Genomic DNA, 60,948 nt, shown 5'->3' with positions numbered 1-60,948 from the left:
CTCTCATGGTTCAATTCCCACCTATGAGTGAGAGCATGTGGTGTTTGGTTTTTTGTCCTTGCAATAGTTTGCTGAGAATGATGGTTTCCAGCTTCATCCATGTCCCTACAAAGGACATGAACTCATCATTTTTTATGGCTGCATAGTATTCCATGGTGTATATGTGCCACATTTTCTTAATCCAGTCTATCATTGTTGGACATTTGAGTTGGTTCCAAGTCTTTGCTATTGTGAATAGTGCCGCAATAAACATACGTGTGCATGTGTCTTTATAGCAACATGATTTATAATCCTTTGGGTATATACCCAGTAATGGGATGGCTGGGTCAAATGGTATTTCTAGTTCTAGATCCCTGAGGAGTTGCCACACTGACTTCCACAGTGGTTGAACTAGTTTACAGTCCCACCAACAGTGTAAAAGTGTTCCTATTTCTCCACATCCTCTCCAGCACCTGTTGTTTCCTGACTTTTTAATGATCGCCATTCTAACTGGTGTGAGATGGTATCTCATTGTGGTTTTGATTTGCATTTCTTTGATGGCCAGTGATGATGAGCATTTTTTCATGTGTCTTTTGGCTGCATAAATGTCTTCTTTTGAGAAGTGTCTGTTCATATCCTTCGCCGACTTTTTGATGGGGTTGTTTGTTTTTTTCTTGTAAATTTGTTTGAGTTCATTGTAGATTCTGGATATTAGCCTTTTGTCAGATGTGTAGGTTGCAAAATTTTTCTCCCATTCTGTAGGTTGCCTGTTCATTCTGATGGTGGTTTCTTTTGCTGTGCAGAAGCTCATTAGTTTAATTAGATCCCATTTGTCAATTTCGGCTTTTGTTGCCATTGCTTTTGGTGTTTTAGACATGAAGTCCTTGCCCATGCCTATGTACTGAATGGTATTGCCTAGGTTTTCTTCTAGGGTTTTTATGGTTTTAGGTCTAACATGTAAGTCTTTAATCCATCTTGAATTAATTTTTGTATAGGGTGTAAGGAATGGATCCAGTTTCAGCTTTCTACATATGGCTAGCCAGTTTTCCTAGCACCATTTATTAAATGGGGAATCCTTTCCCCATTGCTTGTTTTTGTCAGGTTTGTCAAAGATCAGATAGTTGTAGATATGCGGCATTATTTCTGAGGGCTCTGTTCTGTTCCATTGGTGTATATCTCTGTTTTGGTACCAGTACCATGCTGTTTTGGTTACTGTAGCCTTGTAGTATAGTTTGAAGTCAGGTAGCGTGATGCCTGCAGCTTTGTTCTTTTGGCTTAGGATTGACTTGGCAATGAGGGCTCTTTTTTGGTTCCATATGAACTTTAAAGTAGTTTTTCCCAATTCTGTGAAGAAAGGCATTGGTAGCTTGATGGGGATGGCATTGAATCTATAAATTATCTTGGGCAGTATGGCCATTTTCACGATATTGATTCTTCCTACCCATGAGCATGGAATGTTCTTCCATTTGTTTGTATCCTCTTTTATTTCGTTGAGCAGTGGTTTGTAGTTCTCCTTGAAGAGGTCCTTCACAACCCTTGTCAGTTGGATTCCTAAGTATTTTATTCTCTTTGAAGCAATTGTGAATGGGAGTTCACTCATGATTTGGCTCTCTGTTTGTCTGTTATTTGTGTATAAGAATGCTTGTGATTTTTGCACATTGATTTTGTATCTTGAGACTTTGCTGAAGCTGCTTATCAGCTTAAGGAGATTTTGGGCTGAGACAATGGGGTTTTCTAGATATACAATCATGTCATCTGCAATCAGGGACAATTTGACTTCCTCTTTTCCTAATTGAATACCCTTTATTTCCTTCTCCTGCCTGATTGCTCTGGCCAGTACTTCCAACACTATGTTGAATAGGAGTGGTGTGAGAGGGCATCCCTGTCTTTTGCCAGTTTTCAAAGGGAATGCTTCCAGTTTTTGCCCATTCAGTATGATATTGGCTATGGGTTTGTCATAGATAGCTCTTATTATTTTGAGATACGTCCCATCAATATCTAATTTATTGAGAGTTTTTAGCATGAAGTGTTGTTGAATTTTGTCAAGGCCTTTTCTGCATCTATTGAAATAATCATGTGGTTTTTGTCTTTGGTTCTGTTTATATGCTGGATTGCGTTTATTGATTTTCGCATGTTGAACCAGTCTTGCATCCCAGGGATGAAGCCCACTTGATCATGGTGGTTAAGTTTTTGATGTGTTGCTGGATTTGGTTTGCCAGTATTTTATTGACGATTTTTGCATCAATGTTCATCAAGGATATTGGTCTAAAATTCTCTTTTTTTGTTGTGTCTCTGCCAGGCTTTGGTATCAGGATGATGCTGGCCTCATAAAATGAGTTAGGGAGGATTCCCTCTTTTTCTATTGATTGGAATAGTTTCAGAAGGAATGGTACCAGCTCCTCCTTGTACCTCTGGTAGAATTTGACTGTGAATCCATCTGGTCCTGGACTTTTTTTGGTTGATAAGCTATTAATTATTGCCTCAATTTCAGAGCCTGTTATTGGTCTGTTCAGAGATTCAACTTCTTCCTGGTTTAGTCTTGGGAGAGTGTATGTATCGAGGAATTTATCCATTTCTTCTAGATTTTCTAGTTTATTTGCGTAAAGGTGTTTGTAGTATTCTCTGATGGTAGTTTGTATTTCTGTTGGATCGATGGTGATATCCCCTTTATCATTTTTTATTGCATCTATTTGATTCTTCTCTCTTTTCTTCTTTATTAGTCTTGCTAGTGGTCTATCAATTTTGTTGATCTTTTCAAAAAACCAGCTCCTGGATTCATTGATTTTTTGAAGGGTTTTTTGTGTCTCTATTTCCTTCAGTTCTGCTCTGATTTTAGTTATTTCTTGTCTTCTGCTAGCTTTTGAATGTGTTTGCTCTTGCTTCTCTAGCTCTTTTAATTGTGATGTTAGGGTGTCAATTTTAGATCTTTCCTGCTTTCTCTTGTGGGCATTTAGTGCCATAAATTTCCCTCTACACACTGCTTTGAATGTGTCCCAGAGATTCTGGTATGTTGTGTCTTTGTTCTCATTCGTTTCAAAGAACATCTTTATTTCTGCCTTCATTTTATTATGTACCCAGTAGTCATTCAGGAGCCGGTTGTTCAGTTTCCATGTAGTTGAGTGGTTTTGAGTGAGTTTCTTAATCCTGAGTTCTAGTTTGATTGCACTGTGGTCTGAGAGACAGTTTGTTATAATTTCTGTTCTTTTACATTTGCTGAGGAGTGCTTTACTTCCAACTATGTGGTCAATTTTGGAGTAGGTGTGGTGTGGTGCTGAAAAGAATGTATATTCTCTTGATTTGGGGTGGAGAGTTCTGTAGATGTCTATTAGGTCCATTTGGTGCAGAGCTGAGTCCAATTCCTGGATATCCTTGTTAACTTTCTGTCTCGCTGATCTGTCTAATGTTGACAGTGGCGTGTTAAAGTCTCCCATTATTATTGTGTGGGAGTCTAAATCTCTTTGTAGGTCACTAAGGACTTGCTTTATGAATCTGGGTGCTCCTGTATTGGGTGCATAAATATTTAGGATAGTTAGCTCTTCTTGTTGAATTGATCCCTTTACCATTATGTAATGGCCTTCTTTGTCTCTTTTGATCTTTATTGGTTTAAGGTCTGATTGCAACCCCTGCCTTTTTTTTGGTTTTCCATTTGCTTGGTAGATCTTCCTCCATCCCTTTATTTTGAGCCTATGTGTGTCTCTGCACGTGAGATGGGTTTCCTGAATACAGCACACTGATGGGACTTGACTCTTTATCCAATTTGCCAGTCTGTGCCTCTTAATTGGAGCATTTAGCCCATTTACATTTAAGGTTAATATTGTTATGTGTGAATTTGATCCTGTCATTATGATGGTAGCTGGTTATTTTGCTCAGTAGTTGATGCAGTTTCTTCCTAGCCTTGATGGTCTTTACAATTTGGCATGTTTTTGCAGTGGCTGGTACCAGTCGTTCCTTTCCATTTTTAGTGCTTCCTTCAGGAGCTCTTTTAGGGCAGGCCTGGTGGTGACAAAATCTCTCAGCATTTGCTTGTCTATAAAGTATTTTATTTCTCCTTCACTTACGAAGCTTAGTTTGGCTGGATATGAAATTCTGGGTTGAAAATTCTTTTCTTTAAGAATGTTGAATATTGGCCCCCACTCTCTTCTGGCTTGTAGAGTTTCTGCCGAGAAATCAGCTGTTAGTCTGATGGGCTTCTCTTTGTGGGTAACCCGACCTTTCTCTCTGGCTGCCCTTAACACATTTTCCTTCATTTCAACTTTGGTGAATCTGACAATTGTGTGTCTTGGAGTTGCTCTTCTCGAGGAGTATCTTTGTGGCATTCTCTGTATTTCCTGAATTTGACTGTTGGCCTGCCTTGCTAGATTGGGGAAGCTCTCCTGGATAATATCCTGCAGAGTGTTTTCCAACTTGGTTCCATTCTCCCCGTCACTTTCAGGTACAGCAATTAGATGTAGAGTTGGTCTTTTCACATAGTCCCATATTTCTTAGAGGCTTTGTTCGTTTCTTTTTATTCTTTTTTCTCTAAACTTCTCTTCATGCTTCATTTCATTCATTTCATCTTCCATTGCTTATACCCTTTCTTCCAGTTGATCACATTGGTTACTGAGGCTTGTGCATTCATCACGTAGTTCTCGTGCCTTGGTTTTCAGCTCCATCAGTTCCTTTAAGGACTTCTCTGCATTGATTATTCTAGTTATCCATTCGTCTAACTTTTTTTCAAAGTTTCTAACTTCTTTGCCATTGGTTAGAACTTCCTCCTTTAGCCTGGAGTAGTTTGATCTTCTGAAGCCTTCCTCTCTCAACTCGTCAAAGTCATTCTCCATCCAGCTTTGTTCCATTGCTGGTGAGGAGCTGCGTTCCTTTGGAGGAGGAGAGGTGCTCTGATTTTTAGAGTTTCCAGTTTTTCTGCTCTGTTTTTTCCCCATCTTTGTGGTTTTATCTACCTGTGGTCTTTGATGATGGCGACGTACAGATGGGTTTTTGGTGTGGATGTCCTTTCTGTTTTTTACTTTTCCTTCTAAAAGTCGGGACCCTCAGCTGCAGGTCTGTTGGAGTTTACTGGAGGTCCACTCCAGACCCTGTTTGCCTGGGTATCAGCAGCAGTGGCTGCAGAACAGCGGATATTGGTGAACTGCAAATGCTGCTGCCTGATCGTTCCTCTGGAAGTTTTGTCTCAGAGGAGTACCCAGCCCTGTGAGGTGTCAGTCCGCCCCTACTGGGGGATGCCTCCCAGTTAGGCTATTCGGGGGTCAGGGACCCACTTGAGGAGGCAGTCTGTCCGTTCTCAGATCTCAAGCTGTGTGCTGGGAGAACCACTACTTTCTCCAAAGCTGTCAGACAGGGACATTTAAGACTGCAGAGGTTATTGCTGTCTTTTGTTTGTCTGTGCCCTGCTCCCAGAGGTGGAGCCTACAGAGGCAGGCAGGCCTCCTTGAGCTGTGGTGGGCTCCACCCAGTTTGAGCTTCGGGGCCACTTTGTTTACCTACTCAAGCCTGAGCAATGGTGGGCGCCCCTCCCCTAGCCTCGCTGCTGCCTTGCAGTTTGAACTCAGACTGCTGTGCTAGCAATGAGCGAGGCTCCATGGCCTAGGACCCTCTGAGCCAGGTGCAGGATGTAATCTCCTGGTGTGCCGTTTGTTAAGCCCGTTGGAAGAGCGCAGTATTAGGGTGGGAGTGACCCGATTTTCCAGGTGCCGTCTGTCACCCCTTTCTTTGACTAGGAAAGGGAATTCCCTGACCCCTTGCACTTCCTGGGTGAGGCGATGCCTCGCCCTGCTTCGGCTCACGCATGGTTCACTGCATCCACTGTACTGCACCCACTGTCCTGCACTCCCCCTTGAGATGTACCCAGTACCTCAGTTGGAAATGCAGAAATCACCTGTCTTCTGCATTGCTTATGCTGGGAGCTGTCAGGAAACTATTTTTAAAGAAGTAAAGGAAGGTATGGTAATGTTTATAAAATAAATAATGTCAATAAACAGGTAGAATTTTTTTAAAGAATTAACTTGAAATTCTAGAGTTGAAAAGTAAAATAATTGAAATGAAAAATTCAACAATATATTGAACTGTCAGAAGAGAGAATCAGCAAATTAGATCAATAGCAATTAAGCAATTTAAATAACACTGAGAAAAAAGTAATGAAGAAAAGTAGGCAGAACCTCAGAAAATTTTGGGATATATGCACACCAACATATGTGTAATAGGAGTACAAGAAGGAGTGGATAGAGAAAAGGAACAGAAAACAGAAAAAAATTCAAAAATAATGATGTAAAATTTACTAAATTTGATGAAAAACAATCTATTCATTTAACAAGATCAACAAACTCCAAGTATGAGATACACAAAAAGACTCACATCTAGAGACATCACTGTAAAAGTATTGGGGAAAAAAGGTGAAGAGTGACTCCTGAAAACAGTGAAAGAAAAATGACTCATCACTTACAAGGAAACCCCAATAATATTTATAGCTTATTTTTAATCAATGAAAGCCAGAGGCATTGGAATGGCATTTTCAAAATGCTGAGAAGAAAAACAAAAAACAAGAATCAAAACAAAACTGTCAACTAAAGCTACACACAAAGAACAGTGGAAGAGAATTGAGTGTCAAAAATAAACCATAAATTGATGGTTAACGATTTTTTGACAAGGGTGCCAAAAATTTGACTGTTTCACTGAGGAAACAATAGTCTTTCAACAAATAATGCTATGGCTACTGGAAAACCACAAGCAAAATAATAAAATTGACCCTTATCTTATAACATTAAAAACATTTAACTCAAAATGGATCAAAAACCGAACTGAGGGCCTAAAACAATAAAAGTTGTAGAAGAAAATATACAAGAAAATCTTTATGACCTTATGGGAAAACACAGTCTTGGCTTTCATGGAACTCTGGTCTGAGATGGCTATATAGCAGCTGCCCTTAGGGAGCACGCAGTCCAAGTTGGGGAGAGAGAAACCTGGACCTTAGCGTGTGTCTGATCCCAGCTGGAACATTATTTCCTTTCTGGGGAATGGTATCATCTGTCACTTTGGCCACCAGTCAGCTCCATACTTATTAATATGCTAGTTGAATTATTTGGAGGGGTCACCCAATATGTGCAGTGCTTGAGCTCCTTCTTGTTACTGAAGCCAAAAGGAATATATCCCTCATCTAGTCTCCTGGAATAGTCAAGAAGCAGGTATATGGCTGAGAATCAGTGTACTGGATGTCCCTTGGGTGACTGACCAAAGACACAGGGACATCTAGAGGTTGTATTAATCAGAGCATTTGTGAGGTGGACATCACATTATTCCTACATGTTCTTGCTGTCTGATCTGCCAGACACCAGGGGGTTTTCATGGATTAAAAAATAAGTGCAGGGTATTGCCCACTTATCCAGTTCATAGTAAAATTATTGAGGCATAATACACACAACATTAAATTAACAATTATTCAATCTCATGTAAAATTTGTAATTGAAAAAATATTGATGAAAAATCAGGACTTCTTCACAAAATATAGAGACGAAATATTTGACTGGAAAGATTGGACTTGGGACTCTGGGAGAGAAAAGAAAGACATTGATTTTTAACATACTGATTCCTTTTCTACGGATTTTTAAGTTTTTTCAGATCATATTTACCACATGTTCTATGCATACTTGTAGTTAGAATAGTCTAAGATTCATGGTCTGTTTGCAGGAAGTTTACATATAATTTTCTAATATTTTTTACTGAAAGAGAATGAAATTTGGGAGTGAGTGGGCAGTATTGTAAAGGGGAGGAGGGGTAGATGGATGAAAGGATGGGGTGCATATCTGTCTCCCTGCCACACCCTGGAGACCAAGTAGGACCCTGAAGAAGTCCAAAGCACAAGGCTCTGTGTTCCTGAAACACCAGGAAGATGGGCACAGGCAGAGCCACGTAGTGATTCCTCTGACATAAGGTGTCAAAGTAGGAGCCATAGAAGTTTTTCTCTCCCCTCCTCCATATCTTTAGCCATGCGACTAGCACATCTTGATTTCCAAAGCTTCCAGGCAGCAGGAAAGTAGAGAGCAGTGAAAAAAATATTGGAGACACAAACAGGCAAGGAACAGTCCACAATAAGTGGCAAGAAGATCTTTTGCTTTATTGTTTCACTTGAGGCTGCAGGAAATGAGCTGGAGAGTGAGTTTGTGGCTTGGGATCCCAGAGTAGACAACACAGTTGGTGTCAGGGGCAGCAGATAGGTTTGTGGGAGAAGAATCAAGTTTCTGGATCCCAGGGCAGAGGGATCCTCTAGGCCAGAGCTCAGAGCCTTCACGCGGGCATCTCAGCCACTCTTGCAGGCCCAGGAGGAGACAGGTGAGGAGGAAATGTTTGATCACTCATTTCACCCGAGTCTGCTCTTCTAGGTGCAGAGTCCGCTTCAGCAGCAGCCTCCAGAGTGCTGGCCGCTGTCCCCTCCACAGCAGCTGGAGCCTCCCGAGGGCTGGCTGCAGCAGCCAGAGCTCTGGAGTCTGTGACGGTGGGACCTGTGGCGCCTGTGGTGGCTCAGGCAGCAGCCACCTCCCCCAGAGCTGCAGCCGCCCCCAGAGCTGGAGCCACAGCAGCCTCCGGAGCTGACACTGCAGCAGGAAGAGACTGGAGGGCACTTAGGGGGACACTTTGGGGGGCACTTAGGAGTGGGGCACTTGGGAGGGCACTTGGGGGTGCACTTGGGAGGGGGCTGGCACTGCTGCTGGCTCTGCTGGCAGGACATCTCGGCGGTGGGTGTTCAGGAGCTGAAGGAGAGTCAAACAGCAAGTTACAGCCAGGCACAGAGGCCACCCTTATTGCCTTTTTACCATCATTTATTTTTGCTACATTTTTAAAACCTGTTCAAATAAGTCAGAGAGAAATTATCTCTAAAATTGTTTGTCAGATGCTTTCACAATGTGTTATAGGATCATCAGGATGTTTTTATAAAATAGAAATAGACTATCTTATTTTAACCCAGCAATATAATGAGGACATCTGTATTAACAAACTTGCCCAAAATTAATGTCCTTTAAGTGGAAAAGGCAATCTGACATTCACAGAATCTGACTGAAGTCTACCCTTCTGCACCACTTAGAATTCTGAAAATGTCCAATCTAGGAGCCAGTTTAAACCTGCAGTTCTGCTTTTTAAAAAATAAGCAAGAAGACCCTATCTCTAAAAAAAAATTAGCTGGGTATGGTGGCACGCACCTGTAGTCCCAACTACTTAGGAGGCTGAGGCTGGAGGATCGTTTGAGCCCAGGAGGCCAATGCTGCAGGGAGCCAAGGTCATGCCACTGCACTGCAGTCTGGGCAATAGAATGACACTTTGTCTCAAAAATAAATGAAATAAAATAATAAAATAAAAATAAAGATTCCCTTTTGTAGGAGCTTCCCAGATGGCTGTATTTGGTTGACACAAACACACAATATATTATAGTCAGAATTGCAAAGGGTCATCATATGAGCTGGCTATCCCAAATCATATTATAAATGGAGAAATGAGGTCTAAAGCTAATTGTAGCAAGCTGACACGTGACCCTAGATTTCCCGGTCTGGTGAATCCATGCCTAGTGAAGCTCCCTCTTAGAACCCACAGACTCCTCTATCTGCCACCCTGGCAACCATAAATTTCAACTTGTTACTTGCTGTTCAACACTGGAGCTTCTGATATACAGATGCCCAGGCACCACTCATGACTAACTCACTCCTGATGAAGGTGTAAGGGCCATGTATCTCTGTGTTTATCAAGCTCCAAATATGCTTCCTCTGGTCTCCGGTCTCCATTATTTAAGAACCACTATAATCCCAGTACAGGCTTCGGGGAAGAGACACAGTTGAGTTGCTAAGATCTACTCTCTGAAAGGAAAGTTTGTTTTAACTTATCTGGAATGGGAGACACTAAAAAAAATACAGAACTAATTTGGATTAGAGCATGAAGCATAGACATACAAATCATCCAGGTGCTTCCCATCTCTCCTGCCCCACAGCTTGAACTCCATCAGAATTTCTAGACATTCTCCACCTCTTCTAATCCAGCTACCCCTCCCCAACAAAGCCCTGCCCAGCCTTCCCTCCTGCCCTGGTCTGGGCATCCCTCTGTGGAACCCCTGCTCCTTTTCCCAGTGGACGCTTACCGAGGTCACAGGCAGCACAGGGTCCTTCAGCACCTCAGGAGGTGAATGGATGGGGTGCTCTGGCCACGAGCCCTTTTATCCTGGCCTGGGCTCTGCCTCCAGCTGTGAGACAGGGCCTGGGAATGAAAGGATCTGTCTCCTGACACCCACATGGGTCCTGTGACAAGGAGTGACTGGCAGCTCCACATCTGCCTTTCTCCACGGGGCTCAGGGGAGCTGTTCCTAGTGTGGAATATGACTTAGAAATGGGGTGGGAGTGAATTCCTACCACCACCTGGTACCTTATTCTCTTAGAGGTGCCTACCTCTCAGTTCTCGCTCTTGAAATGTGGTCCCCCAAATGTTCTCCTTCTTCCTCTAGCAATGTGAATTTATGAGCTCCAGGCATCCAGGTTTGAACAAAGAAACACAGAAGCCTCTTAGCTTTTTCACATGTGTCCCACCACTTAGCCACTGGGAGTTGTTTACGTGTGTGGGTGCCTGTGTGTGTGTGCCTGTGTGCATGTTTCTTTTTTTTTTTCTTTCTTTTTTTTTTTTTTTGAGACAGAGTCTCGCTCTGTTGCCCTGGCTGGAGTGCAGTGGCATGATCTCGGCTCACTGCGAGCTCTGCCTCCCAGGTCCACGCCATTCTTCTGCCTCAGCCTCCCAAGTAGCTGGGACATACACATATATGTATGTACATATATATGTATATACACATATATGTATGTACATATATATGTATATACACACACATTTATTTTTTGGTCAGGCATGAAGCCAGCATTTGCATAGCACTATAGAGTTTATGAATAGTTATTCCACATGACTTAGGCTATCAGCATAAGAACCTGGAGCATGCAGACATACATGCTGAGGATATGTCATCCTGCAGAGATCTGTACCTATGTTGCCTGAGTGTGACTCTTCTTTTCCTGCTCAGGTTGTTACAAAAGGCTTTGTTATAAGGGAGTGGTCAGGATATCAATACCTTGGCTCATAGGTAAGTCTTACTCAGAAGCAGACTCACTGATTCTTAGGATACTTGGCCTGAGGGATCACATGATCCATGCCTCTAGTGATGTGGTACTCAATATGTCAATCAGTCTGATTTAGATCTGGATGGTAAGTTGGCAGCAGGTTTGAAACCTCATAAAGGTTGGTCTGCTTGCCTTAATTGTATGATGTCAGTGACTTAAATTTCATAAAATTTTTATTAAGCAAGTGACTGGCTTTTTAGATCTTCTGTTATCAAGGCTTGGAAGCTGACATGGCTGAGATCTAGAATGCAGCTATGAGGCAAATCAAAAGTAAAGCATTATGTCCCACATTGTAAATTTATAGGAATGACTGCAATACTTTTTTTCTAATTGTTTCTATGTCCATCTGTAAACTGGTTATTAATTAACACATTTTTGGAAATGTTCAATTTTTAAAGAATCACTCGAACTTCATACTGAGTGGTATCGTACTTTATGCTTTGGAATCAGCACCTAGTATGTTAATGGGTTATTTTTTTCACCCATTAGATCCTTTTTTATAACATACATTATTAAATAACACTCTTAAAGTAGAAAAGGATAGTTCATTATTTCTTATGCCTGGTGGCTCCCAAAACCATGTTACAAAAGGAAAACGTGATGTTTATTTATTTCTGAATAAAAACTTCATGTGGAAAAGAGCAACATGTAAACACTCCTGAAAGAGAAGTGACCAATTGAGAGGAAATTACATCACATATCTCAGGAATAAGATTAACACTGTTGACATGCAAATATACTTTACAAAGTAATAAGAAAAAAATTCCATGAAAATAATGGACAAAAGAGATAAGCAGGCAACGCAAAATGTTAGATTTATAGTGAAAAATACATGTATAAAAATAATTGTCTTTTATTTTTCTCTATGGAATTTATGCATTCATATTAAATAGGCAAAGATTTAAAAATTTTACAAACGAAGGGTGGATATGGGAGGGAAAAGTTACTGTGGATGGAATACCTTTCTGAAAGGCAAACTGGTTATTGATTCATTCAGATATTATTTACTGGTGAGTTCAAATAATTAAAAATGTAGAATGTACATATATTTTGACCTAGAGATTCCAATTTTCAGGCTTTCGTTTTATGGAGATTGTTATAAAAATGTGAAAATCTAAATACTCAAAAGTGTTAACTATGGTATTGTAATAAGGTAAATTGGAAACGCTTACTACTAAGTACTTATTTTAATACTTAGGGTATTAAATTGTGAAAGAGGCATATAAAGGCACATGTGACAATAATTAAAATTATTTTGTGGTTCTACATTTAGGCATAAAAAGCTATTTCTTGACTGAAGCTGTTATGTTATAGAACACATATACACCAATAATCAGAAATTGTTATTTAAAAATAAAACCATAGATATCAGTAACAAAAATATGAGACATCTAAGAATAAATATCTCTAAAAGACGAATAAATGGAAAAATTACAACATTTTATTGAAACGCATTAAAGTAGACCATAATAGAAAGAAACATTGTCTTAAAAACGTCAATTTTCTGCAAGTCAACCTGTGGATTCCATGTAATTCTAATGAAAACCACAAGAGAGAGTTCAACAGAACTTAATGAGCTGATTCTACGACTCAAATCAAACAGCAAGAGGCCCAGAATAGACAGGATAACCATGAAGAAGAATACATGGGAACTTATCTCACAAAACACCAAGAATAATTATAAAGCAATTGTCGTTCAGACTGTGATTTATTGATTAAGGAACAATGTGACAGGTTATAAGAACTAAAAGTCATTCATTCATGTATGAACCCCTGAAATGTGTCAGAGGCAGGATTACAGAAAAGTGGGTTAGGAGTAATCAGTTCAGTAAATGATACCATACCAACTGTTTATTCATTTGGGCAATAAATAAATGCCTCTACTTCACACCATATAATTAAAATAAATTCCATAAATCAAAGATCTAATGTAGTAAACAAAACTTTAGAAATATATTTAAAATTTTCAAAAATGATTTAATAGAATAACCTTATGGACTTTTGATGGAAAAGATTTCCTAAATAATATACATGTGTTCACATCAGAGACAAACACATTACAAACAAACAAAAACCCTTGAGTTTGGTTATATTAAATTTTCTTTAACCAGAAAACATCACAAAAGATGAAAATACAGATTATGAAAAGATATTTGCAACACATATAATTGACAACAAATTAGTATCTAAATAAATAACCCTACAAATCAGTGAGAAGAAAGCAATGACCCAAAGGAAAAATGAGAAAAACACATGAAAATTGATTTCCAGAAGTGAAAACCTGAATAACCAATAACCAATATGTTTTTGAAAAAGCTTTTCAACCTTGCTAGGAATCAGAGAAAAGCAAGAAAAAACCATGATGGTATATAATTTCACATCTATCACCTTGGTAAGAGTGAAAAATTCTCACTATTTATTCTTCTCATTGATGTTGAATAACAGAAATTTTCATGTACTCTGATGGGAATGTACATTAGTACAACTTTTGAAGAGTAATTTGGCAATATTTAGTCAGGATGAAGGCAGATATACTGAATAACATGCTGATTCTTCTCATAAGTGTATGCCTTGGATGCAAAGGTTCCAAAGTATGTGTAAGAATGTTAAAAAGTAGCACTTTTTATAAAGTACAAAGTGAAAACAAGGTAAGTACCCAATTTCAGATGAATGCATAAGTAAAGTATGAATATTCTTACACTGGAATGCTATACAATAGTGAGAATAAATGAAAATGAAATTGAGTCATCTGTATCAACATAGATAAATGTCTCAAAGTCATGGAGTAGATCACTTTTAGAAAATTAAAAATACAAATTATAACTAATATAGAAATAAGTTATAAATAAAATATAGCTAAGTACAAATAAAGTATAGTTAAGTACAGAGGAATTGTTACATTTTTAACTTATAAATAAATTATAAGTTAAGGATAGATAAGCACAGGAAAGTATATGCATTGCACAGGAAGGAAAAACACAAAATACAGAATAATGAATATCTCTAGGTAGAAGGGATATATAAGGGGATGGTTTCAATCATATTTATGATTATTTATTTCTCAATATGAGTGGAAAATACATGCATGCAGTGTTTACCAGGAAATCCTTTTAAGTTTGTATCTGTGTAAAATATTTTATTTAAGAAATTTATACATATGTAAAATTTAACACATACTTATATAGTAAGGTATTACTCTATTATATTTCATATATATTAAAATATTTCAAAAAATTATTTTACTTAATTTTGTTTTCCTCTTCTCTAGCAAAATATTTAATTTAATATGCATGTATTTGTGCTTATTTTTCTTTATAATTTCTTTAATTGTTTTTATATTGAGAATGTTTTTCTCAATCCTGGGAGAAGATAAACATTTAGCTACAAGTACTTCTTTCTTTATAATTCGATTTCCTCAAAATATTTAATCCCATGGATTTTGTCTTGGCATCTAATACTAAATGAGGGTTTACGTTTTTTTTTCAGTTATCAAAATTCCCTAACTCCAGGTATTGAATAGCCATCTTTTCCCCATTGATAACCATCACCTGCATCATCATATTTTAATTCTTTGTGTATATATACATATATATAGAGAGAGATTTAATAGTATATATATGTATACATACATATGTGTATACATAGATACGTATATGTGTATATATACATACATATATGTGTGTGTGTATATATGTGTATATATATATATATATATATATACTATTACATTCTTTTTTTTTTTTTTAAATTTGCACCAGTCTCAAGGTTTGGGGTTTAATTATGTGAAAGTTACAGATAAGTATTTTATCAGAATGGGACTTGTGGTGGATAAGAAAAATCCTCTAGATTTCCGGCAAACAAAAGGAAGAAAGAGAATTTCCTAGGACTAGAAGCTTAGGATCCTGCCCTCTTTGTCCTTTCCCTGGGAGGAGCCTGCAGGTGAGTCCCTGATATGGGGGATATACAGAATGAGGACCCGACTCTTCCCTCAGGAAACATGGAGGAAATGAAACCAGTTTTGTCATCTAAGCAAAGATGAGTTTCTAGTTCCTCTGCAAGCATGGGTCAAATGATGCATGAGTGCTTTCTATGACCAGATGTTGATCACATTGTCAAGACCAACTGTTCTTAGCCATTTATCCACTGTCTAAGAGAAGATTCTGGAACCAAGGCTGAACTTCAAGAAATTCACCCTGGAGAGGCATCACTCACATCACAGATAGAGGGGAGACACTAAAATGCCCAAGAGTGGAGGAGTCAGAAATTGGATTCTGCTTCCTGGTTGCTCCAGTATCAGAAGGATATTGCGCCTACATGTCAGACTGAGCCTTTTCTTTGTTCTCCATTCAGAAAATACATTTAGAAAGCTGGAGAAGGACAGACATTAGGTGGGGAATGAGTAGAAGGACCAGGCTCCCTTTCTCTGGTATGGTGGGCCAGCCCACTGGAGCAGGGATATGGGCAAATATGCCATTCAGTCAAATTTGGGGCCGGGGAGAGTGGCTTGTGCCTGTAATCCCAGCACTTTGGCAGACCGAGGCAGGCAGACCTCTTGAGGCCAGGAGTTCGAGACCACCCTGGACAACAGGCAAAATCCTGTCTCTAAAAAAAAAAAAAAAATACAAAAATCAGCCTGGCATGGTGGTGTGCATCTGTAGTCCCAGTTACTCAGTAGGCTGAGGTGAGAGGATCACTTGAGCCTAGGAGGTTGAGGCTGCAGCGAGCCATGATTGCACCACTGCACTCCAGCCTGCACAACAAAGTGAGACTCTGTCTCAAAAAAAAAAAAAAAAAATCAATCAACCAACCAGTCAAATTTGGCGTTGATATTGTTTTTCTGACTGGATATTTCATTACTGAACTGAAACCAAGTTTGTAATTTTTTTGTTTTAGAAATGGGGTCTTGCTTTGTTGCCGCACCTGGTCTCAAACTCCTAGGTTCAAGTGATCCTCTCTCTCGGGCCTCCCGAAGTGCTGAGATTATAGGCAGGAGCCACTGCACTGGGCCCACGTTTGTGATTTCAAGTAACAAATCATTTTGCATTACTTTGAAAGAGCTGTAAAGTCAGTTGGCCTTTCAACTTGTCATTTAGGAAGGAAAACCATCCCACTGAGTAAAATTTTAAGGACAATTTTACTTTTAAAATTTTTAAATTTTTAAAAAGCTATAATTTTATTACATCCTCCAAGCTAAGCTTGCTCAATGTGAGGGTTGTAGACAGATTTTTTAACATCCACCAGCTTAAGAAAACACACAATCGGATAAGATTTCATAGAAGGATGACATTTGAGGTGAACCTTAAAAGAGGGACAGAATTACACAATGTCCAGATGGTGGGGAGAGATTTGGAGGAACTTCAGATAGAGGAAATAGCAAGTAATGCTGCTAATAGTAATAGTAAGTAATGATTACAGTAGTTAGTAGTGATACTAAGGGTAGCAGTAGTAGTAGTGGCAACACTTATAAAATATCAAGAGAAGCTACTCTTTATTGAAGACTTATAGTATTCTAGATACAGAGCTATGAATAGTAAATTCTACTTACAGCTTCTCAGAAAAAAAAGGATGAATATATACAAGTGTAAGTTATGAGTTGCTCAGTGCGGCAAGAACATGGGGTGTCATGGGAAGTATGAATGGTAAACCTTAGAAAAGAAGTTGGAAACAATTCCTGCTGAGTCTCAAATGTAATACTTAAGAAGCACATGCATTTTTCTATAGAAAGCCTCTGTTTTGAGGAAGTAGAGTGACAATTTCAGACATGTGGTATAGGGAATGTGTTCTGGAAAAAAGTGCAGAGAATTTAATGGAGATGGAAGAGGAAGAAAGAGACATTTAATGGAAGGTTAATACAAGTGCAATTTTTACACAAAGATATGCCTCGAACTAAACTGATTTCAGAAGTAGTTAGTGGGAAAACTGTATTTTCAAAATATATTTCTGTTTTTTGCTTTCTATTTTATTAATCTATTTTTCTTTTCTTTTTTCTTCCATATGCATGCATCCATGTGTGCATGCGTGCGTGTGCACCTGTACTTGTGTGGAAGTGTGTGTATTTGCATGTGATGTGTGTGTATGTGCATACATGTGTGAGGGAGGAAGGATGTTGGGTGGAGCTAGGTGAGGAGGAGAAGGTGGCGCTCACAGAGGGAGAGGAGCATGGAGAGACCAGTCAGGGCCTTGAAGGGGACCAGAGGCAAAGAAGCTGTGTTTACAAAAGACATTTCAGACTTGGTCACAAGCAATGCTGCTTCAGGCCAATTGACATAGGACAAACAGCGTTGGAAGTCCCTTCCCACTCCTGCCCTCATTGACCCCAATTCAAGCCAGTGTGTCCCACTGGCCCCTGAAGTTCCAAGGCCACCACCTGCAGAGGACAGGGTGAGGAGAACAATAGCTACTCAAGGAGAATAGGGGAAGGGGTATGTGCAGAGAGCTCTTTAAATGAGCAAAAAATGTAAGATATTTGTGTTCCATATGAATGTTTACTAAACAATAACCTTAGCAGAGACTTTAATAAATAAGTGGATAGGATAACCTATTCTGTGGATACCAGTCAGACTCTTTGCCCAGCCTCTCCTGTCATTTCCCAATGAGCTCATGAACAAAGTGGCCATGGTGGCAGGTAAGACAGTGAAGTTGTATTGCTGCCCTTGCCAGCTGAAAACAACCTGATTCTGGTAGTCATTACTAATAGGTAAGAAGAAAAAAAATCCAGATCAATAGCTGCATAATAGGGGATATGCTAATTTGCTCAAGGAAATACCACATCTAGTACATCTGTAAATGGAGTCACCCCCTGGCTAGGCTTGTAATAATTCAGTGTATTAGTCTGCTCGAGCTGTCATAACAAAATACTATAAATTAGGTGGCTTAAATAATAGAAATTTATTTCTAGTAGTTCTGGAGGTTGGGAAGCCACCAAGGTCAAGGTGCCAGTCGATTTGTTTTCTGATGAGAGCTCCTTTTCTGGCTTACAGATGGCTACCTTCTCATATCTACAACTATCTGATCTTTGACAATCCTGACAAAATAAGAAATGGGGAAAGGATTCCCTATTTAATAAATGGTGCTGGGAAAACTGGCTAGCCATATGCGGAAAGCTGAAACTGGATCCCTTGCTTACACCTTATACAAAAATTAATTCAAGGTGGATTAAAGACTTAAATGTTAGAGATTTTTTTTTTTTTTTTTTTTTTTGACAGAGTCTCTCTCTGTCACCCAGGCTGGAGTGCAGTGTCGCAATCTCGGCTCACTACAACCTCTGCCTTCCGGGTTCAAGCAATTCTCCTGCCTCAGCCTCCTGAGTAACTGGGATTACAGGTGTGTGCCACCATGCCTGGCTAAGTTTTTGCATTTTTAGTAGAGACGGGGTTTCATTGTGTTAGCCAGGATGGTCTTGATCTCCTGACATTGTGATCTGCCCACCTCGGCCTCCCAAAGTGCTAGGCTTACAGGCATGAGCCACCACGCCCGGCCAATCTAAGCTTTTTAGAGCTCTTCAAGGATGCTGAGCCTCGCCTCACAAACATATGTTTCACAATTGTGATGAAAGGTGAATCATTTGGACCTTCCACGGTGGGTGATTTGTCATTTCATGACAAATTCATTCTAATATTCCAATCTCCCTAATGCTCTGAATCTCTTCCTCTGCAGCAAAGCAAGGCAGGCCTGTCATTTCTAGGTCACACACACTAGGCCACCTTTCAGTCCATGTTTTGACCAGCCAACCAAACAAACTCTTAGGGCCTTTTCTTACTCCCCGAACTGTAACATTGCCTAGAATCTCTGCAATCAGTTCAGCCTCATCCAATCTTTTATTCTTTCCACAATTGTTCCACACTCTTAATATCCATTCCCACATGTATTCCCTAAATGTCTGTCTGTAAACACTGTAGTTCTTTTGGAGTGTAGTGCTCCCTTGTCATGGGTCACATGTTGTACCTCACCATTGGGGACCTGCTGGGACTTCACTCTAGAAGCAAAATGAGGTGATAGGGAGGGGTCCTGAGAAGAATCATCATTGTCTTTCAAGGCAACTGCCTCACAGGAGCCCATTACAGTTTTCTTAGGAAAATCAGGGTCAGCCTCCTCAAGTGGGTGTAGAAAGGCTGCTTCTACTGGCAAAGAAGACTCAACCAAACCAAACTCAGAGGTATAGTGTTTCCATGGTCATCAGGATTTTCTCATTGGTCCTCATTCCAATTTTCAGGGTCCCATTTCTTCTTCTTCTTCTTTTTTTTTTTTTTTTTTTGAGACAGAGTCTCACTCTGTCACCCAGGCTGGAGTGCAGTGGTGAGATCTTGGCTCACGGCAACCTCTGCCTCCTGGGTTCAAGTGTTTCTCCAGCCTCCGCCTCTAGAGTAGCTGGGATTACAGGCGTGTGCCACAATGCCAGGCTAATTTTCGTATTTTTTTTTTTTAGTAGAGACAGGGTCTCACTATGTTGTCCAGGCTGGTCTCGAACTCCTGACCTCAAGTGATCCACCGACCTCCGCCTCCCAAAGTGCTGGGATTACAGGCATGAGCTACTGTGCCAGGCCCCCATTTCTTCTTAATCAGTGGCCTCACTTTAACTGTAGACATGCTGAGAATTTGGAAATTTAATTGGCATTGTAATTCAGTCATTCACTGAAAAGATTTTGGGTTTAGTTTTTAGCAGTCTCAGCTCTGAGACTACAGAAGATAAGGGTTTCTTTCAGAATAGACATAGAAACTTTCAGGTTATTTATGTGCTGCATGGTTATTTATGTGGTGCACAAACTGAGGATTCAAATCCTGGACCTCATCATTTTCTTCTCCCATCTCACTTAACACAATGAGGAGAAACCAGCCAATCTCTTTATATTCATTAGTTTGACAAAAGTATTCACAGGTAGCAAATCCATAGCCACTCAAAACCTTGTCTCTTATAAGCATTTGATTAGAAACATCCAATAGTGATATTTTGCAAATCCCTATAGCCACATTTACTATCAGTGTTCTCTTCACTATGGGAAATAGGGTTCATTAGTGCATTTAAATCTAGTTAGGCTAGAAAACAAATTCCAGAAATCCCAGAACTCATTCAGAAAACTTGTCCTTAAGATTCTATTCCTTTAGATTCTGTTATGTTTTGGTAAAGTAAGTGTGAGCAAGAAAGAGAGAAAGAGGACTATTTTGCAGCATTGGTTCAAGTGACTATCAGGGATGGAAAAACCAAAATTTGTAAGGAAGGATGGCAGGATGCAGATTCAGGGGAGAGCTGATGTTGCAGTCTCAAGTCCAAAATCATTCTGAGGGCAGATTTTGTTTTAACTTTTTATTTTCAGTTTAGGGGTACAAGTGCAGGTTTGTTACATAGGTACACTTACGCCATGGGGGTTTGTTGTACATATTATTTCATCACCAAGGTACTAAGCCTAATACCCACTAGTTATTTTTCCTGATCCTCTCCCTTCTCCCACCCTCCACCCTCTGACAGGCCCTCTATGTGTCCACGTGTTCTCATCATTTAGCTCCCACTTATAAGTGAGAACATGCAGTGTTTGTTTTTCTGTTCCTGTGTTAGTTTGCTAAGGATAATGGCCTCCAGCTCCATCCATGTCCCTGCAAAGGACATGATCTCATCCTTTTTTACAGCTGCATAGTATTCCATGGTATATAGGCACCACATTTTCTTAATCCAGTCTATCATTGATGGACATTTAGGATGATTCCGTGTCTTTGCTATTGTGAGTAGTGTTGCAATGAACATACATGTGCATGTGTTTTTATAATGGAATAGTTTATGTTTCTTTGGGTATGTACATAGCAATGGGATGGCCGGGTTGAATGGTAATTGCTGGTCTTTGAGAAATTGCCACACTGTGTTCCACAATGGCAGAACTAATTTACACTCCCACCAAGAGTGTATAAGCATTCCTTGTTCCTGGAGGCAGAATATTTTTTCCGTCTCTGGATATCAGTCTTTTCTCTTAAGACCTTTGACTGATTGGTTGAGGCCTGCCCATATTATGGAGGGCAATCTGCTTTACTCAAACTCTGCTGATTTAAATATTAGTCGCATCTAAAAAAAAAACATGTTCACAACAACATTTAGACTGGTGAATGGTGCTAGAGCAAGATCTAGGAACCATAGCCTAGCCAAGTTGACACATAAAATTAACCATCACATATGTACATATTTTTGCAAATACAATGGCAAATAAAATTCAAAAAGGCTGGGCACAGTAGCTCACACCTGTAATCCTAGCACTTTGGGAGGCTGAGGTGGGTGGATCACCTGAGGTCAGGAGTTCGAGAACCGCCTGGCCAACATGGTGAAACCCCATCTCTACCAAAAATACAAAAATTAGCAGGGCATGGTGGCAGGTACCTGTAATCCCAGCCACTTGGGACGCTGAGGTGGGAGAATCGCTTGAACCCAGGGGGCTGAGGTTGCAGTGAGCCGAGATTGTGCCACTTCACTCCAGCCTGGGCAAAAGAGTGAAACTCCATTTAAAACAAGCAAACAAAAAAAATTTCAAAAAACATGTTCAACTTTACTGATATTCAAACAAATGCAAACAAAATAAAAAAGAAATATCTTGAATTTGAGAAAGGAGACTAACAGATTTATTTACTTATTTCAAAATGACAATTATTTTAATGACTAACAAAATAGTATGTGACAGTTGGTAATAAACATATTTTGAGATGGCAATGTGAATTGGCATAACAATTCTGGATAGCAATTTGATACTTATTGAGGTGTAATGAGTTTAAATTTATAATAAGCAAATCTTTTTACACAAAAACATTGTGTTATAGGAATTTACCTGAAAGTAGAGTTATAATGTAGGAGAGATAAATGGATAAGGATGGTCATCACAGGAAATTAGATATAATAAGAGTTCAACAAGAAGAAATTGTAATGGCCTTCCTTCAAGTAGTTGTGTTGCAGGACATTGCTGATTTTGCTCAGGACCCATCCTCACCACCTCTCTTTGCTTTACATATGTACATAGACTCAGGGTATGAGATAAATATATTTTAAAAAACTATACTCAACAATACCAGCAACACTATAATAATAATAACAGTTTTGTAAAAGAACATCAATTATACTAAAAAAGTTTTGGGAAAATGTTTGAAACAAAATAGATGTTTAGGCTGGGGGCTGTGGCTCACGTCTGTAATCCTAGCACTTTGGAAGGCTGAGGTGGGCAAATAACTTGAAGTCAGGAGTTCAAGACCAACCTGGCCAACATGGTGAAACCCCATCTCTACTAAAAATACAAAAAGTAGCTGGGCGTGGTGGCACACACCTGAAATCCCAGCTACCTGGGAGGCTGAGGCAGTAGAAATGCTTCAACCCAGGAAGTGGTTGTTGCAATGAGCCGAGATGGTGCCACTGCACTGCAGCCTGAGCGACAGTGAGACTCCAACTCAAAAAAGAAGTTTAACTATTCTCTCCTTCATAAGTTTTTAATTCAAAGGAATAAATATTAAATTTGCAATAGAGAAAGCTGGCAGATCAAGTGGTCAAAGTTGTATCTCCAGGAATGGGACAATTAGACATCATGTAAGGCTTGATATCATGCTCTAAGGACAACATCACTTTTGTAGGATATTTGCAAAAATGTGTAATCTGAGCCTGGTCAAGAAGAAACATCAGAGAAACCCAAATTGAGGGGCATTCTACAAAACCAATAGTTCTTTAAAAAGGTCAATGTCAAGGAAGACAAAGAAAGACTGAAGAGCCATTTCGGTTTGGAGGAGACTGAAGAATCATGGCAACTATGTCAAGGCAATGGAGATCCTGGATTGGATTTTGAACCAACAAAATTGTCTTTTGTTATAAAGGATATTAGTAGGAAGATTGGCTAAATTTGAACAAGGTCTGTAGATACTAACATCTTGGGAGAGCCTGGAGATGAGGACAGAGTATGAAAAGCAATGAAAAAATAACAATCAGTCAAGGCAAAAAGGAATGCATATTTCTGGTTTTATTGTTTCACATCAGGCTGAGCTATGCAAAAAGACAAGCTGCAAAGGGATATAGGTCTGTGCTTTGGGCTTCCCAGAGCAACCACACATACGCAAACTGAGGTCATTAAATGGCTTGGCTTTGGGGGAGAAGTTTTGGGCCTCTGAACTCCAAGACAGAAGAATCCTCTATGCTTGAGTTGAGCCCTCACCAAGACCTCTCAACAACATGGGCAGGCCCAGAAGGAGAAGGAAGACGGAAGGGAAATATTTGGCCATTTGTGTTCTTCTAGGCTCAGGATCCACTTTAGCAGCAGCCTCCAGAGTGCTGGCCACTCCCTCCTCCACAGCAGCTGGAGCCCCCGGAGGGCTGGCTGCAGCAGCCAGAGCTCTGGGGTCTGTGGCAGTGGGACCTACGGCGCCTGTGGTGGCTCAGGCAGCAGCCACCTCCCCCAGAACTGCAGCAACCCCCAGAGCTGGAGCCACAGCTTCCCCCAGAGCTGGAGCCACAGCAGCCTCCGGAGCTGACACTGCAGCAGGAAGAGACTGGAGGACACTTAGGGGGACACTTTGGGGGGCATCTAGGGGTGAGGCACTTGGGAGGGCACTTGGGGATGCACTTGGGAGGGGGCTGGCACTGCTGCTGGTTCTGCTGGCAGGACATCTTGGTGCGGGTGTTCAGGAGCTGAGAGAGAGTCAGACAGCAAGTTAGACCCAGGTAGAGGCCACCCCGGCCTATTCTTGCCCTTTCAGCATCATTTCTAATCCCTACATTTTGATGAACTGCTTAGTGTAGTTGTAGCTAATTAATCACGGGAAGTTTCATTGTGTCTAATAGTTGGCTAAACACACTTATAGCCTCTGTTTTGAACCTAATGCTTTTTATATACTTATAAAATCATAAAGCATTTTCAACTATTTTATAATTAGAAAACCGAAGCCAAAAGATATTAAGAAAGTATTCTCAAAATCAAGCATGTAGTATGTAGAGGAGACATTCTGCTTCAACTACACACCTGAATCATGAAAACAATCTAGAAAGGGGTTTGGAAATAAAATTGTTTCTCAAGGGGAAACAGTCATTCTCTCTTGGAAGAATTTTCTAGATTACCTTGTTGTAAGGACATAGAAGTTCAGAACTGCAAAGGAAGTTGGAGGAAAAATATCATTGAATTAAGTGAGAATTGTATACAGGTTTCTGACTTAGTCCAGTGCTCTGACATTTTTCAGCAGACAAACACCTGTACTGAATGCTCAGCACTTATATTTTGTTTGTCTACCGTACTTGTCTCACCAAGTTAAATACCATTAAATGTGAGTTTAAGAGAGTCGGTTAGCTGTGATATCCTCTACACTGGCTGGGAACCACTGTTTCCATCTCATCTTTTCAGGAAAGGACAATTATATTTTTCAAGGTAAATCTCCCTTTCTGAAAGCAGTTACAGGTGAACATGGCAGGCAATGTTGCAATGCCTTCAGACTAGAGACCCAAGAACTCTAGATCCATCTCATTTCTCCAGAACACCAAGTCACCATCACAGGACTCCTCATTCTCATGTCCCTGGTCTGTCCCCATTGCCTTTGCTCAGTTTTCTTGAGGCTCCCTCCTTCACTCATATGGATACCAGCACCACCCCAGCCCTGGAGGCTCTGCCTGCCCTCCCCTCCTGCCCTGATCTAGGCATCCCTTTGTGGAAGCCCCTGCTTCAGTACCCAGGGAACACTTACTGAGGTCACAAGCAGCACAGGAGGTGAGTGGTTGGAGTGCTCTGGCCCTGAGCCCTTTTATCCTGTCCTTTGGGCTCTTCCTCCAGCAGTGAGACAGGGCCTGGGCATGAGAGGACTTGCCTCCTGACACCCACATAGGTCCCGTGACAGGTGGTAACTGGCAGCTCTGCACATGTCTGCCTTCGTGGGTATTCAGGAGAGCTGCTGCCAGTATGGAATATGGCCACTTAGAAATAGAGGTGGGGTGGGGAAATCCCTACCATCATCTCCTGCCTTGATCTGCCTGAAGGGCACCTGCTTTTAAGGTTCTCACTTCTCATTCTTGGAGCTTTGAAGTTTTGGCCCTAATACTGCCCTTCTTGCCTCCCCGGTGTTAATGAGCCCATGCAACCTGGTTCAAACCAAATTGTAATATATTCCTTCCAATTTTATTCTGTACAGGTTACCCTGATACAATATACACTATGGATTACATGGTTTTAACTCTATAGAAATGGCATCATACTTAAGACACTCATTTTTGACTTGTTCTCTTCCTTAAACATTGTTTTTGCTAGTTACTCAAGTTGATCTGTATAGCCATAGTTTACTCATTTTTACAACGGTGTAGTATCCATCTTATGAGTGCATCATGATTTGTTAGCTTCTCTCTTTTGGATAGACATTTAGAGTGTTTTCACTTTTCACTGAATCAATATTGCAGCTAAGGAAATTTTTGTGCGTGTCTACTTGTGTATTTGTGGGAGAGTCTCACCAAGTTATGTACCTATAAGTGGAACTGTTGAATTTTGGATCACACCCATCTCTCCAAATTGCTCATACTGATTTCAGTTTGCACCTATGGTGTATAAGAATCATTCTTGCTGCACATTGTTCCTAAACTTCAATAATTGCCATTCGATGGATGTGCACTGGTATCTGTCGGTAGTTTAATATGTGTTCCTCTGCTTTGTAGTGATCACAGCATCTTTTAATGTATTTTTGGTTAATTGAGGTTTCCCTTCTGTGACTTGTCTGCTTTTTCTCGAAAATGTTTTTCAATTTGTTTATCTCCTTTTGTTAGTATTTGTAAATGTTCTTTACATATTCTAGTTACTAATGTACTGCTATTAAATGTGTTGTGAATATCTTTTCCAAACAAATATGTTCTTGTTTGCATTTTAATGGTGTCATTTGATGAACTAGTGTTTTATTTTTAACATAGTTGAATTTCTGCAACAATAACTATATTGTTTGCAATTTTCATGATTTTAATAAATCTCAACCATTTGTAAGTTTAGAAATCTTTTCCCTATCTTTAAAAAGTTGAAAATTTTTTCTTTTTAAAAATGAAGGTTTTTATTCAATCAAGAAAGGAATTTTTGTACATTTTATATATTTTAAACATTTTTCTGAATGGATAACCAATTGTCTTAGTATTGTAATCAAATTTTCCATTTTCCCCCACTCATCTGAAATACCTATGGGTCAGAATCAATTTTTCACATTTCCGTAGATTTATAATTGGGTGAACAATTCTTGTCATTGCCAATTTGTCAACACCTCTGAGAACATCCTGCTGCCTTAATTACCATAGGTGTATAATCAATTGCGGTATCTAAATCACACAGGTTTCATCATTCCTTAAGATTGTCTTGGTGATTATTAAACCTTTGTCATTTTATATAAACATTAGAGCCAGTTTGTCACATCCTACACAATGAAGATGAAGCAAAACAAATCATTATTAGAATTTTGATGAAAACATCATTGAGAATATGCATTAATTTATGAAGAATTATTTTATTTTATTATAATTTTTTTCTACTCACCCATAAATATGGTATATCTCTTTATTATGGTATTCTGTAATGCTGTTTAATAGTCTTCTCATTTTATCAAATATATTTTACATTAAAATTGTATTTTAGACTTTATGTATTTTTGCTATTTTAAATGGCAATTTTAAAAATTATATTTTTGAATTATTTGTTGCTGGTTAATGTAAATTTATTCTTACATCTTGCAACTTTTCGAACTCTTAATATTATTTTAATTTCTATAGTAATCATTCTTGTCTATATATCTTCTTTCTTAAAGTTTTTTCTCCTTAAGTTAAATTCTTGAAAGTACAACTGTTGGATAAAAAGTATGCACATTTAAAATTTTGATTTGTATACAGAAAATTATTATTTGTTGAGTAATGGGTCACCAAATGTCATCTTAATTTTCATTATTATGCCAATTTATAAGATCCATTTCCTATCACCTTCAGTAATACTGTTTTGTTATTGATTTTAAGTTTCTTCTAGTTCAATATAAAGGAATATCTTCTAATCCTTATCATCCTTGAAATGGACGGGCTGTGCTTCTAGATCAGAACTACTAATGTAAGCTGAGTAACCAATGTCTTCACTACTCTCGTATTAAATACATTGTTTGGAACAACATGAGCCACAGCCAGGCAATTCAGTGGCAGACTCAGACCTCATCCTTGAAAGACCATCCTTGTTTTATATACTAGTCTTTGGTTATTTGTATATGCAAATATGAAATAACAAATTTCAAAATGTATTGGTCATGTATTTCTTTCCAAGCTATCTGTTTGTTCATGCACTTTGCCCATTCATTTGTAGATAGGCTTATTTCTTTTCTATAAAGTTGTAAGGACTTACTATTTATCATAGATTTTAATACTATTCCTGACTTACATACTTTACTTTTTCTCAGCTGGTTATTTATATTTTTCATCCTTTAAAATTGTGCTTTCTGACATATAGTATTCCTTTCACTATGTGATGAGATTTATCAAGTTTTTTCATGCTTAAATATTTTATCCAATTACTTATAAAGAAATAATTAGATAGTCTGTATATTCTTCTAATAATTTTGGAGTATCAGTTTATTGTTACTGCTCTATGCAGGGGTTGCAGAGGAAGGAAGCAAATTAAAAATCAGTCATGTGTGGTGCTGGCTCTGGGACACAGAGTAAAATCCACTAAGTCTAAGTTAATTTTTACTGTGTCTCAGCATTCTTCCCACCAATCTCTTGTGATATGAGAGCCTGACAACATAGAAATGTATTTTCAGAAAATCACTCCTTTGCTAGTGCATATTGTTAGCATTAAAATGGTACCAAATTCAATAAATTTCAAATGCTATTGAAATCTAACACCAAACATAAGGAAACAATCCTCATGATGTTACATCATATTGCTACCTTATTAACCCAATCCATGTCAGATTAATTGACAGTTTGGGTGCTACCCTTTGTGGTATCAGAGTCATGGACAGAATAGCTTCTAATCCTCATCATCCTTGGAATGAATGGGCTGGGCTTCTGGATCAGAACTGCCAATGTAAGCTGAGTAATCAATATCTTGACTACTCTATTATTAAATACATTCTTTGGAACAACATGAGCCATAGCCAGGTAATTCAGTGGCAGACTTCTGCAGGGTGATAAGGCTAGTATACTGTAATGTAAATGTCTCAGAGTGAGAATTCCAATGATGATGGCTTAAGTCATACACAAAGTAAAGATGATGCTAATAGTAATCAATTCATTTTTAAATTGCTTACCTATGGAGTCCACCTCTGTTGTAGAAACTGTTGAGGGGTACATAAATATAAGAACAAAGCTGCAGAATCAAGGATAGTTTACTGTAGTCATATTTGAAAATTAAGACTCATAAAGAAGTTACAGTTGAATGGCACTGTTTTAGAAATGCATAGGTCACGGAATAAAGCCTGGATGTTGAAGAAGGAGCGTTATCCAAATGAATATAAATTGTTCTATCATAATGACATATGAATGTGTATGTTCACTCCAGCACTATTCACAATAGCAAAGACATGGAATCAACCCAAATACCCATCAATGGTAGACTAGATAAAGAAAATGTGGTACACATATACCATGGAATAGTATGCAGCCATAAAAAAGAATAAGATCATGTCCTTTGAAGAAACATGGATGGAGCTGGAGGCTATTATCTCTCCTTAGAAAGCAGCTATAATTTAAAAATATTAATGCATTGGCATTTGTTTAGAGAAAATGACATGTTATAAGCTCTCCACCAGAAACTTCCTTTGCATTATTTCATTGACTCTCAGCCATCCCTGGACAATTGTTTTTATATTATCTCTATTACAGAGTTGACAAACTGAGAACAAGAACGATGAGGTATTAATGCTTTTCATAAGGTCATGCAGGTAATAAGTGGCAGAATCAGGTTTCTCTCTATGTCTGACTCTTTAACCAGTTACCTAATGGCTTTAATACAGAAGCACACGCACACACACACACACACACACACACACACTCTCTCTCTCTCTCTCACACTCACACACACACACACACACAACTATAAGATAGTTGAGGGTTGGAGGATTCTATGAAACTTGAGTTAAGCCAGGTTGCCCAGAGCCACAGAGGTAAGATTTGGGAGTTAACAAAACAGAGAACTCAAGCTCCAAGACTAAACAGATTAGGTATTCTCCACGGAGAACAACACAGGAAATGATGGTAGGGATTTTCCCACTCCATTTCTATTTCTAAGTGGCCATAGTCCAAGCTGGGAGCAGCTTTTCTGAGCCCCATGGAGGAAGGCAAGTGAGGAGCTGCCAGTCACCACCCACCTCAGAACCCATGTGGGTGTCAGAAGGCAGGTCCTCTCATGCCCAGGCCCTGTCTCACAGCTGGAGGCAGAGCCCAGGCCAGGATAAAAGGGCTCTGGGCCTGAGCACTCCATCCACTCACCTCCCGAGGTGCTGAAGGACCCTGTGCTGCCTGTGACCCCGGTAAGTGTTCTTTGAGAATAGTTGCTGGGGCTTCCACAGAGTGTTGCTCAGCCCTAGGCAGGAGGGGAGGCTGGGCAGGACCTTGAGGGCTGAGATCCATCTGGATAGAAGTCAAGACCTCAGAAAGATTGAAGGAGGATGTGCTCAGGAGGCAGGGAGAGGGCCAACTGGTAACACAAATAAGAATTAGATGTCTCTGTCTTTGTGCTTCAGCTAGTTGAGTTTTAAGGACAGAGGGAGTTGAAGCCCAGGCAAATAGACTCTGCTAGAACAACTTCAAATAGGACACTTACTTTTCAGAGCAAAACTGTGACACTCCTTGCAAATTTGAGCTGGAGATAGTAGTTCTCAATCAGTGGAGTAGAGATAATTAATGGATCTTTTAGGGCTTTTTGAAACTCACTTATCTCTAGATTCAAATTGGAATTGAGAATCTCTTAAAGTAGTTAGACATAGCAAGCTGAGGATCACTGTGCCAACATGTTACTGTGAGGCCGTTGCGTGATGAATATGGCAGTGCACCAGCCTAGAGCCAGGGCACCTGAGTTCAGATCCCCTCTATGCACCAAAAATACTGTTCTCCAGCATCTTCCTTAACAAAGGGAGCCTGTGAGACCAGCCTGTCTCCAAAACCATTTACAATTGTACATGCGCAGGTTTTTACAAGACAAAGTCTCCTAGGAAGTTACTCCAAGAGATAATCCTTCATTATCTTTTTCCAAGAAAATGTTTATATCCCCAGGTTTCCACACTGGACAGTTTCAGGGTTTTATTTGACACAATGAGAAAAACTGCTTCCTTTAATTTACTAAATGTTTAATCTTGACAGATATTTTTTCATATGGCTTACTGCCTCAGTTTCCTTCTTTGTAAAAGATATAGTAATTCTTGACTGTCTTAAGATGAAATTGTGAACTCAAAAGATACAGTGTGAGAGCATTTGCCAAACTACAAGAAACAACAAAATTTTCAGTGATTAATGATTTACCATGACATTTGAACAGTTCATCAAAATAAAGGAAATAGAAACAATGTGGAAAGGACAAGAATAGGCAGGGGTGGCCTCTGCCTAGGTCTGACTTGCTGTTTGACTCTCTTTCAGCTCCTGAATCCGCCACCAAGATGTCCTGCCAGCAGAGCCAGCAGCAGTGCCAGCCCCCTCCCAAGTGCACCCCCAAGTGCCCTCCCAAGTGCCCCACCCCAAAGTGTCCCCCAAAGTGTCCCCCTAAGTGCCCTCCTGTCTCTTCCTGCTGCAGTGTCAGCTCCGGAGGCTGCTGTGGCTCCAGCTCTGGGGGCAGCTGTGGCTCCAGCTCTGGGGGATGCTGCAGTTCTGGGGGAGGTGGCTGCTGCCTGAGCCACCACAGGCGCCGTAGGTCCCACTGCCACAGACCCCAGAGCTCTGGCTGCTGCAGCCAGCCCTCGGGGGGCTCCAGCTGCTGTGGCGGGGGGAGTGGCCAGCACTCTGGAGGCTGCTGCTGAAGTGGACCCTGAGCCTAGAAGAGCAGAATCCAGGACCGCAAACTGCCAAGGACATCCCCCTTCTCCTACTAGGCCTGCCTGAGAGGCTCACAGGTCCAAGGGAAAGCTCTGAACTTGCCAAGAGCATATCTTTTCCCTGGAGTCCAGAAACTCAGATCCTCTCCTGGATCTCCATTCACTGGCCTTGGACCTCACCTTTGTGGCTACCCTCCCACGCTCTGTCTAAGCCCCTAGCTTACTCAATGTCATTTGCAGCGTGCATCTGCTGATTAAAGGACTAAAACAAGGAATCTGCTCAGTGTCTTGTTCTATGAGGACCCTATTCTCCTTGAGTGGCTCTTGTTCTCTTCACCTTGTCCTCTGCAGTTGGTGGCCTTGGAACCTCAGGGGACAGTGGGGCACTCTGGAGTGAATTGGGGTTAATGGGGGCAGGAGTGGGAAGGGACCATTGCTCCCAACTCTGTCTGTCCTATGTCAACTGGCCTGAAGCAGCATTGCTTCTGACCAAGTCTGAACTGTCTCTTATAAACATAGCTTCTTTGTTTCTGGTCCCTTTCAAGGGCTTGACCAGTCTCTCCAAGCTTCTCTTTCTCTGTGAGTGCAGTCTGCTCCTCCTGACCTAGCCCCACCAATATCCTTCCTCCCTCACACACATCACATGCAAAAACACACACTTCTGCACATCTCCAGGTGCACACACAAACATGCACACACATGCATGTATATAAATGGATAAAAAAAGAAAAATATAATAAGTAAACAAATGAAATAAAAAAGAACAAAACCCATGAATATATTTTGAAAATACAGTTTTCCCACTGACTACTTCTGCAATAAGTTTAGTTCCAGGCACATTTGCAAGTAAAAATTGCTTTTCTATTAACCTTCCATCAAATCTTGTTGCTTTCTTCCTTCTCCATCTTCATTAAATTATCTACACTTTATTCCAGAACACACTCCCTGTACCATATTTCTCAACTTGCCCATGACTCTCTATAGAAAAATGCATGTGCTTCTTAAGTATTACATTTAAGACTTAACAGAAAGTGTTTCCAACTTCTTTTCTAAGTCTTACCATTCATACCTTCCATGAAACCCCAGCACTAATGCTGCTGACAGGATTTAAAAAGTTTTAACCACCCATGTGGCCATGACCTTGTACTAGTAGCTGATGGGGACTACACAATATAAGTCACAAATTGTGCTGTCCAAAGTTTTGTTAAAACCTGATTCATGAGGTATGTCAAAAAAAAAAAAAAGGAAAATGGAGCAAGTGAGATTTGAACTGCAGTGTCTCAGAGAGAAAAAAAAATATTGGAATAAAACATAGAGGTAAAGTAGGAAGAGACATCTTCAAAGTATAGCTAATAGGCAGTCCTGCTTAGCAAAGCATAAATTAGAGGAATTGTACAGGGTCTTATGCACAGAGCCTTGAATGTCACTCAATGGACATTGACCTTGATCCTGAACACAGTGCAGAGCTCTGGATGAGATTTTCTTAATGGTCAGGGGTAATTATTTCTGGAGTGCGGGATGGTGTGGAAAGATCATTTTCAGATTCCAGTGAAAATTAGAATCATGGAGAAACCCTAGAGAAGTAAGGCATTGTAACTTCAGGGAAGGCCATGCATCTTGAGATATATGATACTGTAATAATAGAACAAGGCCGATTATATATCCATATCTATATAATCTACTTCTATATCTATCTATGCCTATGTTCATATACATATCTCAGATATTGATTCTCTATACCCATTATGACCTGGATATTGGTATTATTGTGGCCATTTCTACCTCATCACACGTTCTGGAGAATTGTTTTGGACACTTCCTGAAAAGAGAACTTTTTCACATGATTACTCCCTAGTCTAATTTGCTTTCATCTAATTAGTTCTTTTACTTTTTAAATAATATTTTCCTCAAGATACAAAAGGAACACCTGTTATATACCAAATTGACATTAGTAAATCTTAATCTCCTAAAAATGTTTTTAAATAGACCTTCAGACAAAAACTTTTGTTCATGTTGAAACAAAGCAATAACACTAAAAGTTTCCCATTGTATTTCAAGTCCTCCTATTTTTTCAGGTCTTCCAGCCTCCTCCACTAGGGAACTCTTTTCCTTCACTCCACATAGTGCCCGAGACTTGGACCATCTCAAAAAGTGTTCATTCCCTTTAAAATTATTGATAGACAGGTGTTTCATATGAGGGTTCACTGTGTTACAGGAACTTTAATGTGCATTTTCTTTCTACAATTTCATTGATCCTCACGACATCCTGGAGACTAATCTTTATTATCTTCATTTTAAATTTCAGGAAACGGAGGATGAGATAATTTGGGATTTTCAGAAGTCACACAGCTAATAAGTGACAGAACCAGGATTCTGTCCCAGATATGTCTGACTCCTACCAGGCTTGTAACTGTGATGGCATAGACATGTATTTACACACACATGCGTACACACACACACACACACAGAATCTGGGACACATCAGGGACATTAAAAGACTTCTGTAAAATTTTGGTTTAAATGATACCATCAGGGATATAGAAAAAGAGGACTTGGGAGGCCAAACTCCAAGAAAAAGGCCTAAGGCAGCTCCAAGAAAAATGAGGTGGCACTGATGGGAGCTATTCTGATCTCCTGTGGAGGGAGGCAGGTGAGAAGCTGCTGGTTATCACCTGGTCATACAACCCATGTTGTAAGGTCCTCTTATGCCCAGGTGCTGCCTCACCCATCAGGAGCACAGCCCAAGACCAGGATAAAAGGGCCTCCTTGATACTGTTCCAGTGTGAGATTCAGGAAAAGACTCTCTCATCTCCATAAATAATTAACACTCAATCATTAGTAAAGTCTTGTTCAGGACTGCACACTGTTTAAGGGTAAATGTCCAAATTCCTGCAGTGAAATAAGACTTTGTGTGCTCCCTCGCATTTAAGCCTTTGTCATGTACTCTCAGAAATGACCTGAAGCTGAACTGGATTATTTTTTTGTACTTTGATTATGCTTCTCTCTGTGATGCAAGCCATGGTCTCTGCCCTTCCAGGACAGCGTGGCTCAATCCCACTTTTTTTTTCCCTTCCTGTGGCATATCACTCTAATGAGATAATAGTAAATTATTTGATGGCCTGCCTTGAGTGTTTTATATTTCTTTACCTCAATATTCAACACAGAGCTATGCACACAATGGATATTTAATGACTTTTAAATCCTCTCATTGGTAACAGCATTGACTTTACAGTTTATAAACAGCTATTCCTTATGACTCAGGCCATCCTTATAGGAGACACACTCTGAGACAGGCTCAGTGAGGTGTGTGAGCCACATCACCTTGAGAGGTCTGACACCGTCTTTCTTGGGTATGACATTTGTTCTCCTGCTCAGATTGTTCCAAAAGGCTTAGTAATGGGGCAGTGGTCAGGACATTGGTTCCCAGGTTGTCACAATGGCAGGTATACTCAGAAGTTCAACTCCTGGTATCTAGGATGATGGGTCTGGGATGCCATCTGGTCCATGCCTCTGCCTTCATGCAGGGCAACCCCAAGCCCTCAACTGACGTAACTCAGATGTAGGTGATGAGTCAGCAACATAGTTGTATCAGGAAGACTGGAAATTAAGTCTTGGCTTTGAGAAATCACAGCCTAGCTATCAGGTCAATACAGACATGTTGATCAGCAAAGCACTGACTTTTCTGAGGGTCAAGGCATTTATCTTTTACATCATCAACATTTTATCATAACATGGGATGGAAGGAAACATTATTGAGATCTAACTGGAAATATAATACTTTAAGCAGAGTTATATTTTTATCTCTGTGCATCAGAGCCAGCACCAAGGAAACTGGTGATCTTGTTTTGCTTTCTCATCTTGACAAACTCTTAATAATTATACATGAAGGAACTCATACAACTGAATGGCAACAACCAAACAACCCAATTTAAAAACGAGCAAAAGACTGAATAGCTATTTCTCAGACATACAAATGTCCAACAGGTATACAGAAAAAGTTTCTCAATCTCACTAATCATCAGGGAAATGCAAATCTGAACCACAATGAGATATCGCTTCATGCCTGTTAAAGTGGCTATTATCAGAAGGATGAAATATAACGTGTTGGCAAGGATGTGGCAAAAAGGGAATTCTTGTACACTGTTGGTGGAAATATAAATTGGTACAGCCATTATGTAAAACCGTATGGAATTTCCTAAAAGTATAGAAAATAAAACTACCTCATGATCTGCTAACTCCACTTCTGGAAATAAAATCAGTATTTTCCAGAGATATCTGTACTCCCAGCATTATTTCGGCATTATTAGCAATAACCAAGATCTGGAAACAACCTAAATTTCTGTCAGTGGATGAATGAATTTTAAAAATTCTGAATATATATACTATATAGCAGAAGGAATATTATTCAGCCTTAAAAAAGAAGACAATCCTTGATTCTGCTGATGTGATGCATTATGTCTATTTATTTGCATATGTTGAACCATTCTTGCATTTCTGGGATGAATCCCACTTGATCATGGTGAATAATCTTTTCAGGGTAGTATTGAATTCTGTTTGCTAGTATTTTGTTGAGGATTTCTGCATCTATATTCATCAGAGATATTGGTCTGTAGTTTTCTTTTTCTATTGTGTCTGTTTGGTTTGGTATCAGTGTGATTCTGGCCTTGTAGAATGAGTTTAGAAGTATTTGGTGTTCTTCAGTTTTTTGAAATAGTTTGAGTAGAATCAGAATTAGCTCTTCTTTAAATGTTTGGTAGACTCCAGTAAGGAATCTATCAGGTCTGGAGCTTTTTCTTGATGGGAAACTTTTTATTACTGCTTTAATCTCATTACTCATTATTGGTCTGTTCAGGTTCTCTATTTCTTTATGGTTCAATCTCAGTAGGTTGTCCAGTAATTTATCTATTTTTTTCCAGGTTTTCCAATTTGTTGGTGTACAGTTGTTCATAACAGTCTCTAATTATCCTTTATATTGCTGTGATACAAGTTATTATGTTTCATTTTTTACCTGATTTCATTTTTCTGGGGCTTCTCTCTTTTTTTCTTGGTCTAGCTTAAGTTTTGTCAATAGAGGCTGAAAAAGCATTCAATAAAATTCAACATCTCTTGGTGGTTAAAAACCTTCAAGACATTGCATGTAGAAGGAACATACCTCAACATGATAAAACCCACACCTAATACTATACGGAATGAAGAAAAATGGAGAGGCTTTCTACTAAGTATGAAATAGGACAAGGATGCCCACTTTCACCACTTTAATTCAACATATGGTAGAAGTCCTAACCGGAGTAATTAGCCAAGGAAAAGAGATAAGTGGCATCCAGATTTCAAAGGAAGAAGTCAAATTATCCTTTTTGCAGATAACATGATATTAGATTTAGAAAAACTAAAGACTCCACCAAGAAACTCTTAGAAATGACAAATTTAGTAAAGTGGCAGGATACAAAATCAACATACAAAAATCAGTAGTGTTTCTATACACTTATAGAAATCAATCTGAAAAAGAAATCAAGAAAACAATCTCATTTATAATAGCCACAAAAATAAAATAGCCAGAAATAAATTTAACCAAAGAAGTGAAAGAACTACAATGAAAGCTAAAAGCATTGATGAAGAAATAGAAGAAGACACAAACAAATGGAAAGATGTCTCAGGCTCATGAACTGGAAGAATTAATATTGTTAAAAAGTCTACAGTATTCAAAGTGGTCTACAGGTTCAATGCAATCTCTGTTGAAATACCACGAGAGCCAATTCTCCCTAATAAACTTCCTTTCATATATACATATATCCTATTAGTTCTGTCCCTCTGGAGAACCCTGACTAATACAACAGAAAAAAAAGGCTTAACATTTTTATGGAACCATAGAAGACTCCAAATAGCGAAAGTGCTCCTGAGTAAAAAAGAATAAAGCTGGAGGCATCATACTACCTGATTTCAAATTATACTACAAAGTTATACTAACCAAAACAGTATAGTGCTGGCATAAAAACAGATGTATGAACCAAAAAAAAAAATAGAAAATCCAGAAGTAAATCCATAAACTTATAGCCTATTTTTAAACCTTACTGCAAATAATGATTAATAAATAATCAACTACATTTTTAGAGTGTTCCTTGCAATTGTGGTTACAAAAGAGTGTATACATTTGGTAAAACTAATTGAATTGTTTATTTTAAAAAGGGGTTTTATTGTGTGAAAGTTATAGATCAATAAAAGTGATTTAAGTTTAAAAACTAAAGATTTATTCCATATAATGTGAGTATATATAAATATGTGTGTATATATATACATGTACACACACATATATTTATATGTCTACTACGTGTACATACAATCTGAAGGAGGAGTCCGGGGAGATTGTTAGTGGAAGGAGTGGGGAACGAGGAACACAAGAGTGAAGAGGTGACAGTGAGAAGGAGGATGAAGTCGGCCTCCTGGCCATGCCTGAGGGATGCGGTTACATAGGTGAAAGGAACCAGAATTTGAAAGAAAAATATTTCTCAATGCTATTTCAGTCCCTTGGTTTAAAAGGAAAACACAGAAAGAAGAAAAAACACAAAACACACAGAAATGCAAGCTTTTTCCTCCTGACCCCTTCCCCATCCTCTGTCCACCAAGGCCTCAGCAGCCACCAGCAGACACAGGGGAGCAGAACAAGGATGACACAAACAGGAAAATCAAGCAGGCTGGTAGCAAATTGGGGAGCAGATTCTGGATTTTATTTCTTCAGTTCAGGCAGCACAGAATACAGTAGCGTGAGCTGGGGAGGAAGTAGGTGTGTGCTTTGGAGTTCCCAGGGCAGCCATGGATCTGCAGAAGAAAGTCTCTAAATGCCATTAAGGAGAAAGATTTTGGGTTTCCTGACACCAGAGCAGAGGGATTCTCCAGGCAAGACTTCAAGCTTTTGCTGGAACCTCTCAGCTATTCAGGCAGAATCAGAAGGAAGAGGAAGTCAAGGTCCACTTCAGCAGCAGCCTCCAGAGTGCTGGCTGCTGCCCCCACCGCAGCAGCTGGAGCCCCCCGAGGGCTGGCTGCAGCAGTCAGAGCTCTGGGGTCTGCGACGGTGGGACCTGTGGCGCCTGTGGTGGCTCAGGCAGCAGCCACCACCCCCAGAGCTGCAGCAGCCCCCAGAGTTGGAGCCACAGCCGCCCCCAGAGCTGGAGCCACAGCAGCCTCCGGAGCTGACACTGCAGCAGGAAGAGACTGGAGGGCACTTAGGGGGACATTTAGGGGCGGGGCACTTGGGAGTGCACTTGGGAGTGCACTTGGGAGGGGGCTGGCACTGCTGCTGGCTCTGCTGGCAGGACATCTCGGTGGTGGGTGTTCAGGAGCTGAGGGAGAGTCAAATAACAAGTCAGACCCAGGCAGAGGCCACCTCTGCCCCTGTGACACTCTTAGCACCTCTCAAGTTTAAAAGCATCATCTTCAGTAGTTTTATTTCCAATAATTTCCTCAAAATCTCACATCATCTTTTTCAAGATATCTTTGGATGTCAGACAACTGTAAACTAAGACTAAACAATATTGCAAAATGCATCTAAGATTCTGATGTGTTGTCAGTGGAGGAAGAAATTATTACAAATATATCTTAAGACTGAAATTGTCTAATTTATGAGTCATTTAAGAGAAAATTATTTTTAAAGGAGAAGAAGCAGTCATTCTCTCTGGTCATAATTTGCAAGACGATTTTACTTTGGAAGGTCAGCATTGTGCAGGATCTTGGAGACTACTAGGTCAGTAAACTCACTTCAATAGAGACAGATAAACTTAGCAGTTTCTGCAGACTAGTACTTGAACCCTGACCCCCTGATCTCAGGTTGGAGCTCAGACTTCCTCACTCACCACCTGCTCAGGCTGATGGGATGACACGGTGGGTCTCAGGCTTGGTGTGTCCTAACCAAGCTGGGAAGTTTGTGAACAAATCTCAGACCCATGAAAATGTGGGGTTCATAAACCCCAAAGAGTCTTTAGTCCCATGTCCACAGCTCCAGTTCTTCCCTTGCAGGCAGAGACAGGGTTGTATCTTCAGAGGTGGGCTTCCCTCCTGTGGGCTGCCAGAGTGGAGCAGGTCTCTGTGCTTCAAAGTTCCCACTCTGGAACACCCACCTCATCCCAGAGCAGTTTGTTTCCTCTAGAGTTCAAAGGCACATGGCACAGCCCGCCAGCTCTTTTCCTCTTTTCCTTCCTGCTCCCAGTTAGTGCCAGACCCCTTTTGGCCCCCGCCCCTTCAGTCTTTTCTAAACTCTCCACCTCTGACAACATGGCCCTAGCCCCGGAGGCCCTGCCCCTCCTTCCCTCCTGCTCTGTTCTGAGCATCCCTGCTCTGTTCTTACCGGAGTCACAGGCAGCACAGGGTTCTTTAGCACCTCAGGAGGTGAGTGGATGGGGTGGTCTGGCCCTGAGCCCTTTTATCCTGGCCTGGGCTCTGCCCCAGCTGTGAGACAGGGCCTGGGCATGAGAGGACCTTCCTTCTGACACCCACGTGGGTCTTGTGATGGTTGGTGACTGACAGCTCCTCACCTGCCTCTCTCCCCAGGCTCAAGGCAGCCACTCCCAGGTAGGAAAGTGCCTACTTGAAACGGGGTTCCAGGATGACTCCTACCATCACCTACCTCATTCACTTGAAGGCTGCTTGCCCTGAGAGCCTCTCAGTTCTCAGTCTTAGAACTTAGGACCTATCTCATTTCTGTCTCTTCCGAAGTACCTGATGCTCCGTGCAGCCTGGGTTGAAGTTGAAGTACTAATCCCTGAGGTTTCCATGCATGTTTATTTCTGTCCCTGTGCACCACCAAACTGTGTGGCTGTGGGTGCAGTGTAGACATCTACACAAGTAAAACCCTGGAAGTATAACCCGGCCCAGGACCAGGCCCTGCGAGATGGGACTGTTGAAACTATTTAGCCTGTACCATTTTTTAAACCATAAAGCTGGAAGATGAAAAAGAATTAGTTACAGAAGAATTAGTTGGTTGTGAAAGTCAATAAAGTAACACAAAAAAGAGAAAATGTGCCTGACAGAGAGACTGAAACATTGTAGGCTCTGAATAAGTGAAACATTCATAACTTGCTGAATACAGAATGAAGATACTGATCTTTGTTTAACAAACGAAGCACAGCTTTTTTCTAATGAGAGTGAGTCTGGCTGTTTGGTGATCTGTTTGCTTTTAAATAGCCCTTTTCTTCTGGTGGGGTCCTTGATGTGTCAGCACTGAGATGTGAACAAGGAAGCAGCTCATTAGAGAAACAAGAAGCAGCAGCTCTGCTCTTTGTATTGGTGTGAGAATTTGGACTTTTCTGGGTTCACACTGGGAGCACCGGATGATGGTCACAGATGAGAAACAGGAAGAAAAGAGACATGGTTGTGAGACATTATAAGTCTACGCTTCCATGTGGGGTCAAATGGCTGGCAGAACCCCGTCCTGGACCATAAGGGGACGGGTGCCTTTTAAGAACAAGAGTCCTTAATATTTAATGTGAATGTGTTTATGCTGCTACTTTGGAAGCCCCTCTCCTCTCTCTCCACTAGAATCACTAGCTTTCTACATGTCCACAGGATTTATATGAATGGAGTGTTCTGAATTTATACATTTTTAGGATATTAATGAAATGGGCTGCTGTTCATTCTAGGACACACTAGTCACTAAGACAGCCATGACTGCAAGGTTATCCACAAATTAAACTATTTCTTCAGAGGAAGACCAAGAAAAGCCAGATTAAACCATATGAGGGACAAGTCCTCTTCTTCCCAGCCCCTGACAGACTCTGGATATGCCCAGAACTTGGGAATGATATCTAGGTCAAAATGGACATGGTGACCCTAACCAAAACGTGGTGGAGATACATGTATATTTATAAACACATATACAGAGCATACATATTGAGAGAGATGTATATGTGTGTGTACCACCTGTCTCAGAGCATCAATTATTACAGCTGCCCAGACTCCTGTGATAACGTAGTATCTCCAAACACTGTAGTGTGTCTTTGATTCTGTTCTTTTATGACATCCAAGAAAACATCTTCCATCCCTGTACATAATTAACACTAAATCATTAGTAAAGTCTTGTTCATGATTGCACACTGTATAAGGGTAAATGTCCAAATTCCTTCAGTGAAATAAGACTCTGTGTTCTCCCTTTAGTTTAAGCCTTTGTCATCTACTCTCAGAAATGTTCTGAAACTGAACTGGATTATATTCTGTACTTTGATTATGCTTCTCCCTGCAGTGCATGCCGTGGCCTCTACCCTTCCAGGACAGTGTGGCTCAATCCCACTTTTTTATTTATCCTTCATGTGGCATATCACTCTAATGAGATAACAGTAAATGCTTTGATGGCCTGCCTTGGGTGTTTCATACTTCTTACCTCCGTTTTTCAACACAGAGCTATGTGCACAATGGATATTTAATGACTTTTAAATGCTCTCATTGGTATTAGCATTGATTTACAGTTTATAAACAGCTATTCCTTATGACTCAGGCCACCCTCATAGGAGACACACTCTGAGACAGGCTCAGTGAGGTGTGTGGGCCACATCACCCTGAGAGGTCTGACACCATCCCTCCTGGGTATGACATTTGTTCTCCTGCTCAGATTGTTCCAAAGGGCTTAGTAATGGGGGAGTGGTCAGGACATTGGTTCCCAGGTCGTCACAATGGCAGGTCTACTCAGAAGTTCAACTCCTGGTATCTAGGATGATAGGGCTGGGATACCATCTGGTCCATGCCTCTGTCTTCATGCAGGGCAACACCCAAGCTCTCAACTGACATAACTCAGATGTAGGTGTTGAGTCAGCAACATAGTTGTATTAGGAAGATTGGAACTTGAATCTTGGCTATGAGATATCATGGCTTAGCTATTAGGTCAAATAAGATATCTTGTCCAGCAAAGCACTGACTTTCTGAAATTTCCTATTTGTCAAGGTTTTTCTCTTTTAGGTAGTCAAAAATTCACCGTCTCATGGGATGTGAGTGAATACTATTGCGATCTAACCAGAAATAATTCAAATGGAATAATTTTTTGTATGTGTTCTATAACCAGTAACAAGTTAAGTTAGTAATCTTTGTTTTGTTCTTTCCATATCTACAACCCTTTAAACAATTACAGTGATGAGAAAATACTATTAAAGTCTAGAAGAAAATTCTATTCTATTTAAATAGTATATTTTAAAAATATTTTTATTGCTGTTGTTGTTATGATTGTTAATATATTGATATACTGCAACTGTGTTGAACTCTCCTAAATTTTTGCAGTGAATACTTTCCTAAAAAAATTGGTAAAATACATAATCCAAAATTTACTGTCTTAATCATTTTTTTAGTGCACAGTTTAGTAATGTTAAATAGCATCACATCGTTGTGTAGCCAATCTCTAGAATTTTTGTCTTCTTGCAACACTGAAACTCTACGCTCATTAAACAACAGTTCTCTCTTACTCCCTCTCCCCAGCCCCTGGCAATCACCATTTTACTTTCTTTTTCTATGAAATGGACTACACCCCATATCTCACATAAGTGGAATCATACAGTGTTTGTCTTTTTGTGACTGGCTTATTTGATTTAGCATATCTTTAGGATTCATTCATATTGTAGCATGTGCATAAATTTCTTACCTTTTTAAGGCCATATAATATCACATTGTATGTGTATGCCTCCTTTTGCTTCTATAATCATCCAGCAGTGAATGCTTGGATTGCTTCCACCTTTTAGCTATTGTGAATAATAAAGCTATGAACGTGGGTGTACAAGTACCCTGTCAAGACTCTACTTTCAATCTTTTTGTATTGTATATACCCACAAGTGGAATTGCTGGACCCTATGTTAATTCTATTAACTTTTTGAGGAATCACCATGCTCTTTTTCATAGTAATTATACCATTTTATATGCTCACCAACAGTGCACAAGGGTTCTAATTCCTCCACATCCTCACCAACACTTGTTATTTTCTGTTTTGTTTTGCTTTATTTTTTATAGTAGTCATTCTCTCGGGTTTGAAGTGATATCTTACTGTGGGTTTTACTTTAAATAATTTAATCTAATTATGAATGGTGTTGAGCATACTTTCATGTGTCTTTTGGCTATTTGTAAATTTCTTTTGGATAAGTGTCTATTCAAGTTTTTTTTTCCATTTTTAATAAGGTTGTTTGTTTACTTGTTGTTTAATTGTGGGGGTTCTTTACATATTTTGTATAGCAACCCACTACCAGATACACGATTTGCTAATATTTGCTCCCATAACAAAGATTTCCTTTTCATGGTATTGACTTTGTTCACTGATTCACATACATTTCTAATGTTTATGTAGTCTAATTTATCTATTTTTACATTTGTTGCCTGTGCTTTTGGTATCATAGTTAAGAAATCATTGTCAAATCCAATGTCATGAAGATTTCCTCCTATGTTTCCTTTTAGAAATTTTGTAGTTTATTTATTTATTTATTTATTTTGAGATGGAGTCTTGCTCTGTCGTGCAGGCTGGAGTGCAGTTGCATGATCTTGGCTCACTGCAACCTCCACCTCCCGGGTTCAAGCGATTCTCCTGCCTCAGCCTCCCAAGTAGCTGGGACTACAGGTATGCACCACCATACACAGCTAATTTTTGTATTTTTAGTAGAGATGGGGTTTCACCATGTTGGCCAGCCTGGTCTCTATCTCTTGACCTTGTGATCTGCCTGCCTTGGCTTCCCAAAGTGCTGGGATTACAGGGGTTAGCCACCACGCCCAGCCTGTAGTTTTAACTCTATGTTTATGTCTTTGATCCTTAATGAGTTAATTTTTGTGTATGGTGTAACCTGAGGGTCCAGCTTCATGCTTTTGCATGTGCATATCTAAATTTCCCAACACCACCTGTTGAAAAGATTGTCCTTTCTCCATTGAGTGGTATTGGCACCCTTATCAAGAATCATTTTAATCAGCTAGGCATGATAGTTTGTGCCTATAGCTCCAGCTACTCGGGAGGCTGAGACAGGAGGATTGCTTGAGTCCAGGAGTTTGAGTCCTGCCTGGGCAACATAGCAAGATCCTGTTTTTGGACAAAAAAAGAATAATTTGACCATATATATGAAGGTTTATTTATTTTAAGTTTCTCTGCTACTCTTCTATTCTATTTCATTGACCTATATGTCTATCTTTATGCCAATAACACATTATTTTCATTATGGTTGCTTTGTTGTAATAAATTGTGTTAATTTACTTTTATTTTTTTTTAGAGACAAGGTCTCACTATGTTGCTCAGGCTTGTCTAGAACTCCTGGGATCAAGGGATCCTCTATCCTCTGCCTCCTGAGTGGCCGAGACTACAGGTATGCACCACTATGTCTGTCTGTGATAAGTTTTAAAGTCAGGAAGTATGTGACTCTAACTATATTTTTCTTCTTCAGCATTGGTTTGGCTATTTGAGGAATAATTCACAATTAGTCAAGGTGTATAATCCTTTTGATATGCTGTTGAGGATTTTTATCATCCCTCAATATCATCAGAGATATTGTTATGTAGTTTTCTGGCTTTGGCATCAGGATAATGCTGGCCTCAGAGAACGAATTCATAAATGTCCTCATTTCTTCAATTTTTTGGAAGCATTGAGTAAGATTTGTGTTGATTTCTCTTCAAATGTTTGGTAGAATTAATGAGTGAAGCTGTCTGGTCCTGCACTTTATTCTGTTGGCAGAGTTTTGATCTTTGCTAGTTATAGGTCTTTTCAGATTTGTTTCTAGGGATCTATCCATTTCATCTAGGTTATCCAATTTAGCATACAATTGTTCATGGTATTCTCCTATAATTTTTTATTTCTATAAGTTAGTTGTAATGCCTTCCCTCTCATTTTTATTTTAGTTCTTTGATTCTTCTCTTTTTTCTTCTTCAAGCTAGTGAAAAGTTTATCAGTTTTTGTGGTCTTCTCAAAGAACAAACTTTTGGTTTTGTTGATTTTCACTATTGATTTTTCTAGTTTTCACTTCATTTATTTCTGTCCTAATCTTTTTTTATTTCCTCATTCCTTCTACTAGCTTTGATGCAGACGGTTTTTTTTTTTGTTGTTGTTGTTTGTTTGTTTGTTTTATTTTTTTAATTTTCTTTTGGTTTCTTAAGTCTTAAGGTGTAAAACTAGGTTACTGATTTGAGATTTTTTTTCTTTTTAATGTAAGAGTTTATAGGTATAAATTCCTCTCCTAGCACTGCTTTCTTTGCATCTCATAAATTTTGGTATGCTGTGTTCTCATTTTCATTTTCTCAAGATATGTTATAACTTCCTTTGTAATTTTTACTCTGACCCATTGGTTGTATAAGAGTGTGTTGTTTAATTTCCACATATTTGTGGATTTTCCAGTTTTCCTTTTGCTACTGAATTCTAGTCTTATTCCATTGTAGTTGGAAAAAGATATTTGTCTAGTTTCAGTATTTTAACATTTATTAAGACTTGTTTTGTGGGCTTCCGTATGAGGCCTATCCGGGAGAATGTTGCATGTGTATTTGAGATAAATGTGTACTCTGCTAATCCCAGGTGGAATGTTCTGCATATGTCTTTTGGTCCAATTGATGTATAGTGTATTCCATGTCCTCTGTATACTTATTGATATTCTGTATGGTTGTTCTACCTATTACTGAAAGTGGAATATGAAGTCTCTTACTATTATTAAAGACCTCTCCATTTCTCCCTTTAACTCAGTCAATATTTGCTTCGTATATGTTGGAGCTCTGATTTGAGGCACATGTGTGTTTATAATGGTTCTATATTCTTGTTAAATTATTCCTTTTATCATTATGTAATGTCCTTATTTGTCTTTTGTAACAGTCTTTGAGTTAAAGTCTATTTTGTCTAATAAGTCTCAGGTTTTTTCGCTTTATTTTCATTTTCCTCCTCAAATTCAATAATTTCAAATAACTTGTCTTCAAATTTGCTGATTCTTTCTTCTGCCTCTTTGACTCTGCTGTTGAACTTCTCTAAATAATTTTTCTATTAAGTTATTGTATTCTTCAGCCCCAGAACTTCTTTGTGAGTTTTTGTAAAAATAATTTCTATCTGTTGATATTTTTATTTGTTAATACATAATTTTCTTAATTTTATTAGTTGTCTCTGTGTGTTCTCCTTTAATTCTTTGAGCATTTAAGACAATTGTTTTAAAGCTTCTTCAAGGAATTCAGTGGCTTGTGTTTCTTTAAAGTCAGTTTCTAGAGATATATTTTGTTTCTGTAAATAGGTCAATCCTCTGTCTCTTTACATGCCTTGTGTTTCTTTTTTGTTGAAAATTAGATGTTTGCAAAAACAGCCATGTCTCTCCATCTTTGGGAGCTGGCTCTGTGCTGTGGAAAACCTTCAGTGTAGTGTGAAGGCTCAAGAGTCCTCTCAAACCTTTTCTGGGGATGCACCTTCCCTGAGCAAGTGTTCGTGCTTGTGTTTGTGTTTGTGTGTGTGCACAGACACTTTTGTTTCAGTTCCCTGACTGCTTTTAAATGTCTACATTTTTCAGAGTCTTACTCTTGCTTCTTCTTGGAGACTTTGCCTATGATTTTCCTCTGCTGCTAATCTCTTGTCTTTAGGCACTTGCAAGTCTGCAGTCCCCTTGCAGCTGTTTCATGCCACAGTGCAGCCTCTGCTTTCAGCAGCCTTCAACCGAATATCCAGAATATGCCACTGACTCATTGGTGCTCTAAACTCAGGTGAGACAAAAACCAGTTCCTCACACAGTCCTCACACAACCCACAATCTTGCATGCAAGTTCCACTCTTTTCCTTCCATCTGTAAGAAAGGCTGAGAAATTGCGCAGCCTCCTCTGACCACACCACATTATGCGTAAGATGGGATGGGGTAGGGGTGAGCAAAAGCACCACAAAATTTCCTGCCATTTGAGTATGGTTACTTTCTTTATTAAAACTTTGCTTTGTTGCTGAAGCTTCTTACTTTGTTTTTAAAGTTTTCGGAAAGCTGTTTTTGTCTTTATATCATTGTCCAATGTCTCTGAAGTGAGCTAGAGCCTGGAGGTTCCTTATTTACCATCTTATGTCATCATCTGATGTCACTTCAGCAGTGAACACTCTTAAATATCTATTTTTTATTATTATATTTTGCCTCATTTGCCTAATACTAGAAATCCAATAAGTATTGGTAAATGAATAAATTAATCACCAAATAAATCTGTTGCATGAATTGTTATGCCAGTTAGCATTCTAAATTACAAAGAGTAAGTGATCATTTCCACATAGCTTCAACAACAATGTTTTGTAAGCTAAAATGCTCACAGAAAGCTTGTGAACCAATAATGAGTTCTCATCCCCAAAAGATGAGCTATGCTCTTTTTATTAATGAGATTAAATTGCTTTTAAAATCTAATTTCAGAAGTTATTGGTTTTCTTCATTAATTATTTGTGAATGAAATATGAATTCTGCCAAAACTTTTATAGGAACATTTATTTACTCAGTTTTTATGAACTCTATGTTTCTTACCAATATGAGTCATCTCCCTATCACATATATTATAATTTTCCCAAGTTAATTTTTTACCCTTCCTTGCTTTTAGTGGTACTATCTGATACTTAGAATTTCATTTTAATGTGGTTAACTGTATCCACATTTTCATTTATGTATTCTAGATTTTGTGTTATTTTGAAAATCTTCTCAATAAATTAACTACATTTTTGGTGTGTTATTGCAATTATAGTTATGCAGCTATAAATATTTGACAAAACTCATTTAATTTTACATTTAATTTTATTGAATTTTATTGCATGCAAATTATACAGCACTAAATGTGATTTAATTTTTTTACAATGCAGATTCATCTCATCTATGTGCATGTACATATGTGTGTGTGAATGCATGCACATACAGTATGGAGGAGGAGTCCAGGGAGATTGTTAGTGGAAGGAGTGGGGAACGAGGAACACAAGAATGAAGAGGTGATAGTGGGAAGGAGGATGAAGTCGGCCTCCTGGCCATGCCTGAGGGATGCGGTTACATAGGTGAAAGGAACCAGAATTTGAAAGAAAAATATTTCTCAATGCTATTTCAGTCCCTTGGTTTAAAAGGAAAACACCGAAAGAAGAAAAAACACAAAACACACAGAAATGCAAGCTTTTTCCTCCTGACCCCTTTCCCCATCCTCTGTCCACCAAGGCCTCAGCAGCCACCAGCAGACACAGGGGAGCAGAACAAGGATGACACAAACAGGAAAATCAAGCAGGCTGGTAGCAAGTTGGGGGGCAGATTCTGGATTTTATTTCTTCAGTTCAGGCAGCACAGAATACAGCAGCGTGAGCTGGGGAGGAAGTAGGTGTGTGCTTTGGAGTTCCCAGGGCAGCCATGGATCTGCAGAAGAAAGTCTCTAAATGCCATTAAGGAGAAAGATTTTGGGTTTCCTGACACCAGAGCAGAGGGATTCTCCAGGCAAGACTTCAAGCTTTTGCTGGAACCTCTCAGCTATTCAGGCAGAATCAGAAGGAAGAGGAAGTCAAGGTCCACTTCAGCAGCAGCCTCCAGAGTGCTGGCCGCTGCCCCCTCCACAGCAGCTGGAGCCCCCTGAGGGCTGGCTGCAGCAGTCAGAGCTCTGGGGTCTGTGACGGTGGGACCTGTGGTGCCTGTGGTGGCTCAGGCAGCAGCCACCTCCCCCAGAGCTGCAGCAGCCCCCAGAGCTGGAGCCACAGCTGCCCCCAGAGCTGGAGCCACAGCAGCCTCCGGAGCTGACACTGCAGCAGGAAGAGACTGGAGGGCACTTAGGGGGACACTTTGGAGGGCATTTGGGGGTGGGACACTTGGGAGGGCACTTGGGAGTGCACTTGGGAGGGGGCTGGCACTGCTGCTGGCTCTGCTGGCAGGACATCTCGGCAGTAGGTACTTAGGAGCTGAGGGAGAGTCAGACAGAAAATCAGACCTAGGCAGAGGCCACCTCTGCCCCTCTGACACTCTTAGCATGACTTGTAATTATGGAAACATCATGTCCAGTAGTTTCACTTCCAATACTTTCCCCAAATTCTCTCATCATCTCTTTGCAAGCTCAGGATACCCTTGTGTGTTATCTGCTACACAAAATTGTAAACTAAGACCAAACAATATTACAAAATGCATCTGACAGTCCAAAGTGTTATAAGTGAAGGAGGAAATTATTCCAAATATGTCTTCACACCCTGAAATTATATGATTTATAGGTCATTTAGGGAAAATTATTTCTTAAAGAGAAAAAGTAATCACTACCTTTTGTAACTTGCAAGGTAGTTTTACTCTGCAATATCCATACTACAAAAGATCTTGGATATTACTGGCTCAGTAAACTTACTTTGTTGAAGCAGAGACAGACAAACCCATAAATTCCTGCAGCCCTGGAATTTGAACCCTGGCCTCCTGATCTTAGGCTGGAGCTCAGATTTCCTCAGCTTACCACCTGCTCAGGCTGATGGGTGGGCATGGTGAGTCTCAGGTTTGGTGTGTCCTAATCAACCTGGGAAATTTGTGAACAAATCCCAGACCCATAAAAGTGTCGGTTCCATAAGCCCAAAGGAGCCTCTGGTCCCCTGTCCATGGCTCCAGCTCTTCCTTGCAGACAGGGACAAGGTTGTATTTTCAGAGGTGGGCTTCCTTCCTGTGGTCTGTCAGAGTGCCCCAGGTCTCTGTGCTTTAAGGTTTCCCATCCTGAGAGGACTGCTCCACCCTACAGCAGTTTTTTTTGGAGCCCAAAGGCACAGCCAACCAGTTATTCTTTCTGTCCCAGTTGTTACCAGTCTCCTCCCCCATGGAAGCCCTGCCCACCACTCCTCCTAACCTGATCTGAGCATCCCTCTGTGGAATCCCCTGCTTCTGTTCCCAGAGGACACATACCAAAGTCACAGGCAGCACAGGGTCCTTCGGCACCTCAGGAAGTGAGTGAATGGGGTGCTCTGGCCCTGAGCCCTTTTATCCCAGCCTGGGTTTCTGCCTCCTGTGGTGAGACAGGGCCTGGGCATGAGAGGACTTGCCCCCTGATACCCACGTGGGTCCTGTGATAGGTGGTGACTAGCAGCTCCTCACCTGCCTCCCTCCCCAGGCTGAGGGCACCTGCTGCTAGATAGGAGTAGGGCTGCTTAGAAACAAAGGGTGGGGACAGTTTATACAGGACCTTCTGCCCCATTCTTCCTGGTAAATCCCAGCCTTGACCGCTTTTTAGTTCTCGTTTTTGCACACTGGCCTGCAATTCCTTTGTTCTTTCTTGTTGCCCATGGAACTCATTGGCTTCTGGCAGCTGAGTTTGGACTGTAATTCAGAGATTCTTTCACATTTTCCCTCTTAAGTCTAAATAATCCTCCAGGCTACTGGGGGTCAGCTAACTTCTGTCTGCAGCCCAAATCTGCCTGCTGTCTGATTTGGATAGCCTCCAAGGTTTTTAATGCGTTTAAATTGTTGAGAAAAGAAAGCAAAAGAGGAAAATATTTTACAACATATAAAAATTATATTAAATTCAAATTTCAGGCTTCATAAAGTTTTATTTCTCTGACTTAGATAATGAGCCACATTTATTATTTTATTGATTGTGTCTGTGGTACTTTTCACACTAAAATGGAGAGCTGAGTAACTGGGATAGAGATGCTATGGTTCCCAAAGCCTAAAACATTTAATCTCTTAGAGTTTTAAAAAAAAAAAAAATGCTGACCCCTGATGCATTCCATTATATTTAAGAGCTTGCAGTCAGACAGGCTAGAAAACTGCCCTGGTTCTGCCACCTAGTAGCTGTGTATACTTGTGAAAATTACTTAACTTGACTCCTTTTCAGTTTGTTGTTCTTGTTTCTTCCTCAGTTTAAAAGTACAGATAGTGATACAGATATCTCACAGGGTATTGAGCCAGCCAGTAAAATAATATAAGGAAAAAGTCTGGTAGAAGGTCCGTGACATGATAGACCCTTAAAAAATGTGATGCCTACATATGCGTCAATAAACGAATAGGTATTTTGAAGTCATAGCTGCTTTCCAAGATGGGGGGTGGGGTGGGGTATAAATCTGGGATTTGGGGTTGTTTGGTTTTTGTCGATTGTTTCCTTTTTTAGTGTTTAAGACCCCTTTGTTCTGCTAAGTATATTGATGTCTTTGACTATGAAGTAGGAATGACTGTGAATGTGAATAGGGAAGGGATTTGTGTGGAGTAGAACTCTAGAACTCTACATCGCTCCACGTAGAGTGAAAAATCCCGGAATTTCCAAGGACCCTTTGTTGGGAAGGAGGTAAGGGCACACATGGGGAGATGGAAGGGGAGAGGGGGACTTGGCGGAAGGCCAGGCCTGAGGTGCAGGACACTGTCCAAGAAATGGTGGGAGAGCCTCTAGAAGCTTTTGCACCTCAGCAGCTCCCTCCTCCTAGGTTTCCCCCTATTGTCTCTGCTTGAAAAGTGTTTTCTTTCCCTCTACTTTCAGTAGATGAAGGGAAGGGGCAAGAGTTCCTCTCTGGTTCAAGTTTGTGTACAACAATATGGTGAGCTTTTCCAACATAAAACTAATTCATGAATTAGAAAAAGGTGTACTAAAGCCAGAATAAACATGTGAGGAAAAACCCTCTCTTTCCTGTCAGTGGTAGAAATACTGGGGGAGCATCTAAAATTCTCCAGAGCCTGGACCAATATAATGCATTAGTGATATCTAGGTCACAAGGGGAAGAGTGAAGCTAGTTCACAAGTAGTTGCAAAATATAAATATGTTTGTGCATGTGTATTGAGGTATCCAAATAATATATACACTAAATGTGTGTGTTTATATAAACATACACACACATCATATATTTTATAGTGACTCTGTGTGTACATATTTTCTTAGCTGTTTCTCTGCCTTTCACCTTCTTAGTTTCTCTCTCTAGCTCTTCTTCATTAGAACTGTTCTAGAAATAATTGCCCGTGACCTTAATAGAGTGACCAAACATCCCAGTTTGCCAGCAACAGTTTGGGATTATACCTTTTGTCTCGACATATATTATCATAAACCTTCTTTTCGATCTCAATTGTGTCCCAGTTTGGATGAAAATGTAAATAGTCATGCTACCATTGAAGAAGTCTTCTCAAAGGCTTTCACTGATTCATGATAAAGCCAAAACTCTTACCCTTCGCATTCAAGGACCTGTGTGATGTGACCCTATTCTATTTCTACAAGTTTTTCTTTTCTTCCCCCACCTCCTCCTTTTTTTGAGACAAGGTCCTGCTCTGTCATCCAGACTGGAGTGCTGTGGTGCAAATCAGGGCTTACTGCAGCTTTCAACTCCTGCTAGAACTACAGGCACACACCATCATGCCCAGGTAATTTTAAATTTTTTTGTAAAGTTGGAGTCTCATTATGTTGGCCAGGGTCTTCTTAAACTCCTGGCCTCAAGTGATCCTCCTGTCTAGGCCTCCCAAAGTGCTAGAATTACAAGCGTGAACCACTGTGCCCATCCAACTGCTTTGCTTTTTCAGAGAATAAATCCTGTACAGCTGACTTGGTCAGTTAACTCTACTTTGAACAGACTACTCCTTGCTTTACCTGTGTTTTGCTTTATGTGATGTATCTCTGAAACGAGATTGAATATTTTGTCTGGATGTGATGTTTGTATCTTTTATCAGTGCTTAGAGCAAGGATATGCATGTAGTCATTTCATCAGCATATCATAGCACCTGAGAGCTTGTAAATAGCTCTTCCATCTGACTCGAGATCATCCCATATGGGATTGACCCTAAGACATGCCCAATGATAAGTGCTGGCCATATCCTTTGGAAAGATGCCTCTGTATTATTCAAGGATGATGTTTGTACTTAGGTTATCCCAAAGGGCTTTGTTATTGAAGGAGAGGTCAGGGTATTGATTCTGTGGCTTACACAGGAAGTACTACTCATACGCCCAGCTCACTGATTCCTGCTATGATGGTATGATGGGGCTGACATGCCACTGAGCCATGCCTCTGTCTCCAGGAAGGGCAGCACCCAACATCAATTACTCTGACTTGGGTTTGGTGATAAATCAGCAGCATGGTTGTAGTATCATGAGGACTCATTGCTAAGCCTTGGCTGTTAGTTTTAAATTGGCTGGATATCATCTCAATGGAAGAAACATTTACTGACAAGTGATTGGCTTTCTGGGGTTATCTTTTCATCAAGGATATCTGTCGCTTATAATCTCAGGAGATGAGAGGAAACATGACTGAGATCCATGGGAAGTAATTCTAACTGCTTGGATTTCTGTCTGTTCCCTGGACCCTATAGCAGTTTCCAGAGAAGGATCTCGTACATTAGCAGTTTTTAGTTTATTCCCCTTTTTTTCCCAAAACTTTTATTTTGTATTGTAAATTCCTTTTAATGCATACTTAGATGAAGACATTTATGGTTTCTAATTCATTGATAAAGAAAATTATTTTGAGTGAAAAAGGGAAAAGGAAATATAAAAGAAAAATCAATAAGTGCATTTTTAAAACTTAGAAATCTATATAGCAAATAGCATCATAACTAAGACAGAAAGAAAAGTAATCAGTTGGGGGAAATTCAAATACATTTGCCAAGAATATAGAAAAAACAGTCCTTACAATTTAATTGGAAAAATGCAAGTTTGCCAATACAAAGAACAATGAAAGGCCATGAACAGGCAACACACATACTAGAAAAGAAACACAAATGGGAAAAACAAGTTAAAAATATGTTCAATGTGGCCAGGTGCAGTGGCTTATGCCTGTAATCCCAGCACTTTGGGAGGCCAAGGTGGGTTGAGTTTGAGACCAGCCTGGCCAACATGGTAAAATTCCGTCTCTACTGAAAATACAAAAAATTAGCCGGGCGTGGTGACGGCACCTGTAATCTCAGCTATTTGGGAGGCTGAGGTAGGAGAATGACTTGAACCCGGGAGGTGGAGGTTGCAATGAGCCATGATCGGACCACTGCACTCCAGCCTAGGTGACAAAGAGAGACTCTGTCTCAAAAAAAAAAAAAAAAAGTTCAATGTGACTAATAATCAAAAAATGAAAAATAACAAAAGGAAATATTTTGGGTTTTTCTGATGTAGGTAGTCCATCCAGTTTATTCATATCAGATTGGCAAAGATTTATTATCTAATAAAAACTCAGTGTTGGAGAGGATTTGTGGAATCGAACACTCATGCTTTATTAGTGTGAAAGTAAATTGCCATAATTATTCTTCATTGTAATGTGATGATTAATTCATTCAACACATACTTGATGGTGTATAAATGAATTAAAATATAAAATGAGCATACTCTTTTACAATATTTGAACATCTAGGAATTTCACCTAAGGAAATAAGGGAATGAAGGAAAGAATATATGCATAAGAATGTTCACAGTAGCAAATTAGAAATAATAGGAGTTCAGTAAGTTTTCAGAATACAAGACCAATATTCTTATATCTCTGAAAATAACAGAAGATAAAAAATTTAAAGATGCTATTTTAAACAGAAAAATGCATGTTATATAATAATATGTATATTTTTAATGAACTACATACTCAGGAAAATGGATCACATGACTACAATGAGAAACTATTTCACACTCATCATTGGATAATTATATAAACATCTAATATCACACAGTGTTGCCAGCATGTGAAGCAAAAGGCATTCTCACACTAACGGAGGGAGTGTGAGCTGGAGATCAATGTGACAGCATATTGTAAGGTTAAAGATGAGCCTATCCACAATTCAATTGTGTGATCCCTCAGCACATATCCTAGAGAGACTTACCTAGGCATAGACAACAGAGAATTTTAAATAGTGGAATTATTTAGATTTGCAAGATAATTAGAAACAACTTAAATATTCATTAAAAAGAGATTTCTTAAATATGTAGTAGAGTGGTTGTAAGGTGAAATATTACATAGCAGTAAGAAATGCACTAAGCTAAACCGATTAATAGGAATGTCTCACAAATGATTCTGTGATAGGAAAGCAAGTTTGCATAAGATTGCATCAAGTGTGTAATGTTTGAGTTGAAAATATGTAAACTAAATTGCATATTTTAAGGAAACTTACAATGTAATAGAAGTTTAAAGAAATACATAGGAATACTTAACTCCAAACTCAGGATATTCCTCTGGAGGGGAGGGAGAAGATAGGCACCAAATGTATAAAATTGTTTGCATCTTTGTTGGATAATGTGCAAGGAATTATTTATTAAACAAATATTTATACTTTTTAAATATCAATTTCTCATGACAATTACAAATATTTTAACTAAACTTTAAATTAAATAAGAACTTTTAAATTTTAACTTTTATTTCAATAATGTAATTTAAAATTTAATTTAAAATTCTGACTTTAAAATGTATATATATATAAATTGTATATATGCCCTTTTAATTATTAAAAAGAGAAAAAAATGAAACATTTTGTCTTTTTCTGATGTAGGGTGTCTATTCAATTTATTTATTTATATCAAATTGGCAAAGATTGAGTGCCTAACTAGAAATTTATTATATTTTATTATATGAAAATTCTGAAATAGTACTCATTGAAAATATTTCAGTAAAATCAAATCTATGCGTGCAGGAATCTTTTTCCTATTTGCTCACTAGTATGCCTCAGCTGTCTAAATAAGCTCCTAGAATATTTTAGGCTCTTAGTAAACATTTATTTAATATTTTATTTATAGTGTTATGGCTTTCTAGTTTGTTTCTTTCATATGATTTTGAATACACTGAAAATTTTATTTTGACGGTATTAGATCTATCAAAATTTCTCACTAACATTTGTTCTGTTTCTTTTGTGCATAAAAAATATTTTTCCATGGAGAGTTCTACTTTGTGATTCGATTTTAAAAATTAGCTACTTAATTCTCCTGAAACTCATTTTGTTAAATAACATAACTTGTTTTTTTTTCTCCAGTTCAGCTTACTAAATAAGCCATCCTTTCTCCACTGATCTATATGCTAACATATTTTAAATTCTTTTCACACAAAAGGGTCTCCTGGCTATTTATGGTACTCCATTTCCTCCCATCGTATGTGTTCAAGATGAAGCTATTTTCTTTGCACTTGGGTGTTTTATTGTGCAAAAAATCATAAGGACTTCAAAACAGCCACTTTCATCACTCTGAGACCTGTGGAGATGAGGAGTTTTCCAGAGTTTCTGGGAAGCTAGGGATGGAAAGGGGAATTCTCAAAGGACTGTGATGGGGCCATCTCCTCAGGATCCTGAACACTGTCTGTCTTTCTGGGGAAGGTCCACAACACGGCCCAACAGATCACCCCGGGAGTCCACTCTCTGGCTATCTGTCGTGTGTTTGGTGAGCAGAGGAGGGGGATAGTGTTGGCATAGATAACTGTGGCAAGTATCTTGAAAAAATACTTGCATTTAACTCTCTGTGCCTAAATTTCCGATTTTTAAACTGAGGCTAAAAATGGACCTGCTTCATAGAAATTTCAAGGATTAAATAGTATACTGTGAGCACACAGTGCCTGGCATATTGAAATTGCTCAATCAGTGACGGTTCTTCTAATATTACCCATTCATCAGAACACAGAACAATACAGAGTAAGAGATGTTCTTCAGGGAATGAGCAGATGGGAGTCACCAAGGTGGCTGAGAAGATTGTCTTTACCCTAGCAATCCAGGATGGTGGCACTCCTCTGCCACTGGTCTGAGTATCTAATGTGGGAGGAAGTGCTGAGAGAGGGCATTCTGGATCTTCTCATGTTGCTTGGACTGTGTCATGATCCTGGTCTCAAACTGAGTGGGAATTGTGGAGCATTTGTATGCATGAACAGGAGGGTCTTGTTAAAGTAAATTAAAATGGACACCAGACCTGAAGAGTCCCTGGACAGACAAAGCCAGTTAGGCCTCATAAATGACCTCAACTTTGCTTGATCTCCAAACATAAGGGAAACGTAACTTAGGCTATTTCTTGTAAACGCCTATATTAAAGAAAAATGATACTTAAAACCAACCAATCAGAAGCCACCAGCTACCTTATAATTATGCAACTAGGGACTTTCAGCACAATAGACTGAGTAAGAAAATGGTGTAACAGCAACCAATCAATAATTTTCTTCACTTTACTTTTGTGTTTGCTTTATAAAACCTTTCCTCTTGTGTTCTCTTGACAGAGCCCTCAAACCACTTCTGGGTTTCATGAATTGCTGTTTGCTCTTTAAAATAAACTCTTTAAAATTGTATCATACCTCAGTTTGCGTTTTAACAGTCCCCACATGTGGAAAGCAGAGAAGAAATGAAGTCCAGTCCCACTGCTTGATACTGGTTTCTGGACTCATCAGAGAGCGAAGAAGAAGGGAAGACTTACAGGGACCCTGCAGAAAACTGATGTCCTAGTATTTAAGGAGCTCCTTACCTTGAAGCATCTGTTAGTCCCTGTCTAAACAGCTCTGGTCCTTAGAGCTTGGAAAAAGTAGGAAAGAGATAAAAATGTCACCTTTAGCGGGAGTACTGTGAGATGTCCTCTCCTCCCTGGAGGAAGCCTTCTCAAGTTAAAACACAGGTTCCCCTGCCTTAGGGAGCCACAGGACAAGGGGAGAAGCCCAGCCCTTCTCCTCAGAAATCCCCCAGGATAGTGTAATACCCATATCCCCTGGACTCGGGAAGTCCTCACCCAAGGCCTATACGCTGCCGGTCCCTATGGAGTATCCCTGATCCCAATGCAGAGGCCTGGTAATACAGGGGTTGCAGTTTATAGGGATTCAAACTGCCTTTTCTTCAGGGATTCCATGCCAGATGGGGAAAGAGGAAGCACATCTGGGTGGTTCCAGGAGGAAAGGACACAAAAAGTCATGATAGGAGAGAGAATAGCCTGAGAATACTAATATTGAAGGATTGTAGTGTTAAAATAGTGTGAAAGTAGAGGACATATTAGGCAAGCTTCCTGGAAATGGAGGAGGCTGACTGATATTGATCCAGAATCCAAACCTCAGGACCGACAATCAGAAGGACTTCTAGAAGCACAGAGGCAGGGTGTCTTTCACAGAGTTGGACATTGTTTCCAAGCTCTTGACACCAGGGATGAACACTTGTGTGTTTGTATGTGTGTGTGTTTGGGTGTGTGTGTGTTTGCATGTGTGTGTCTGTAATTTATGACTCCATTTGTATAGGCAATGGCAAGAACAGAAACTCTTTGAGGTCCATTTGCAGAAGTGAGCTTAAAGGTTTATTTGTACTAGAGCAGTCTGCATTTTTAAAGTATAAGCTACATGGAGTCATTTTGCTATGTTTGCTGAAGGAGGGGCATGGTAAAATTCTTTGGGAGAATAGATGGGGAGAGAGTGAGGGTATCAGGAAGAAGGAGGGTGACAGCTGAGTAGGATAATGTCTGTCTTCCTTAATAACCAGGGTTATTAAGTCACCATCGCTCCACTTTGGTCCTCCCTTCCACATCTGGCCTTATGATGGAGGGTTGGGACTGCCAATCTCATTTCTCTTTGCTGGAGGTTTCCTGAAGTCTCCGCCAGTAGGCGGAGCTAGAGAGAACTTGGGAGACTGGCAGAGTGACAAGGACCAGGCTTCCTTAGATTCCCTTAGAATTCTCCAAGTCACCCCAATATTACTTCTCACCCCAGCAGGAGCAATTTATCCCTTTAGCAACAGTGGTTCCAGTGTGCAGTTTTTCCCGCTCACAAAACCAACCTTGTTGGGTTCTCATGGAGACAGACCCTAGGGCCAGCACCAGCTTGTGCCCCTCCTCAGAAGCCTGAGTCCAGACACACAGGGCCCCTCCTCTGAGCTCAGGGACCCCGGCACCCATGAGAAGGGCCCCTTTCCTAGAGGCCTGAGTTTCAATTCGTGGGCCACTGCTCCAAGTTTCTAAGTTTTGATAGTTTCAAGACACTCCCTTTACCTGCCATTGGTAGCATGGTGGCAATGACAGTTACCGCCTCCATGAACTCTTTTTGTCCTCTATTGGTCTTGTCAGTTCTCTGATGCCAAGTAAGCAAATTTTTATGTAAACTTCTGTCTATTAAAGTACATCTCATAATTCTCTTTCCTGACTTGACCCTGGCTGAGGCACTGAGGGGCGAGGGTCAGCTCTGGTGAGGACCAGGAGTTGAAGGAGTTAAGCAAGCCATGCTGCTTCAAGGCCCAGATAACCGGGTGATGGAGCTGAGATAAGACATGCTTATCCCTCTGTTCACATTTACAAGCAAGAGTAATGCAGTCTAGAAAAAGGTGATGAGCAGATTATTTGTTTTATTGTTTCATGCACAATGGAGATTGCCAAGGAAATCAGGGGAATGAGGCAAGGACTTCTATTTGGTATTCCCAGGCCAGGCGCACAGATGGAATCAGAGGTCAGAAGAGGAATTCTTGTGAGAGGGCAGATTTCTGGATTCTAGGTCGGAGGAATCTTCCAGGACAGAGTTTGAAATCTTTACTAAAATGTCCCAGCAACACAGTCAGTCCCAAGGAAGATGAAGTTGCCCCTTTCATGCCTCTAAATCTGCTCTTTTAGGCACAGGGTCCACTTCAGCAGCAGCCTCCAGAGTGCTGGCCACTGCCCCCTCCGCAGCAGCTGGAGCCCGCTGAGGGCTGGCTGCAGCAGTCAGAGCTCTGGGGTCTGTGGCGGTGGGACCTACGCCGTCTGTGGTGGCTCAGGCAACAGCCGCCTCCCCCAGAGCTGCAGCAGCCACCACCCCCAGAGCTGCAGCAGCCCCCAGAGCTGGAGCCACAGCAGCCTCCGGAGCTGACGCTGCAGCAGGAAGAGACAGGAGGGCACTTAGGGGGACACTTTGGGGGGCACTTCGGTGTGGGGCACTTGGGAGGGCACTTGGGAGTGCACTTGGGAGGGGGCTGGCACTGCTGCTGGCTCTGCTGGCAAGACATCTCGGTGGCGGGTGTTCAGGAGCTGAAGGAGGGTCAGACAGCAAGTTAGATGGAGGCAGAGGACACCCCTGCCTATTCTTGTCCTTTCTGCATTATTTCTAGATCCTTCATTTTGAAAGCCTTATATCAAACATAGGAAAATCACCTCTAATGTTTTTATCACTCTCAATGTTTACCAAGTGCTTTCATTCATGGATTCTCATTTCAAACCTTATTTGAGATGTTGTCATGCAATATATAATCTCCAAATATGTAAATAAAGTTTCTGCTCATTAAAAGCTCCTAAGTGTGGGAGAGAAGTCCAGGAAATAAATTGGCTCCGGGCCAGCATTCATTCTATCACATCACCAAGAATTCTGAAAATGTTCAATGTTGAGACCAGTTTAGAGATGAAAATCTCTTTAAGGAAAAATCAAAATAAATTTCTATTGGAAGAACTGATATATTTCAGTTTGCAGAAATAGAGAAAACTATAACCGCAAAGGATGTTGGAGTCAATTTGTTCCAACCAACTCAATATATAAATAAAGAAACTGAAGCCAAAAGAGGTAACTTCACTGGCCCAAAGTTATTCATTAACAGTCACATTTGTTCCGGGGTCCCCTGGTTCCCATCCTGGGCTCTGCCCTTTAGCACATCCTGCCTCCCCAGGCCTGTCCCCAGGCACTGTCACATGGCTTTTAAACTCCAGTGTGCACTCAGTTTTCCACTACAGATCTTCTTGTTGGCATCTAACAAGATCCACAGGTGTCTTTGATCCTTTCTTCCTCTAAGTAGCAGTGTTCTCAGCATATCTTTTCTAAAAGTGAGTATGTCTGTATTTCCAAAATTATATTCCCACTATGCAGCCCACTCTAGCAACATCCAGTGGCCAATGTGTTTATTCTCTAAAACCAGAGAAACACACTGAGCAACTGAAAACAATTTGGTTCCTCTAAATCTGTGTCATACAGCCCTTCAGATCTTACCAGTTCTTCTTAATCTCTCTCACTCCACCCCACCCCTCTACCTCCTCTTTCCAATTTTCTGCCCCCACCCCATTCCTTGCCAATCACAATTCCAGGCCCCTGAGGCCCTGCCTAGACTCTACTCCTGCCCTGGTCTGAGTATCCATCCCCTCCTTCCCTGGCCTGGGCATCCCTCTGTGGA

At 40.0% G+C, this 60,948-nt stretch overlaps 6 protein-coding genes across 7 annotated transcripts in view; 1 reads left to right on the top strand and 5 right to left on the bottom strand.

The window, feature by feature from the left end:
* Positions 1-8,073: 8,073 nt before the first annotated feature.
* LCE1A (late cornified envelope 1A) lies at positions 8,074-8,698 on the bottom strand. Its single transcript, NM_178348.2, has one exon. It carries the CDS (start codon positions 8,696-8,698, stop codon positions 8,366-8,368), a length of 333 nt encoding a protein of 110 aa, NP_848125.1. The 3' UTR covers positions 8,074-8,365.
* A 14,364-nt stretch (positions 8,699-23,062) lies between these two features.
* LCE1B (late cornified envelope 1B) lies at positions 23,063-24,200 on the bottom strand. Its single transcript, NM_178349.2, has one exon. The coding sequence runs from the start codon at positions 23,722-23,724 to the stop codon at positions 23,368-23,370; it is 357 nt and encodes a 118-aa protein (NP_848126.1). The 5' UTR covers positions 23,725-24,200; the 3' UTR covers positions 23,063-23,367.
* Positions 24,201-29,519: 5,319 nt separating this feature from the next.
* LCE1C (late cornified envelope 1C) lies at positions 29,520-31,339 on the top strand. 2 transcript variants are annotated; one of them, NM_001276331.2, is made up of 3 exons: positions 29,520-29,570; positions 30,673-30,736; positions 30,827-31,339. In NM_001276331.2, the coding sequence occupies exons 2-3, from the start codon at positions 30,693-30,695 to the stop codon at positions 31,047-31,049; spliced, it is 267 nt and encodes an 88-aa protein (NP_001263260.1). In that variant the 5' UTR covers positions 29,520-29,570; positions 30,673-30,692; the 3' UTR covers positions 31,050-31,339. The 2 variants fall into 2 exon arrangements, with proteins under 2 accessions (NP_001263260.1, NP_848128.1); NM_178351.4 differs by having other exon boundaries at positions 30,673-31,339.
* Positions 31,340-37,989: 6,650 nt separating this feature from the next.
* On the bottom strand, positions 37,990-39,450 carry LCE1D (late cornified envelope 1D). Its single transcript, NM_178352.3, has 2 exons — positions 39,400-39,450; positions 37,990-38,398 (listed from the first exon to the last, which is right to left on the bottom strand). Exon 2 carries the CDS (start codon positions 38,374-38,376, stop codon positions 38,032-38,034), a length of 345 nt encoding a protein of 114 aa, NP_848129.1. The 5' UTR covers positions 38,377-38,398; positions 39,400-39,450; the 3' UTR covers positions 37,990-38,031.
* Positions 39,451-47,744: 8,294 nt separating this feature from the next.
* Positions 47,745-49,914, bottom strand: LCE1E (late cornified envelope 1E). The gene is made up of 2 exons (NM_178353.2): positions 49,864-49,914; positions 47,745-48,893 (listed from the first exon to the last, which is right to left on the bottom strand). The coding sequence occupies exon 2, from the start codon at positions 48,869-48,871 to the stop codon at positions 48,515-48,517; it is 357 nt and encodes a 118-aa protein (NP_848130.1). The 5' UTR covers positions 48,872-48,893; positions 49,864-49,914; the 3' UTR covers positions 47,745-48,514.
* A 9,232-nt stretch (positions 49,915-59,146) lies between these two features.
* The window catches only part of LCE1F (late cornified envelope 1F), a 1,885-nt gene continuing 83 nt past the window's right edge, over positions 59,147-60,948 (bottom strand). Inside the window, exon 2 of the mRNA NM_178354.3 lies at positions 59,147-59,821. Coding sequence (NP_848131.1) covers positions 59,443-59,799 — 357 coding nt within the window. The 5' untranslated portion in view covers positions 59,800-59,821 and the 3' untranslated portion in view covers positions 59,147-59,442. The remainder of the gene's footprint in view (positions 59,822-60,948) is intronic.

Source organism: Homo sapiens, chromosome 1 (genome assembly GCF_000001405.40).
Source record: "Homo sapiens chromosome 1, GRCh38.p14 Primary Assembly".
Lineage (NCBI taxonomy): Eukaryota > Metazoa > Chordata > Mammalia > Primates > Hominidae > Homo > Homo sapiens.
This window is presented reverse-complemented; position numbering and strand designations above follow the sequence as displayed.

What these genes read in the sequence shown, in the direction of transcription:
- LCE1E (NM_178353.2), bottom strand. Translation starts at nt 48,871, where the DNA reads ATGTCCTGCCAGCAGAGCCAGCAGCAGTGCCAGCCCCCTCCCAAGTGC.
- LCE1C (NM_178351.4), top strand. Translation starts at nt 30,693, where the DNA reads ATGTCCTGCCAGCAGAGCCAGCAGCAGTGCCAGCCCCCTCCCAAGTGC.
- LCE1A (NM_178348.2), bottom strand. Translation starts at nt 8,698, where the DNA reads ATGTCCTGCCAGCAGAGCCAGCAGCAGTGCCAGCCCCCTCCCAAGTGC.
- LCE1B (NM_178349.2), bottom strand. Translation starts at nt 23,724, where the DNA reads ATGTCCTGCCAGCAGAACCAGCAGCAGTGCCAGCCCCCTCCCAAGTGC.
- LCE1D (NM_178352.3), bottom strand. Translation starts at nt 38,376, where the DNA reads ATGTCCTGCCAGCAGAGCCAGCAGCAGTGCCAGCCCCCTCCCAAGTGC.